The sequence below is a fragment of the Polyodon spathula genome, chromosome 26 (assembly GCF_017654505.1).
Source record: "Polyodon spathula isolate WHYD16114869_AA chromosome 26, ASM1765450v1, whole genome shotgun sequence".
Classification (NCBI taxonomy): domain Eukaryota; kingdom Metazoa; phylum Chordata; class Actinopteri; order Acipenseriformes; family Polyodontidae; genus Polyodon; species Polyodon spathula.
Window position 1 is genome coordinate 3,755,892 of NC_054559.1, and position 72,089 is coordinate 3,827,980.

The window sequence follows — 72,089 nt, forward strand, 5'->3', positions numbered from 1 at the left end:
CAATCATTCAATTGGAGTCACGGTACAACTGCAAGTGAATTAATAAAGTGCAACTCCCCGCGCCTAAATACAAATATACATTTTAAACACTCGTGTTACACAGATTGTTCATATCCCATTTATACACCAACATTAACACACAACATACAACACAAAATACACACGGGGGGGGGGGGGGGGGGCACTTTCCCACAAAACCTATATATAATGGAACTCGAACTATCAAAAGTAACCCATTAGACGGCGATTCCTTTAGGAAAATAGTCCCTAACATAATTAGAATAGAAAAACGACATAACGTAGAGAAAACAGATTGTATTATTATTATTATTATTATTATTATGACATTGCCCTAACTGTAGGATTGTTGAATAGTCTGTGTAGTATAGAGTCGGACTCGAAACTTGTTGTTCGAGGCGGGGTGTCATTCAAGCTGGAAGGGAGTGGATTGGCTGGTGCGGAAAGAACTGAAACAGGGTTGGCAATTTGACTGGCTGGTTTTGAGGCAGGGCGTGGTTTGGATTTAGCTTATGACAGAATTGTTGACCAATCATGTCTTTTGTGTTGGTTTGCCGTCCAGTAGCTGCAAATTGAGCCTTCATTACAGTGTTCTGACTTTCCTTGTCTCTAGACCAGCATCAGAAAGTATCAATGTTTATGTAGCTTTTTATGTTATAAGATTAGTTGTAGATTAAAATGTTAAGGGAAAAGGCCGGTATTTATGTGCAGATTGATTTAAAATTTAATTCACAGTTAAGCACTTCAACATTCCAGGGGTCATCTATGCAAAATAGAAGCTTGCTAGATCTGGAAGCTGATTGGCTGTTTGCACTCAATCGTTTTCTATATATAGAGAAGGATTTAATATGAAAAGAGTGGGTTTCTATTATTTTTCTTTTGAAACAAAATAACACAAAATAAAAGAATAAATGAGTTGGTTTTTAAATAACCTACAAAATGGCATTTTCAGAAGGGGCCTGCAACACCCAGAAGGAAAGGGGTTTGGGAGTTCCAGAGACAGCAGGAATGCTGGGAGAGAGAACGCTAGATAAGGAGCGTGGATGTGATGTGTAGAGTATGGTGTGTTACGGTAATGGCGGTGTGTGTGACTGGTAAAAGATTAACACAGTAACAGTGATAGTTCAGAAGCAATAAAGAAAACTTGGGATTTACAAATATGAGTTTTAATAAAGCAAGGATCGTATGCAGAGTGTGGGATCATGTGAGGAGGAAAAGCCAGGTGAAGGACGACTAGACAAGAATCTCTGACTACTCTGCGAAAGGACAATTTATATATATATATATATATATATATATATATATATATATATATATATATGCTGAATGAGTGTATTCGGAATATTGTGAAAAATTTCTTGTTGATTTGAACCCAAGGCGCGATGAGTGAAGACAGCAATCACAGACTGTCGTGATAATTAAAATAAGTTTTAGAGCACAACTCCAACGTAGTAAAGTCAATAGGAGTTTAAAACATTTACCAGCAGACAAAAACTGGTTGAATAAATAAGTATGTGATTCAACAGAACAAACCCTGTTTTAAAATACCGTTGGTCACGAGAGTTTTCATTGTTGACAAAAAGTGAGCATTAGCAGTAAAGAGATATGGCAGCATTGTGTAAACAATCCACAGGAGTTAAGGTGATCAGTAATCCTAAACAAACCCGTAACCGTGTTTTATAAAGCCACTAATAATGGACTGTGTTATAAAACCATGATAAATTGACTGAGTGGATGTAATCATGGTTTATGGACTGTGCTAAAAATACAGAGACAACGTATTTAGTTTGAGACTTTTTATTTTATTTTCTATGGTTGTCAATTAGCACCCATGGCTAAACGGATTTGGCTTGAATGGAGAACACAGGTTTGGGTCTCCTCATTGTGATTCTTATACACAGGGATTACGTTACCCTGGGGGTCCAGGACTTACCTGAAAGGGGCATCATTCCTCACCTGTGGAATTAAGAAGCAGAATGAACATAGTTACACAGTGGAAATTGACACTATCAGTGGAGCCGCTAAACAGAATGAGTGACTTACCTGAACACCTCCTGGTGGCAGTGGAGGGGATTGCAGGAGAAGAACCCTTGGAAAGACCAGAGCTAGATACAGCTCTAAAAAGGGCTGCGTGTGTTAATTTCAGTGGGGTTGGGGCTAGCCGAAATCCACTTCTAAGAGTAGGGATCGAAACAGTGAGACTAGGGCCCGAGCAGTGGGATAGGATTTTATTTTCTTTCTATCTCTATATACTGAATTTGTGTTTTCAATGTAAATAAAACTGCACCTGTTGAACTTCAACCTCTGTCTTCTGCCTAATACGTCCAGTTGCAATCCCAAAAAAAAGCAACTTGCTCACATATATATAATTATATATATATATATATATATATATATATATATATATATATATATATACATCACACACACACACACACACACACACAGTTCCTTTCAAAAGTATTCAGACCCTTCCTATGATGTCCCATTGTGTGAAATTACAAAATAATGCATACACATTTTTTTTAACTTAATGTTTTATTCAAAACGTGAATGCTCAAACTGAAGACTTCTTTAAGGGTAAGATAAGTTACAGTAAATGTCAGCAAAAACTAAAGAAAAAAACTGAAATATGTTGATTGCATAAATATTCAGACCCGTCAACTCAACATTTGGTGTAAGCACCTTTGGCAACAATTACAGCTACAAGTCTTTTTCGGTAACTTTGCACACTGGCTTGGTGCAATTTGTGTCCATTCTTCTTGGCAGATTTGCTCAAGCTCTCTCAAGTTGCTTGGGGATCACTTATGGACAGCAGTTTTCAAGTCTTTCCACAGATTCTCAATAGGATTGAAGTCAGGACTTTGACTGGGCCACTCAGGAAATTCACTTTTTTATTCTTAAGCCACTCCAGTGTAGCTTTGGATCATTGTCCTGCTGAAAGGTGAATTTTCACTCCAATTTTAAGTCTTTAGCAAACTGAAAGAGGTTTTCCTTTAGTATTTGCCTATACTTTGCTCCATCCATTTTTCTTCAATCCTAACAAGCAATCACCAACATGCTTGATTAGGGATGGTGTAGGGATGGTGTTGACTGGGAGATGTGCTGACAAACACGGTGAGTTTTGAATACACAAGTATCGTGCTGGTCCCACCAGCACGCAATAGCAATTGTTGTAAACGAATTCTCCTCTCTCTTACGTTCTCCACTCACCAAACACCCAACCCCGAATGGGTGAAAACATGTTGCTTTTATGCAGCTATACCAAAACTCGATTGCTAATCAATCATTCAATTGGAGTCTTGGTACAACTGCAAGTGAATTAATAAAGTTAAATTCCCCGTGCTCACATATTATTACTTTTTACTTGCACGTGAAATGCTGTGCAATCCTCGTGCCTAAATACAAATATACACTTTTAAACACACGTGAAACACAGACCCGTTTATATCCCGTGTACCAATGCCTATACACCAACATTTAACACACCACACACAACACATAATAGATAAAATACACACAGGGGCACGCTGGCAACAGTAACAGTGTCTCTTTCAAAGTTGTCGTTGGCCTCACAGTGGCATCTCTCACCAGTTTCCTCTTTGCCCAGCTGCTCAGTTTGGAGGGACAGCCTGATCTAGGCAGTGTCTGGGTGGTACAATGCACCTTCCACTTCTTGCCGGCAAGGTACTGTGTGAGGGAGACAGAGAGAGAGAGAGAGAGAGAGAGAGAGAGAGAGAGAGAGAGAGAGAGAGAGAGAGAGAGAGAGAGAGCAAAAACGAAAACGAAACCAAAACAAACAACGAACAAAGAAACAAAGCAAGGGAGTTGAACGACGGGTTGTCTGTGTTCTGGGCTGACCTGTTAATCCCTTCTCCCTTCTTGTATTTTATAGAGCACTAACAGGACGCTCCGGGAGTACGACGGAGGAGCGACAACCTGCAAGTGCTGGATTTATTATTCCCCGTGTTTTTCCCGTTTCCAGACTCACGGAAGGAAGACGAATTGCCTTTTCTGTTTATTATTTGGGACTGCAAACCCCCGTTTCTCTTTGCTTTGTCGGGTTACACATTGTTGTGTATCCTGGCAGCTCTATTGTTTTATTATTATTATTATTATTATTATTATTATTATTATTATTATTATTATTTGTTTAAATGAGTATTTAGTGAGCTGGGTTTTTGGGAAATAAAACCAAGCGCATTAATTGGCAAACTGGACTGGAGTCTGTTGTCTTACACCACACGTTCAGCCTGTCACAGTTTGTCACAGCAAAGGGTTTGAATACTTATGCAATCATGACTTTTCCATTTTTAGTTCATATTAATTATCTATTTACTTCTTTCTTTTTGTTTTTGCTTTGAATGTGTGAAGTAGGTTGTGTATATAACACTGTAACAGGCTGGCTAAGTGGTGATGTCAGGCCAGAAGCAGGAACAAAATCACACAGGCAATACTGCAGTTGCAAAACAACACAAAAATAAACAAAATATTTGAACAAAAACGCTGCTCACAGGCAAAAAAAATGAAACAAAAATAAGTCATGAGCACAAAACACAGGTCAGGCTGAGCAGATTGCACACTGATCCTATGGCTAATTTAATCACTGTTTCTTTCTCCTCTCATTCGCTCTGTTCCTTCTTTCAAACCCACCCGGAGTGCAGAGAGCTGCAAGTATTTATACAGGTGACCATCTCCCAATTAGCAACAAATTAATCAATTAATTAATTCGGGAGATGGCCACCTTCTGCACAAGGTTTTTCTAATGTGGATGGGGCTAAGATCACCTATACGAGAGTAGGTGCGATGTTGTGTTTATGGTTTTTGTTTATATGCCGGGATGCAACCGTTTGTTATTATGTAGACATTGCTTTATGTTTGTGTATTGTGCAAAGTGACACGGCTTAATGGGCGCGTATTTACCCTAATAATATTTATAATATATATAATATATCATATATATATATATATATATATATATATATATATATATATATATATACACACAAGCAGGGCTTTGTCCTGCCCCTTTTAATAATGTGCAGGGCTCTCTCCTGCTGCCCTGATACAAACACATATTAATTCCAACTTCAAAGTGTCATGACTGCAAGCTTTAAAGCAACAAAATGTGAAAACTGTGCGAGGGTCTGAATACTTATGCAAAGCACTGTATATACAATGAAACTCTGATACAGCGTACTGCCTTGGGACCGTAAAAACAGTATGTTATAACCAAGGTATGTAATAACCAGGTACATGCACATACCTGCCAAATCAGCACAAAAATCAAAACCTAGTACAGTACTAATTGATTAGTGTACATATACAATGTATGTAGTATAAAGGTTTACTACAGAAGAAACAATATAAACAATGTAACTTGCACTGTACATTACTATACAGTATGTAACATTCTGTATTTTAATTATTTAATACAGTAATTCTTTGTTTCCTTGGATAAAGATGCTCAGCTAAATGAATTATAAAAAATAACAAAAAATACCTAATTAATGTTATGAATAATACTGTACTGTAATTAGTAAAATAAACAAATTAATAAATACTGTACAGTACAGCCGCGTGTGTTTTTCTGATAACAAACAAGCTGAAACTCGGAGCAGCTGATTCAAATTCAGCGCCGTTTTTGAGACACGGGCGAGGGGAGGAGCCAACAGCACAGCAGAACAACGCAGTTAAACGAGGCAGTCTTCCCAGCGACAGCGAGTGGAAGCGACAGCGAGTGGGAGAAGTACAGCGTGGAAAAGTACAGAGCAGTTTAGAAGCAGTTTAAAAGCAGTTTGACGGCTGCAGAAGAAACTAAACTTCAAAAAAAAAAAAAAAAAACCCTCAACATGGTCTTCAAGCCAGTAATCTGTGACACCTGCTTGATGTGGGAAATCCGAGAAAACCCAGCGGAGCTAAACCAAGTGTGCGTAAAGTGCCGCACGATCCAGGATTTGCATAAACTAGTAGGTATGCTAGAAATGGAGCTGGAAGAAGTGAGACAGCAACAGGATCTTGAGGAACTGGCACACCCACAATTCATGGAAGTCTGCATCACCCCTAACAGACTGAAAGCCACCAGGGAGATAGAAGGTCAGAACAGCTGGGTTCAGGTAGGCAGAAGCAGGGAAAAAAAGAAACTTCGTCAAACACAACCACCAGAAATCAAAACAACCAACAGATTTGAGTCACTTCAAAATTTTGACGAGCAGAACCAACAACAAGAGAATGAAAGGAACAACATCCAGGACCCTATTGACAGTGGTGACCAGACAGCAAAAAGAAGGGAGGTCATGATTGTTGGGGACTCCATATTGAGAAACACAGCAAGTTCAATTTGCAGTTTGGACCCCCTTACTACAACAGTGTGCTGCCTTCCGGGAGCCTCGGTCAAGCACATCACTGAAAACGTGGACAGGCTCCTAGAAGAGAACAGGAGATGACCCGGTAGTAGTCGTCCACATCGGTACAAACAACATTGGAAGAGACAGACCAAAATCCCTGCAAAACAAATACAGAGAGCTAGGAAGGAAATTAAAAGAGAAAACCAAAACTGTGGTATTTTCGGGTATACTACCGGCACCTTGCAAAGGACCATATGGACAGCTGGAAATAATTAATCAAAACGCATGGCTGAAGATGTGTTGCACACGGGAAGGCTTCACCTATCTTGATCATTGGACCACATTCTACAACGGGGACTATCTGTATAGACGGGACGGACTGCACTTAAATAACAAGGGAACCAGTCTACTTGGAGAAAAGATCCTCGAGCAGGTTCGGAAGCATTTAAACTAGAAAGGAAGGGGGGAGAAATCAACAAAAAAAACAGAAGGGAGACTGCATCAAAACAAGAACAACAACTCAGGTAAGACAACCATTAAATGTATTTATCTAAATGCTAGAAGTATCAGAAACAAAATTCTAGAACTTGAAGCTACTGCACTAACAGGTAACTATGATGTGATAGGTGTTACAGAAACATGGTTGTCTGAGAGTGATGGGGACGAATATAATATTTGTGGGTATACACTGTATAGGAAAGACAGGCAGGACAGAAGAGAAGGAGGGGTAGCGCTATACATAAGAAACAGTCTTGAAGCCCAGGTGTTAAACCTGGACAAAGAAAATAAAACCGAATCAATATGGGTCAGAATAACAGACAAAAATTCAAAAGGCATAATAATAGGAGCATGCTATAGACCGCCAGATTCAGACGGTGAGCACAATAATCTGTTATACAATGACATTAGAAATGCATGTAGCAAAGGAGAAGCCATACTAATGGGGGATTTCAACTTCCCCCAAATAAAATGGGAAAACCCGGTGGGTAGCACGAAGGATGAAATTGAAATGGTGGAAATGACAAATGACTGCTTCCTAACACAATTTGTCAAGGCACACACTAGAGGGGAGGCATGCCTTGATTTAGTCTTTTCAAATAACGAAGATAGAATAACTAAAACAGAGGTCAGAGAACCACTGGCAAGCTCAGACCACAACAGGGTCTCATTTGAAGTGTTTTTTAAATCCCCAAAAGTAAAGACTAAAGCTAAGGTTTACAATTTTAGAAAAGCAAACTATGAAGGTATGAAACAGAGACTAACAGAAGTAGATTGGAGTAAAATAGAGAAAAACACCACAGAAGAAGGATGGTTGTTCTTCAAAAACGTAGTACTAGAGGCGCAAAACAATTACATCCCTAAAGTAGACAAATCTAAATGTAAAACTAAATTGCCAAAATGGTTTAATAGATCAATTAAAAAAAAAGATCATAATTCAGCGAAAAAAGGCACTTTACAGAGCATTAAAAAAGGACCAAAAAGAAAGTACGCAGAAAGAGTACACAGAACTGCAAACGCAAGTCAAAAAGGAAGTTAGAAAGGCCAAGAGAGAAATAGAAATGAACATTGCTAAGGGAGCTAAAACCAATTCCAAAATGTTTTTTTCCAATATTATAACAGCAAGAGAACATTCAAAGAGGAGGTTAAATGTTTAAGAGATACAAAATGGCAAAATCGTAGATGAAGAAAAAAAAAATAGCAAATATGTTAAATGATTACTTTTCACAAGTTTTTACAAAGGAAGATACTGACAACATGCCCCACATGTCATCCAGTTCCTGTCCAGTTTTAAATAACTTTAGCATAACTGAGGCAGAAGTGTTAAAGGGACTAGGAGCTCTTAAAATAAACAAATCCCCTGGGCCGGATGAGATCCTCCCAGTAGTACTCAAAGAAATGAAAGAAGTAATTTTACAAACCGCTAACCAAGATCATGCAACAGTCTCTTGACACAGGGGTTGTACCGACAGACTGGAAAATTGCAAACGTAATACCGATCCACAAAAAGGGAAACAAAACTGAACCAGGTAACTACAGACCAGTAAGCCTGACTTCTATTATATGCAAACTTATGGAAACTATAATAAGATCCAAAATGGAAAATTACCTATATGGAGTACAGGGTACTGGGAGACAGTCAACATGGTTTTAGGAAAGGGAGATCGTGCCTAACTAACTTGCTTGATTTTTTTGAGGATGCAACATCGATAATGGATAATTGCAAAGCATATGACATGGTTTATTTAGATTTCCAGAAAGCTTTTGACAAAGTCCCGCACAAAAGATTAATTCTCAAACTGAACGCAGTTGGGATTCAAGGAAACACGTGTACATGGATTAGGGAGTGGTTAACATGTAGAAAACAGAAAGTACTGATTAGAGGAAAAACCTCAGAATGGAGTGTGGTAACCAGCGGTGTACCACAGGGATCAGTATTAGGTCCTCTGCTATTCCTAATCTACATTAATGATTTAGATTCTGGTATAGTAAGCAAACTTGTTAAATTTGCAGACGACACAAAAGTAGGAGGAGTGGCAAACACTGTTGCAGCAGCAAAGGTCATTCAAAATGATCTAGACAAGATTCAGAACTGGGCAGACACATGGCAAATGACATTTAATAGAGAAAAGTGTAAGGTACTGCACGCAGGAAATAAAAATGTACATTATAAATATCATATGGGAGATATTGAAATTGGAGAAGGAATCTATGAAAAAGACCTAGGAGTTTTTGTTGACTCAGAAATGTCTTCATCTAGACAATGTGGGGAAGCTATAAAAAAGGCTAACAAGATGCTCGGATACATTGTGAAAAGTGTTGAATTTAAATCAAGGGAAGTAATGTTAAAACTGTACAATGCACTTGTAAGACCTCATCTTGAATATTGTGTTCAGTTCTGGTCACCTCGCTATAAAAAAGATATTGCTGCTCTAGAAAGAGTGCAAAGAAGAGCGACCAGAATTATTCCGGGCTTAAAAGGCATGTCATATGCAGACAGGCTAAAAGAATTGAATCTGTTCAGTCTTGAACAAAGAAGACTACGTGGCGACCTAATTCAAGCATTCAAAATTCTAAAAGGTATTGACAGTGTGGACCCAAGGGACTTTTTCAGCCTGAAAAAAGAAACAAGGACCAGGGGTCACAAATGGAGTTTAGAAAAAGGGGCATTCAGAACAGAAAATAGGAGACACTTTTTTACACAGAGAATTGTGAGGGTCTGGAATCAACTCCCCAGTAATGTTGTTGAAGCTGACACCCTGGGATCCTTCAAGAAGCTGCTTGATGAGATTTTGGGATCAATAAGCTACTAACAACCAAACGAGCAAGATGGGCCGAATGGCCTCCTCTCGTTTGTAAACTTTCTTATGTTCTTATGTTCTTATGTATTAATACGTTATAGAAATAATAAAACTAATAATAATAAAAATTTTAAATAATATACAAGTAAATAAACATTACTATACAAACTGTCAGTTCAGGTACTGTACAGTAATCATTGCCTGTACGCTATTTTAAGGCTCTTTTTGTCTCTGGCCACATTAACGTTTTAGAACTGAGCTAAGGGTTCAAAACCTGTTTAAAAGTGCTTAAAGCGATTTGCATCCACACTAAACACAGTTCATTATTGAGTTTAACAACCGAGTTTGAAACCTACTCAGAGGAAGTCTTGGACTTAGTTGTCGACATAACTGGGTTAAATAAACTGGTTTAACTGTAATCTGGATGTGAACCGTGTTCCAGTCTGTTTACACAGTATCCTCTGATATCCCCTAGTGCTCCCATGTTCAATGAAAATAAACAACAACATTTACGAGGAGGAAAAAAAGAAAGAAGAACGTGTATACATTACAGTGGTTTCTGGGATACAGTCATCCAGCGAACTGATTTTTCAACAACAGCTGTGTTAAACTAGCCCAGTTTCATTACGGCAATTTGGACGCTCTAACACTGTTGGGCTAGGGTTCAGGTAAAGGTTTTGAACTCGGATGTCGATTATTTTGCTCTAATGTGGACAGGGCCTTAGATGACTGCCTCAGCAGCTGCTACTTTTTAAACCTGAGAACATAATTCTGACTGCTTTCGTCCTTTTAAGATTTCTCCAATAATGTACAGTTTGTCCTTAAGTGAATTTGACGATCGTTTGGCACTGGCCATGATAATAATGCATAAATTACAGTAATAGAGAGCAAGGTCAAGTTCGATCATCAAGAAGTAGGCCTTTCAGTATGCAATATGCACAACATAGGCCACTGCGTGCCATCGCAGGGCGTGTATAATAACAGGAAGTATGCACTATCAAAGTACATACTAAAAGGAGAATTTAAACAGGATTTAAAACAATTTTATTTGGTTCCATGATACTGGTTCTTTATATCAGTGTGTACGTTATATCCCAGGTACGTTGTAAATGGGTTTGACTGTATATATATATATATATATATATATATATATATATATATATATATATATATATATATATATATATATATATTCAAAAGAATAACTAAAAAGATACCTAAAAAATACCTACTGTCAAGTATGGAGGTGGTAACATCCTTCAATGGGGTTGTTTATTCTCTAATGGCACAGGAAATTTAGTTTCAGGGTAAAATGGATTCCATGGCATACCAAAAGATATTGACCAATAATCTGAAATCCTCAGCTACAAAACTTGGTTTAAAGCACAACTGGATGTTCCAACATGACAATGATCCAAAGCACACATCAAAATCTACTTCAGAATGGTTAAAGAAGAATAAAATCAAGGTTCTGGAATGCCCTAGTCAAAGTCTTGATTTAAATTCGATTGAGAGTCTTTGGTATGAGTTGAAGAAGGCTGTGCACAACAAAAGTCCTCAGAATTTGAATGCAACAATTTTGTGTAGACAAATGGTCAAAAATCACAAAAGAATCATGCCAAAAGCTCATTGACAAATATCATATTTGTTTAAAAGAGATTATTATTGATAAAGGTGCCTCAACTAACTATTAATTTCATTTTCCTTGTCAGGGTATGAATACTTTTGAATTAACATTTTTGGAGTTCTGAAGAAACATTTGCTGAAATAAATAATTGTAGACATCTATTTCTTGTAACTTTTTTCCTCATTGACAAAAGCTACAAAAGATTTTTCCTAAAATTCTTTGTTTTCGAGATATTTTCTAGAAATTATAAATTTCCATTGGGGTATGTAAACATATATATATATATATATATATATATATATATATATATATATATATATATATATATATATATATATATATATATATATATATATATAATGACAGAAAATACAAAATCTTATTTCTGCAGTGACATATACATTTTTGTATGAATATGGAATATATTGTTTATACTTTAACATTAAGTCCATTCATATTTTTGTATTTTACTATAATATATTTTACACATTGTGATTCCAGACCTAGAGAGCAGCCTTGGAATGGTAAGAGGGTAGATATCTATGGGGTTTCCATGCGGGTCAATTTACACGTGAAATGGCGATGCATGTGCATGTTTGGGAGAATTACTTGGATAAATCAGGTTTGTGGCCAAAAAAACGGCCAAAGAGAGGGATAGGGTAAATCTCAACTACTCGTGTAAATGACGAAACACACGAGAAAATCCACACCCAGTTTCACATGGAAACCTGCATTTCACATCAAAATGTTAATAAGTGTGTTTATTCTTAACTATAAATATTGTTATAACTATAAAGATGGCAGAAAGTACTGGCGATTTTATGATTACCCTCTCCCTCCCTCTCCTCCAACACCACCATCACCCTTGTTCCCGGGATCAAGACCTCCCAGACCGCCGACCCCGTTGGGCCCCCTTGCCTCCCCCTCATGGAGACCAAGGTTTGTTCCCCAGCTGGGGTAGTGGTGTTGCCCCTGCCCCGTTGCCCTACCAGCAGCGGGACAGATCTTTAACCTATGTGCCCTCTGTCCCCCCTCTCTGTTTTAGATGCAACCAGCCGGGACACCGGGCCAGGTCCTGCCCCGCTGCCATGTAGTGTGACGTGGTGACGTGCAATTGGGCATCTGAATCTGGTAAGACCGGGAAAAATGGTTGGGAGGGACCCTGTCTGAATGACGTTGTTTTGGGAAAGGTGAAAACCCATGTGTTAGTGGACACAGGATGTGAGTAAACCTTGATTAGGACTGTAGGGTCGCAAAATAAAGTACAGAGATGTTCAGAGACAATCAATCACACCGATCATTGCATCAAAGGTTTATTACAGTGGTCATCAAACAATAGATCGCTCTGGAGAATAACAGTCACTTCATCAGTAACTAATGTATTCTGCCGGGGTAAAGCACGTACATGGGTTATATATGTTTCACACAAAATTCCTTACTCCTATCAGGATTTGGCATGCAGCACACAATTCCTTTGTCCTTACCCCCTAAATCTGTCTCCTCTCTCAGTTTAACCAATGGATAGCAACTGTAGGGCTTGATTGCCCCCTCCGTTGCGTTTGTTATGTTCATCTCAGAAACATTCCAGAAACAGTTAATACTAGATTTTATGATCTAGCAAGCATTTCATGGTTGAACACACATTCCACTTCTCCTTCTACCCTCCTTCTGGCCCCAGACATCTAACCCAACCTAATGGTGTACTGGAACATTCTGCCCTTCCCCCCTCCTTTCACAAATTCCTCACTAAACATTGTAAAACTGCACCCAATGATTGTTGGTTGATCCTGTTATCCTGTTTGGTTCCTTCAGGACAGCTCTCTTGGGCGGTGTGTCTTGGCGGCCACAAGGTCAGGTGGCCATCTCCGGTGTCCATGGAGACATGACGGCATACCCCACACTAAAAGTATATTTATCGGTAGGACCGATAAAACGGCACCTCGTAGTCGGGGTGGCAGAAAAAAGGTTGCCGCACCCAATTATTCTGGACTGAGACTGGCCAAACTTTAAATAATTAATGCAAATAATGGCAGTCATAGCCACACACGTAAACGTGGCAGAAAAATAAAAGAGAAATGAATTGTTGATGTGTTCCCTTTTCATACTGAAATGTTTTCCCCTCTTTTCCGTCCTAGAAAAACAAATAAGGAGAGATGGACCGCGAAATGGGAGGGACCATCTTTGAGACAAGGCTGGGGTCTGGTAGGAGAGTGCTGTAATGGTAACAAACGCCAGTCAAAGGGATTGGGAACGCAGTGTGACCGAGAGAGCGAGGTTACTGGGCTGACTAGGGCAGAGGCTATTTCAGCCCCTCTCAATGTACCGGACCTGTGGTACTCAAGCGCGGACATAGTGTGGGGCCAACATAACGACCCGTCACTAGTGCATGCTTGGGGGCAGGTCCAGTCCATTGAAGGTAAGGATGTTGATGGCGCTGGGGCGCTAGTAATATCCACATTTCAGTATTAAGGGGCAATTACTGTATAGGGTTAACCTATCCACGGGCACAGGACAGCCAGTAACACGTGATGGTTCCCCCATCTTGTAGGACCGAGGTCATGAGGCTGGCACATGATATCCCGTTTGCGGGGCACCTCAGAGCTGAGAAGACGAGAGAACAGATATTGGCTCGATTCTATTTGCTCGGTCTTCATACTGATGTGTCGAGATAAGTAGCCACATGCCCAGACTGCCAGCGAGTAGCGCCAGGTCGAGTGCGCCCGCCCCTTTGGTCCCGCTGCAGATTATTTCCACTCCTTTTGAACGCATTGCAATGGACATAATGGGCCCTTTGCTACCTCCTGACTCTGGGTATATGCATATATTAGCAGTGGTGGATTATGCAACGCGATACCCGGAGGCAGTTCCATTGAGGTCCACTAGTGCCGCTGCAATAGCCACGAGTTAGCGCAGATTATGACGAGAGTAGGGATCCCCAAGGAGATTTTGACTGATCATGGAACCAATTTTTTGTCCAATACGTTACAGCAGGTGTACAAAATATTGAAAATACGTCCCATCAGGACGTCCGTTTATCATCCACAATCGGACGGTTTGGGTGAACGTTTTAATCAGACCTTAAAGTCAATGCTGAGGCGATTCGTAACACAGGAGCAGAAACATTGGGCAATGTTTCTTCCCTACCTCCTTTTTGCGGTGAGAGAAGTGCCGCAGAGTTCAACGGGGTTCTCCCCCTTTGAGCTCTGGTACGGCTGGCAGCCTCGCGGCTTTCTCGACCTTCTGAGGGAGGGGTGGGAGGAGCACAAAAGCTTGTCTAAAAATGTAGTGAAGTATGTGCTCCTACTCAGAGATCGCCTGGATTTGGTCGGTCGTTTGGCCCAAGACAATCTCATATCAGCTCAGCACCGACAACAGCAACATTACAACAAAAATGCACAGATTCAAACCTTTCGACCAGGGGACAAGGTAATGCTGCTACTTCCCTCATCATAGTCAAAACTGTGTGCTAAATGGCAGGGGCCATATGAGGTGATTCGGGCTATAGGGAAAGTAAATTATGAAATTAGACAGCCCGATCGCCGGAAAGAACGTGAAATTTACCATGTTAATTTGTTAAAGCCCTGGCAGGCAAGGGAGGTCTTATTTATAGACCCAGGCAATACGGAGGATGATTTAGGCCCCTGTCCAGAGACCCCGAGCATGAGAACGATTTCTATGGGGGAACAATTGCTTCTGGATCAGCAAAGAGAGCTGCGTAGCATATTGAGGAGTTCAGCAATGTTAGTTGAATATGACATTATCTCTCCACCAGGTGTCACAGTGCGAGAGAGACCGTACCGGATCCCGGAAAGTCAACGAAGTGGTGTTCGCAAAGAGGTATGGGATATGCTCGAGGTGATTGAACCTTCCAGGAACGAGTGGTGCAGTCCGATTGTCATAGTGGCTAAGAAAGGTGAACACTATTGCTAAGTTCGATGCATATCCCATGCCTCGGGTCAACACACTTTTAGACAGACTGGAAAAAGAGAGGTTTATTTCCACTCTGGACCTGACGAAGCAATACTGGCAAATACCTTTAACCCACAGCTCCAGAGAGAAAACTACATTTTCAACACCAGAAGAGCTGTTCCACTTTAAAACCATACCATTTGGGCTACATGGTGCGCCCGCTGCCTTTCAGAGACTGATGGACCAGGTTGTACGCCCACATCATGAATATGCAACAGCGTATATTGATGACTTGGTGACTTACAGATCCACCTGGCAAAAGCGTTTGGCTAGGGTTGCAGCCGTTCTTCAGTCTCTAAGGGTAGCCTGGCTGACAGCTAACTTGAGGAAATGTGCGTTTGCCAGAACGAGACTCAATATTTGGGATTTTTAATGGGGATTGGAAGGGTGAGACCTGTGGTCACCAAAATCCAGGCTTTGGTTGATGTAGCGATCCACAAAATTAAGACTCAGGTGAGGTCACTACTGGGCTTAGCCTGTTATTACCGCCGCTTCATCCCCAAATACGCGACAGTGGTTAACCCGTTAGTCGACCTCACCAAAAAGAGTGCTCCAAATTTAATTAAATTTAAGTGTCAGGGGCCATTTGACACGATTAAGCATCGACTTTGCCAGGCCCCCACTGGCCATCCCACATGAGTGTTTACAACAGTAGTCGTGGTTAACCCATGCTAGAAGTATCAGAAACTCACCAGAAAAGCTAGTGCTCCAAATTTAATTAAATGGTTATCTGAGAGTGATGGGGACGAATATAATATTTGTGGGTGTCAGGGGGCAGGACAGAAGAGGAGGAGGGGTTTGATAATAATAGGAGCATGCTATAGACCGCCAGATTCAGACGGTGAGCAAAATAATCTGTTATACAATGACATTAGAAATGTGTGTAGCAAAGGAGAAGCCATACTAAGCATCGACAATTTGCCAGGCCATTTTGAAGTGTTTTTTAAACCCCCAAAAAGTAAAGACCCACTCTTTTTACTCCAGATTTCACCAAGAGATTCATCCTCCACAACGACGCATCGGATGTAGGTTTGGGTGCAGTCTTGTCCCAAAAAGTAGCTGGAGTAGAACACCCGATATTGTACCTGAGCAAAAAAAATGTTACCTCGGGAACGTAACTACTCCGTAGAGTGGAGAATTGGCCATTAAATGGGCCAGGTAAAGATGGGCTACTCACTCTTTACGATACTACCTGCTGGGACACTCATTTGATCTGGTCACAGACCACGCCCCACTCAAGTGGTTAAGCACAATGAAGGACAGCAATGCCCGAATAACTCGATGGTATCTGGCATTGCACCCTTCATGTACCATATGTTACACTTTGCGGGGAAAGACCACCAAAATGCGGATTAATTTTCCCAGGAGGGGGGAGTAATGGGAAAGGTAGATTTAGGAATCTGAAGTGTTCCTTCATCTAGGCAATGTGGGGAAGCTCCACTCTGAGCGGTGGGATATGTGACAGAAATACAATGAGTTCTGGTGTTAAATCTTCCTCCCGACCTGTGAGGGCACTAAAGAACGGGAGTAGAAGTATCTGGAAGGCCTAACTAACTTGTCCCAGAAAGTTTTTGAAGATGAACACCCGATATGGGATAATTGCAAAGAATATGTTACCTGATGAGTTTATTCCGTAGATTTTGGCCAAAAAGTGGGTCAGCCTGGAAAGAAGCGAGACTCTGTTGTAAGACTGTATTGACCTGAAAGGTAAATGAGGGGCAGCTGCAAGTAATAAGGCAGCTGTAACCATTTACTTAGATGTCATGCGGGATTACACATAGGGGCGAGGGTAACGCTGATCTTTTCCTTCGTTTGGGTTAACGCTTGGAGAGAGAAGGACTGAGAGAGGAGCTCTCAGAGTGAATTGTGTTCGTGTTTTGTGTTGCTGTGTCTGTCCGTGTAACTGTCCGTTTTTGTGTTCACTATTAGACAGTTAAGCACACCTCCGGAGCTGTCGGCAGGGTCAGCACGATCCGGAGCACCATTACACTCCACACAAACCTGTGTCTGCACCGAGCACCTGCACGTCTGCACGCACCCAGGACTGGTGACCGCGTCGTGTGTTTTTGTTCGGGACTGTGCCCAGTTTTTGTTGTCCCCGCGCTTTACACATTGTTGTGTATAGCCGGGGATTTAACGGTCCCCAGACCTGGATTACCAATTAAAGCACCTTGTTCACTGAAATATCGTTGTCTGTTCATCACTCCTGCATTGCATCACCGCTACACCTGTTCCCCTTACCAACCACTTTGCCACAGGGCCACACAGGAGGGATACCGCAGAAAGTTTCAGGAAGAGGTCTTTTTAGAGGAAAAGCATCCCAGAACCATCATGCATCGGCTGAAGGATTACGCCATGGGCTGGCTGAACCAGGTTGCGATCACCAAAGCCAGGCTGGTGAAAGTGATCATGGTTGAGTGGTTTCTGGAGTGCTTGGCACTGGGGGGAGGCTGCGGAGCTAGCGCAGGGGTCTAGCTCGACTGACTCCGATCCTGAGCTAAAAGCCATGGGTGCTGATTTTTTAGCTTTTTCCTGTGACTTCCGGCTTGAGCAAGGGAGTAAGGACATGCTGGGTAAGCTCTTTGACTAAACAGCTGATTAATGGTCAGGTGTCCAAGCCCAGATGCATTGCCTCACTTTGAAATTGCTCAAGATCTGTTGTATCGAGTTAAGAAATTACCCCAGATGAGGTAAGTGCATCACCAGTTGTTCATTCCTCGATCCTTTAAGGAGGATTTACTGCAGTTGGCTCATGCTATTCCTCTGTCTGGTCATTTGGGAAGGGACAAGACCAAAGCTAGGCTTGTGACACGGTTCTACTGGAGACTCCCCAAACATATGGAAGAAGGTACTCTGGTCAGATGAGACTAAAATTGAGCTTTTTGGCCATCAAGGAAAACGTTATGTCTGGCGCAAACCCAACACCTCTCATCACCCCGAGAACACCATGTGGGGATGTTTTTCATCGTCAGGGACTGGGAAACTGGTCAGAATTGAAGGAATGATGGATGATGCTAAATAGAGGGAAATTCTTCAGGGAAACCTGTTTCAGTCTTCCAGAGATTTGAGACTGGGACGGAGGTTCACCTTCCAGCAGGACTATGACCTTAAGCATACTGCTAAAGCAACACTCGAGTGGTTTAAGGGGAAACATTTAAATGTCTTGGAATGGCCTAGTCAAAGCTCAGACCTCAATCCAATTAAGACTCTGTGGTATGACTTAAAGATTGCTGCACACCAGCGGAACCCATCCAACTTGAAGGAGCTGGAGCAGTTTTGCCTTGAAGAATGGACAAAAATCCCAGTGGCTAGATGTGCCAAGCTTATAGATACATACCCCAAGAGACTTGCAGCTGTAATTGCTGCAAAAGGTGGCTCTACAAAGTATTGACTTTGGGGGGGGGGGGGGGGTGAATACTTATGCATGCTCAAGTTTTCTGTTTTTTTGTCTTATTTCTTGTTTGTTACACAATAAAAAATATTTTGCATCTTCAAAGTGGTAGGCATGTTGTGTAAATCAAATGATACAAACCCCCCAAAAATTAATTTTAATTCTAGGTTGTAAGGCAACAAAATAGGAAAAATGCCAAGGGGGGATCAATACTTTCGCAAGCCACTGTATGTGCTAGTTTTGTGCTGGTTTTTGTTTTGATACTTGTTTAGTTACTGTTATTGTTTATTTATTTGGCCAACGTGCCTTTTTGCTTGGTGTCTTAGTTTTATTATTTAATAAAACGCTAAGCACCATAGCGTTTCAATTTTCCCCGCCATTCATTGTGTTGGTTTCTGTTCTGGTCTGACGTCACCCCTGCAAGCCTACCCTTTCACACTTACCTTGATGTAACGGGTCGATTTATTTAACCTGAAAAAGGCTTGCGGCAGTATAAAATAAGTGACTTTTATAAACTACAGTAAAAGAAAAAAGAAAAAAGTACGGTATGAGGTTTGTTTGTTTACATGCAAGTTTTGCACAAATTAAGGCTGACTTAAATTAAAGCGTCAGTTTTGTAAATAGCAGAATTTTTTTGTATTTTTACTTTTCGCTTAAAAGGTGTATATATTTTATTTATTTATTTATTTTTAAGTATAAACTGTTCCTCAAAACTAACCATGTGTGTTTCATATAGATGGGAAAAGATGATAAAACATCACTAGCAGACCTACTGTTGTGTTAACTAGTACTGTAAAAATTCATGCTTTATTAAAATGGTGGAGATAGTGTAATTGTATAACTAAAAAAATTAAACACTTGAATTTATTGCAAACATTGAAGGTTGTGTGAGTGTATGCATGTGTTTTTTTTTTTTTTTTTGGACCCTGTGATGACTCAAAGGGGTTTGGGTCTGTGATTCAGCCTCCCGACAGTAGAAGGCATCAAACCAACTCGGGACTTCCCTTACCAAGATCTCGTGACCATGACGAAAGTCATCTTTATGAAGGACGGTACCTTGGTGAGGGGCGGAAGTATGAATATGTAAATTCCAGCCATTGGAGTCAAGTGAATGATAAGGACACTTGTCTGTTGGGGATTGGTGTTCCACTGACTACAGAGGCGGGACATTACATACTAAAGGGAACGTACTACTGTGTTCGGTGGTTGATCCGAAGGAAAAATAGGCAGAGTAACGAGCGGAGGGAGAGACGAAATTTGAGCAGCGGAGGTTTTGAATTTGGGAGTGAAAATTTTACTAATATTTCTTTTGTCTTTTTTTGGTTTATGTCCGGGGGCGCCGAGAAGACGATTAAGGAAGTTTTTCACTACCTGTCTTTGGGATTATTACTCCAGCACCCCCTGCCTCATGCCATTTTGTTTTCTTTGTTATTTGTTTTATTTTGTGTAGAGAAAATAATAATAAATCAATGTATTTCTTTACACACAAATTACTGTCTGGACATTCCATTAATACACTCTCGCCTCACATGTGGTGTGAGAAGTGGGATGGATCCAGCTACAGTTTTGGCGATGTTTAGGGAGCAGGAGGAGAAGCAAGAGGAAAGAGAGACACAACACCAGGAACAGCTTGCCCAGTTCTTTGGACAGCTGGTGGAGAAACTATCACCGTCTACATCAACATCAGAGATAGTGGTTGCCCGGATGTTTACAGCACAGCCAAAGCTGCAGAAGATGACTCCGGAAGATGATCCCGAGGCTTTCTTGATTACCTCTGAGAGATTGGCGGAGGCCGCAGAGTGGCCTAAGGAACATTGGGCCATGAAATTGGCACCCTGCCTGACAGAGGAAGCTCAGGCAGCTTATCGAGCCCTGACGGCCACGGATGCAGGGAATTATGATAAAGTAAAAGAAGCCATTCTCTCAAGCCTCGGGATCATGGAGGAAACATACCAGCGCTGTTTTCGGGAATACTAGCTGTCCAAGAGGATACGACCCTGGGTTGCGGGACAATATCTTATGGATCAGTGCACCCGGTGACTGCGCCCAGAAGAACATATACCCCAAGAGTGGTGCAGAAGATAGTCATAGAACAGTTTATGTCTATACTACCGCTAAGAAATCGAGAGTGGATTAAGAGGAACCAACCTACCACTCTTGAGGATGCCATCTTCCTGGCGGAGGCATATGAAGACGCGAACGAAGGTGCCGGCTCAGACCCCACTCCTGCCCCTAAACTAACTCGGACCAACCAGCCAATGAAGCCCAGAGGGGGTAACCAGACCTTCAGACCATGGAGGCCGAGGTTAGCCCCATCCTGGGAGAGAGAAAAATCCCCTAACCTGCCACTCATTGACTCGCAGGACAGATCAACTCCTTTGATGCCGCCTATTCTAGCATGTTACCGTTGTAATGAGCCCGGACATATTGCCAGGAATTGTCCAGTAATGGAGGTGGACCTGGCGAAAAGATCTTGGTCAGCAGTAACAGGTAAGAACACTGGAGAATGTCGGGAGGGCCCTTATCAGTTAAGAGTACAGGTTGGTGTGAAGAGTACTTACACATTTGCGGACTATGGGTGTGCACAGACATTGATTCGGCAAGCTCTTTTGGATGGGGTAGCTTGGGAGTCACAGGGTATTCATGGAGAAACTCTGGTTTATCCCACCACTAAAGTTAGACTTACTGTAGGTGATTATTCAGCTTACGTTAAAGTGGCTGTAGCGCAATGTTTACCATACCCTGTTCTCCTGTTTTTTATTGTATTTTAGGTCGAGAAATGGTCTTAGTTTCTACCAGGGGACAATTAAAGCAAAAGGAGAAAACAAGTGGCAAGATTTTTCCATTGCAATCCGACCTGTTCAACCCTAAAATCCGCCCAAGAAAAACAACAAGAGAGCGTAGGTGAAAAAATATGAGGAAACTCTAAGACGACAAGGGGAGGGGGTCTGACGCAAAAGTAAACCAATCGCTTAAACGGCAGGGAAAGGGAGTAGGTATTCAGTGTAACCGGGGCTGCGAGGTTACTGAGGTGGAAGGTCATGTAATAAAAGACACTCCTCTCGGTGTACCTAACCATTGGGACCGATATATTGATTTGAGATATGAACAACAAAATGATCCCACGTTACAATATGCTTGTATCGGAGTGTCCTGAATGTCAATTAGCTGCCCCTAAATCAGTTCGCCCCGCACCTCTGGTTCCACTGCCAATTATTGGGGTACTGTTTAAAAGGATTGGTGTAGATTTAGTAGGCCCTCTGGAGGGAGCAGTGTCAGGATATAAGTATATTTTGGTAGTAGTGGACTACGCAACACGATATCAAGAAGCTGTTCCCTTACGCTCTATCAATGCAGAAGCTGTAGCAAACGAATTGATAAAAATATTCTCTAGGGTGGGAATCCCGAAGGAAATTCTCACTGATCAGGGCACTCATTTTATGTCGGGCTGTATTCAGCAACTATACAAATTATTGAAAATCCATTCAATTAGAACCTCAGTTTTTCATCCTCAATGGATGGGCTTGTTGAAAAAATATGTTGCGCTGCTTTGTAGATCAAGAAAAATGCAATTGGGCCAAACTGCTTCCCTACTTGCTCTTTGCAGTTCGTGAGGTACCACAATTCTCAACAGGGTTTTCCCCGTTTGAGCTCTTGTACGGTCGGCAGCCGCGGGGTATCTTGGATCTCATAAGAGAAGGCTGGGAAGAATAATCAAAACAGTCTAAAAATGTAGTAAAATATGTGTTGCAGTTACGCAATGGCTTAGAATTAGTCGCGGCATTAAAGCGGCACATCAGAAGCAGCAACAAAACTACAATAAAATTGCAAGAATTAGGAATTTTCGACCTGGAGACAAAGTGTGTTATTGCTGCCCTCATTGGAATCTAAGTTGTTTGCTAAATGGCAGGGTCCCTTTCAGGTTATTCAAGCAATTGGTAAAGTCAATTATGAGATCTGACAGCCCGGGCGTTGGAAAGAAAGTCAAATTTATTATGTTAATCTCCTCAAACCGTGGAAAGAACGGGAAGTCCATTTTATATCTCCTGCACAGGAGGGAGAGGACTTTGGACTCTCAATTGAGCCAGAGTGAACAATTGAGGTCCCGATGGGGGAACAATTAACTCCTGATCAGCGTGAAGAGGTAAGCAACCTAATTAATATGTTCAGTGATGTGTTTTCTAACGTGCCTGGAAGAACGCATTTGATTGAACATGCTATTATCACTCCACCGGGTCTAAGAGTTAGACAGAGACCGTCTCGCATTCCAGAGAGTCTGAGAGATTCTGTTCGGAGGGAGGTGGAGTGTATGTTGAAACTTGGGGTAATTGAACCTTCCCGATGCGAGTGGTGTAGCCCAATTATACCAATAGACAAGCCAGATGGGTCACTATGATTATGTATTGATTTTAGGAGGTTGAATGCTATCTCCAAGTTTGATGCATATCCCATGCCTCAAGTAGATGACCTCTTAGACAAGCTGGGGTGAGCTCTGTTTATTTCAGCTCTGGATCTGACGAAAGGATATTGGCAGATTCCATTAACGAAAGCCTCTCATGAGAAAACAACATTTTCAACCCTAGAGGGTCTTTTTCAATTTTGTACTATGCTGTTCAGACTTCATGGAGCTCCTGCTACTTTTCAGAGACTAATGGACAGGGTATTACAACCTCATCGAGAGTATGCAGCTGCATATATTGATGATGTAGTCATTTATGGTTCTTCCTGGAGAGAACATTTGAATAGATTAGAAGCCGCCTTACAGTCTCTGAGGAAGGCGGGGCTCACAGCGAACAGGGCAAAGTGCGCTATTGGAAAAGAAGAAACTATATATTTAGGTTTCATAATGGGTAAGGGTAGAGTGAAACCATTGGTTTCAAAAGTCCAGGCTTTGTTGGATTCATCGGAAGCTACCACGAAAACCCAGGTGAGATCATTGTTAGGGTTGGCTGGTTATTATCACCACTTTATTCCACACTTTTCCACTATAGCGACCCCTCTCACTGATCTCACTAAAAAGAACGCTCCAAATAAAATTAAGTGGAGTGCAGAGTGTCAGACGGCCTTTAAATCTATTAAAACTAATTTGAGTCAGGCCCCAGCATTAGTAAGCCCGGATTTCAACCGAGAGTTCATCCTGCAAACAGATGCATCGCAGACTGGTCTGGGGGCAGTTCTGTCCCAGGAGAGAGATGGTATAGAACACCCAATATTATGCATCAGTCGGAAGTTACTGCCCAGAGAACAGAGGTATTTGGTAGTGGAGAAAGAATGCCTGGCAGTAAAATGGATGGTGGAATCTTTAAAATACTATCTTCTGGGACGACCCTTTGTACTCATCACAGATCACGCTTCTTTAAAGTGGTTAGACAGGATGAAGGATTCAAAAGCTAGGATTACGTGGTGGTACCTGGCGCTCCAACCCTTCGCCTTTCAAATAAGGCATCGTACGGGTAAGTTACATCAAAATGCTGATAAAGGAAGGGTTCGAGGTTTCCAAGTGTTCCTTCAGCTCCACTCTGAGGGGTGGGATATGTGATGAGTCAAAGGGGTTTCGGACTGTGATTCAGCCTCCTGACAGCAGAAGGCATCAAACCAACTCAAGGCTTCCCTTACCAAGATCTCATGACCATGACAAAAGTCATCTTTATGAGGGGCGGCACCTTGGTGAGGGTTGGAAGTACGAGTATGTAAATTCCAGCCACTGGAGTCAAGTGAATTATAAGGACACTTGTCAGATGGGGATTGGTGTTCCACTGACTACAGAGGCGGGACGTTGCATACTAAAGGGAACGTACTACTGTGTTCCGGGTTGGTCCGAAGGAAAAATAGGCGGAGTAACGGGTGGAGGGAGAGACGAAATTTGAGCAGCGGGGGTTTTGAATTTGGGAGTGAAAATTTTACTAATATTTCTTTTGTCTTTTTTTGGTTTATGTTCGGGGGCGCCGAGAAGACGATTAAGGAAGTTTTTCACTACCTGTCTTTAGGATTATTACTCCAGCACCCCCTGCCTCACACCAATTTGTTTTCTTTGTTATTTGTTTGATTTTGTGTAGAGAAAATAATAATAAATCAATTTATTTCTTTACACACAAATTACTGTCTGGACATTCCATTAATTCACTCTCGCCTCACAGACACTCACTATAACACCACCCTTGCTTATTGTCCGTTTTTGCCCATGGCCCTCTGCATGTATTTAACAATATATTACAACATATTATTAGTATATTTTTCCGTATATAAAGTACATATATAATTATATGTAAAAATGATATTGTCTCATATATTACCTTATATTTCACAATATATTTTTCCAAATTAATATATTAAACATATTCATTATGAAATATATGATCATTATAAAATATATTTCTTTTTCATAAGGGGCCATCAATGCAAGTGTTTTGCAATGTTAGTGCTCTGCTATATAAGACAGGTGCACAAACTACACAAATTTTTTACAAAGCTCTATCTGTGTTGAACAAGATGAGTTTCAGACTATTATAGAAGCCTAGTGTGTGTACATTAATTTCAAACAACCTTTACAGTTAAAGAGTTATAGCCACAAATCTAACAACAGCAAAAAATAGTTGAAAATAGCTTGGACCCTAAAGGGTTAAATACCCAGTTTGATGTTGTTTTATATTACAATATATATAAACAGGGGTGGTACCGACAATGGAAAATTGCAAACAATACCGATCCACAAAAAGGGAAACAAAACTGAACCAGGTAACTACAGACCAGTAAGCCTGACTTCTATTATATGCAAACTTATGGAAACTATAATAAGAGCCAAAATTGAAGATTACCTAATGGTAAGGGTGAATTACCTTAAACAGGGTCCTGGGAGACAGTCAGTTTTCAAAATAAAGCCCGTGAAAATTGGCCAAAATCTCCAGGACAAGCTGCAAAGGGAGATCGTGTTTAACAAGGACTTTTTTTGAGGATGCAACATTGCTGGATAATTGCAAAGCATACAATGGTTTATGAGATTTCAGACTATTGATAGCAAGCCAAGTGGATTAGGGAGTGGTTAACATGTAGAAAACACATTAGAGGATCAGAATTCACGTATTTATTAGGTCGTGCTATTCCTAATCTACATTAATGATTTAGATTCTGGTATAGTAAGCAAACTTGTTAGTTATGCAGACGACACAAAAATAGGAGGAGTGGCAAACACTGTTGCAGCAGCAAAGGTCATTCAAAATGATCTAGACAAGATTCAGAACTGGGCAGATACATGGCAAATGACATTTAATAGAGAAAAGTGTAAGGTACTGCACGCAGGAAATAAAAATGTACATTATAAATATCATATGGGAGATATTGAAATTGGAGAAGGAATCTATGAAAAAGACCTAGGAGTTTTTGTTGACTCAGAAATGTCTTCATCTAGGCAATGTGGGGAAGCTATAAAAAAGGCTAACAAGATGCTCGGATACATTGTGAAAAGTGTTGAATTTAAATCAAGGGAAGTAATGTTAAAACTGTACAATGCACTAGTAAGACCTCATCTTGAATATTGTGTGCAGTTCTGGTCACCTCGCTATAAAAAAGATATTGCTGCTCTAGAAAGAGTGCAAAGAAGAGCGACCAGAATTATTCCAGGCTTAAAAGGCATGTCATATGCAGACAGGCTAAAATAATTGAATCTGTTCAGTCTTGAACAAAGAAGACTACGTGGCGACCTATTCAAGCATTCAAAATTCTAAAAGGTATTGACAGTGTCGACGCAAGGGACTTTTTCAGCCTGAAAAAAGAAACAAGGACCAGGGGTCACAAATAGTATTCAGAACAGAAAATAGGAGACACTTTTTTACACAGAGAATTGTGAGGGTCTGGAATCAACTCCCCAGTAATGTTGTTGAAGCTGACACCCTTCCTTCAAGAAGCTGCTTGATGAGATTTTGGGATCAATAAGCTACTAACAACCAAACGAGCAAGATGGGCCGAATGGCCTCCTCTCGTTTGTAAACTTTCTTATGTTCTTATGTTCTTATATATATATATATATATATATATATAAGGCAACTGAATTTTTGACGCTATTAGCAATAGCGGGAAAGCAGGCACTAGCGTTGAACTTCCCTTATCGCAATTGGGGTCGCCACGATAAAAAATGGGGTGCTATTTTTTACGCACAGCGTGTCGACAGCAGTCGTCACGAATTTTAGTTAGTTTTTTTTTTTTTTTTTCACTTGGCAGGGTGATTGATGTACTACCAGCATAACTGCAAATGCGTCATCAGTCTATTCAACAAAGTTTTTAATTAATCGGTTTATTTTTATTAGGGTACAGTACCACATATAGACTGCCCATGATTAATACGCATGTTTCAACTCTCTCGTATTGCAGTCCTTTCACGCAGGAGAGTTGCAACTGCGACACGCTTCAACGTTCCAGGAAGCTGATGTTAAACAAACTTGATGATGTGTATAAAGGCTGGCTGAAATACGTTACATGACATAGATTAACCTAACATGGATGATTTTCTACGAAAAGTTTCTGCTTTGACCTCTAGCAGTGAAGCAAATGACCAGAATAAGAATGAGAAATGAAAGGCGTGCAAGACATGAAAGCGGAAATGTGATGAATCCTTCCTTCAGTTTGGATTTACAAGTACTGAAATGAACGGGGAAGAAAGGCCGCAGTGTGTTTTGTGCCAGGCTGTGTTGTCTGCGGAGAGCATGAAACCTAATAAACTTAAACATCACCTGAGTTCACAACACAAGGAACATGAAGGAAATCCAAGGTTGTTTTTCGAGCGTTATAAAAAAGAATTGACTTGCCAGAAGTTAAAATTTTAGAAAGCTATGTCTGTATTGGTGCAGTCACAGAGGGCCTCGTTTGAGATGAGTTATGGAATTGCTCAGTGCAGGAAACCTCACACTGTTGGAGAAATATTGGTCTTGCCTGCTGCAATTGACATGGCAATACAATACCGTCAAGCGTAGGGGAGAAGCGATTGCAGCAAATCAGAGGCATTTGCTCTTCAGGTCAACGTGAGCAGAGAGATGTGATGCACATTTCTTAGCTTATGTGCACTTGTGGCAAAGTGCCTGCCCCTGTGTGTATTTTGTGTTGTATGTTGTGTGTTAATCTTGGTGTGTAGTCATTGGTACACAGGATATAAACGGGTCTGTGTAACACGAGTGTTTAAAATATATATTTGTATTTAGGCACAAGGATTGCACAGCACTTCACATGCAAGTAAAATGTAATCATATGTGAGCATGGGGAATTGCACTTTATTAATTCATGTGCAGTTGTACCGCGACTCCAGTTGAATGATTGATTAGCAATCAAGTCTCGGTACAGCTGCATAAAAGCAGCATGTTTTCACTTACTCGAGGTTGTGTGTTCGGTGAGTGGAGAACGGGATTGGAGACGGAGGTAATAATAATAATAATAATAATAATAATAATATAATAAATAATAATAATAATAATAGTAGTAGTAGTTAAAAATATCATCTCACCGTGTTTGTTTAGTGTTAGTCCATTTTGCTTCTCTCTTTAATTTGGCGAATGTGCCATGTCCTGTGTTTTTGTTTGTCTTGCAACCTTTTATTTTCAGTCCGTCTGTTCATTATTAAATGCTGAGCGAGACCATTCGCTCAGCTTCACCAAACTCCACCTCTCTTTGTTTATTTCCTGGTTTGTGTTTCTGGTCTGACTTCCCCCACTCCAGCTGTTTTTGTGACAGCGCTACATCTGGGAAGGAGACATTTTTGAGGATATACTTTTTTGTCTGCCTCTTCCTAAAAATGAAACGGCATAAGAAATGTTTGATGTGCTGCAGGGCTACATACAGGAGAAAAAAATCCTTTGGGATAAATTGGTAGGATTCTTCACTGATGGAGCACCTTGTTTGGCTGGGTGCAGAGCATGCCATGCCATGGTAAAGAAAGTTCCACCTGCTGCAGTGTGGACACACTGCCTTATTCACAGAGAACAGCTGGCATCAAAGGAACTGAGTAAAGAATTGAACAATGTTTTGCAAAATGTCATTTCGATTGTGAATTTCATCAAGGCTCAGCCACTTCGTGCTCTCTTTTTGCCTAGATGTGTGACGAAATGGGGTCCCAGCATGAGGCTGTGCTGTTCCACACCGAGGTTAGGTGACTCTCAAGGTGAAAAGTGCTTAAACAGTTTGTTGAACTCAAAGACAAGATACGTGCATATGCAATGGATTACAACAAAGAGGAATTTGTGAACTTTCTGTGTGATCAGATGTGATCAATCTAAATCTCAGTCTGCAGGGTAAACATACACACATTCTCATGCTCACTGACCACACAAATGGATTTGTGAATAAACTTTCTGGGGACAAAATCTTACGAATAGTAACTACGAGTCGTTCCCTCAGCTCTCTGCCTTCCTGACTGAGAACACTGGAATTGAGCCTTCTGCACAGATGATGACTGCCCATATCCAACGACTGAGGAGCAATTTCGGACGTTTTTTACTTACCTCCAGGACATATCCGAACTGGTCTGGGTGCGTAGTCCATTTCTGTGTCAGCCTGATGTGATTAATCTGCCATCAAATGAATTTGAGCAGCTCAGTGAACTGTCCTGCGATCTGAGTATCCAATCTTTATTTTCTCAACTTGGTATAGTTGACTTCTCGTTAGTGTGAAAACAGACTATCCTGCTCTGTCAACACATGCACTCAAGGTGCTTGTGCCTTTTGCCACAACTTATTTATGTGAAGCAGGATTTAGTGCCCTAGTTTCCATCAAGACGCGCTTTCGCTCAACATTGGACTTTACTTCAGAGCTGCGGTGTGCCATCTCTACCACAAATCCAAACTTCGACAAGTTGCGTCGGGATGCTCAGGCTCGGGTGTCACAATAGTTCAGTTAGTAAAGCTTTTAAATGTGACTGAGCATGAGAATTTGTTATGTTTATCTGCTAAAATAAATCCTACACTAGGTACTGTAATGTCAGTTTAACATCCAGGGCTTTTTCTATATGTGGTTTAAAACTATAGTTAGAATGTGTAATAATTTACATTGATAAACTATATACTTCTATTTTTCTCTGGCATATCATTGTCAAATCTATGATGGCACTTACTGTTTTACTTGCTAAAAGATATTATGATGCATTTTGTGTGGGTGGTTTGTTTTGCTGTATTTTTAGTGGGAGTTTAGAGAGACAGTTGTATTGAGCAAACATAGCAAAATTAACAGTGAACAGTAATGGCAGTCTAGTCTCATGTATAATTCCTTTATTATACTATTCTAAATTTAGTAACCATGACATCAAGGGGCGCTTAGTGGTATGGCTGCACAATAAATGTAATCCACAATTGAATGGCGTTTTTTTTTTGTTAGAGTTTGTGTTTTTAATGTTTTATTATTACAATATTAGTTTAAACATAATATGTATTTTAATGCCATATTTATGACAGGCAAATGCTTCTCTTGCCTGCATCATTTTAGGTCACAAAAATTTCTCCAATGTGTAAATGGGGTCATGCTGAGGAAAAGGTTGGGAAGCCCTGGTTTAAGGTCAAGTCACAGGCTGGAGAACAAAATATTCTCATGATAACAGGACACTCTAATTTTATCTTAGTGGTATTTCCTACAGAATATACCATGAGAACAGGAAGTTCTTATCCATATTCCTACAATTGTTCACGGCTGCGTGGTGTACAGGGTGAGTCATACAGTCAGGGAAGAGCAGGTTCGCTGATCTTCACTGGGGATTCCAGAGGGAGCGTCGCATTAGCTGATGCTCCCGTGGGTTAGGGAGGCAAAACCATCAGGGAGCATCGCCCTACAGCAGAACCTGCTGGCCTGGTGCCTGGTGAACTCAGGCCGACAACTACAGTACTGGCCTTTGACCTCCAGGCGCAGGTAGCGCACTGACATCCACTCTTGTATTCCTGCTGTAGTGAGCGAACTGGACACTCTAAATTTGGGAGTAAATCGGTGTGGCACTCTAAAATTCAAATAAAAAAAGTAGCAGGCCTTGGGCAGGTTTTGAAAACTCTTTCCAGCTCTACCAGTACTGCCTGCCCAGTGCTAGCTACCGCTTTGCTGCTCTTTGTCAGTTGGTGTGGAAAACTGTTTTTTGTCAATGGGGTAATAGTTTGTCAGTGAAATAAAACTCGTTATATTAACATGACCCAGAGACTCATTATGTCCTGCAAATGCAATTTGCAGCACAGCAAACAAAGGAGGATATAAGTTCTATGTTACCATGGCAACAGATCCCTAAACTGGAAAAAATAAATCCTGGTATCAGTTTCATTCATACATGGCTAATCCCATTCTTATCATTGCTTGTGCCGCTTAATGTCAACAGCTCCCATATTTATAACCATCAAGCCTGTAAACCTCACAATGTTGTATTTGGCGTTCAGCAGGAGAAACAAGATCAATTCACCAGCTACCTGAAAAAGACCTGGACATATACTTTTCAAAATGTAATCTTGCCAGTCAAAAAAAAAGGGGGCATGACTGAACAAATTTCTTTCCGAAGCATAGCAGTATAATCTGAGCAGTGTATTGCTATCATAATATTCAGTTACAAAGTAAGAAATAATCCAACTCCCTTAAACTATACTGAAGTGGTTAATAATGTGGGGAACCGTGGTTCACTCAGGGTGGGGTTTCTCACAGGCAGAGTTGGGACATGAACCTGGGACCTCCTGCTCTAAAGCATAGCGCTGATACCACTGTACAAAAGAGCTGGCTCCCTTGCAGGAGATTGTATTGGGTTACCTACCAGCCTTAACCCCTACTCCCATGCAGCTACAATACTAACAACTTACCTTCATACATCATCATCCATTCCTTACATAGATCTCACATATGCAGTTTTGAAAGAAACATACACTATATTATTATAAACATGATAATGTTATTTTAAAATATGAGATCTGGTTACACTGGTTAAAGAAACCCTGCATTCAATTAGTGTTGCACTTCCTTAGTCACTTGGAGGGTGAAATTCTCTGCACACCTTAACTGGCTTCTTTCCTGTCAATAACCAATCAGCAGCTTCCCGTATTGACTGACATGCTTTTAGCCAGTAACATGACTCAGAAGACACTGCTGAGGGGAAATTAGCCAGGAAGTGCAAGTATAACATATTTCCTGTTAAAAAAGGAAGAGAAAACAGAAAACCTGTATTATTATTATTATTATTATTATTATTATTATTATTATTATTATTATTATTTATTTCTCAGTAGACACCCTTACCTAGGGTGACTCACAATTGTTACAAAATATCACAGTACAAAGTATCACATTACAGATAAGAGCAGTTATAAAGTACAGTAAAATCAGTAGCAAATAAGATCAAAATCAAATGAGCAAAAATTACAAAAAATTTGAATACGGATACCTATAAAGTAAAATACAAGATACAGGAAGTGGTTATAATTAAGAGCAGTAGTAGAATACGGCAAGATATGGAGTAGTTCAGTGTAAGTACAAGCTGATGCAAGTACTGGTACAACTGGGTGACATATAGTCGAGTATGGTCAAAAGTTGAAGTGTTTACAGATGCTGTCTGAACAGATGTGTCTTGAGGAGGCGCTAGAAGGTGGTCAGGGACTGAGCAGTCCTGATATCTGTGTGTAGGTCATTCCACAACTGAGGGAAAAGGATGGAGAAGGACCGGGCTGGAAGTGGGGGAGCAGAGGGGGGTACAGCTAATCTGCCGCTGGTGGAGGAGCAGATGGGGTGAGACCGGGTGTCGGGAGAAATTATAGTCTGGAGATAGGAGGCAGCAGAAAGGTCAAGACAGTGATAGGCGAGTAAAAAAGTTTTGAATTGTATGCGAGCAGCAATAGTGAATCATTGCAGAGAGTGGAGCATCGGTGTAGCTTGGGAGAAATGAGGAAGGGAAAAGATAAACTGAGCAGAACAGTTTTGGATGAGCTGGAGCAGACAGATAACAGAAGCAGGGAGGCTGTCCATGTGGGAGTTGCAGTAGTCGGTGTGGAAGGGACAAATTCTATATATGTTGTTGAGTAAGAAGCGTCAGGAGCATGACAGAGACGTGCTGAGAGAAGAAGAGGAAGGGGTCGAGGGTGACATCGAGGTTCGTGGTGGATGAGGAGGGAGAGAGTGTGGTGGATTAAGAGTAATAGAGAGAGATCAGCAGTGGGGGAGGATCAGGGGAGAAGAAAAGGATGCCTATTTGGAGAGGTTGAGTTTGAGATGATGTGATTGTATCCAGGAGGTGAAAGTAGTAACAGATACTTATATCATGTTAAAACGTCAGAATTGCACAATTGAGACCTACAGTATGTAGCTAAGTTTCAAATAGTTTAGAATTATGAGAGTGAATGTAGTGCATTTTGAAAATTGGTGTGTAGATTTTGGTTTGAATAAAGATTCTCTGAAATTGTTGTGTTCTAGTACCATGGTGCTTTTGAATTAATTATGTATCTCAATATAAAAACATTATTTATAAAAGGCCTAATAAAAAGGTAATGGAGTAAAGTGTTCTCCAGGCTAGGTCACTGTGGTCTTTATACATTTAGATAGGCTTGAAAATAAACATCTGGTTTATGTAAACAATGCCTGTGAATGAGGTTGACAATAGCACAAAACTCCAATTAAACCACTTCTGTGCTTCTGAAGCTCTAGCAGGGAATATCTGGAATCTCATTAATGTCTGTGTGACAGGCTGACGAGTGGATAGAGGCCCAGAGACAGACTGTAGTTCAAAAAAATAATGCTTTTATTATAAACACAAAATAAAAGGGCACAAGGGCCAAAATAAAGATATTTAAACACAAATAATAAAACAAAAAGCAAAACTTACAAAAATAAAGGTTTCCAAGCTTGGTGATGCCTTCACTGGATCAAAAAAATTCAAACCAAAAACAGCACAACACAACCACCAACTTGCTTCCTCAGTTCCCTCCTCCCTACTGGGAAGTTGAGGCCTCCTTTTATGTCAGGTGGCTGGGTGCTGATCGATTGTTAATTATGCTAATCAACCCCAGCCACTTGAACACAATAAACCCAGGCAGGTAGGAGAATTTAACCCCATCCCTGCCAATTTATAAGGGCAGAGCTTTGCTCTGCCACACACCTCCCCCCATGTACAAAGTAGTCCAATTATGTCCCTTGGGTGGGCGGTTGACATTGGAGCCCCCAAGCCTTCTTTGGTTGAGGGGGCCCCGGATCTTCAAGGTAGTACGGCGATGCTGTCATGGAACCTGGACCCTCCAGCAGATGCAGTGCTGGCGGGCAGGCAGCACCTCCGGACAGCGTGGGCGAGGCCTCCTCGGACAGCGTTGGACCTTTTAGTGGCACTGGACCCTCTGAGGATGGCAGCCCGGCTCCCTCTGGTGACGAAAGCGGGAACGGCGGCAGCGGACCCTCGGGAATCCTAGGAAACAAAAAGGAGACACCGGCAGCCCCAGGCGACATTAACATTACTTGTATAACATTTCTAAATTCAATAAAAAAAAATTTAAAAAGACTATCAGATAAGTTTTACTTACCTAATGTGACGGGTGGGCCTGCCTGCTATTTATGATCTCACTCCAATCTGGATCACAGGATGAAAGCGCCACTCGCATGTCAGGTCAGCTGTTGAGTCAGTTTCTTTCTTTTGTTTTTAACCTTGTCAAAATCGAAAATCCCAGTTCACACATGCAGGTTGTTGTGAATGGCAGCAGCAATTGAACACTAATCTTACTTAACAGTGGATGTTCTTTTAAAACACTGATCCAAAACGATGACAAATGTAATGGCTTGTGGCGTGTTTTCAGTCTGCTATCACAGGTGAGTGGCAGCAACTCGTTTTTTTGCTCAGGCATCAAGTTTAGCTCCATTATTGATTCAGGATTTTCGAAAGCAAAAGGATCTTTCACCCAAAGCTTTTCCTTCAGGTTTTCAAACCTCTCTGCAGGAAAGTAGCGACTAAAACTGTCAGACGGAGCAGCGAGATGTAACTCAATGACACTGTAATAAAAAAAAGTGTGTTTTAGAAAGTTCTAGAAATGCGTTCGAGTTCATCTTTGCCCTTGCCCTATAATAACCCCATATCTTATATAACTTGTTTTTGTCACGTTTCTATAACTTGTTTTGGTTAGAATGTTCTAGGGAAAGGAATAGTTTATTCAGAGGGCCGAGCCTCGAGGGAGTGATCTGGCCAATTACTCTCTCGCATGCAAAAGCCTAACTTGGTAAGTTATAAAGGACGGGGTTCTCCTCTGCTCTGATGAAAGTCAGCCGTGAGGATTAGCGCACAGTCCTGCTCGGTAATTTCTTGGAGACAGCTGCTTTCTCTTACCAGGGTCGAAGGGCTCTCCCGATCCGCTTGGAAGGGTAAGAATTAGTTCAGTTGCGTCTCATGGATTGTATTGATCTGTGATTAATATAATCTTTGTATGTAACCTTGTTGGGTTATGTCCCGTTAGGGATATTGTTATTCGCAGCATAGCATCTGTGTATGTAACTGCGTGTGTGTGTGTGTGTGTGTGTGAAATAATAAAGGACCTTTTAAAATTACTCTGTGAAGTAATTGCCTTATTTACTTCCACATCAACTTCCTTTTAAATTTAAAGTAATTAAATTTCACACAACAGACACTTTTAATGTCATTCACTTTTTCTTCACTGATGTTGTTCTCCTCAGTGTGTTGTATCAGTGTTGAGAACATGTAGTAGCTGGGACGATTACTTTTTAGTCGTGCTTGCCACAGTACTAATGACTTTTGGAATGCTTGTGCATGCTCGCAGTGTTGAAATAAATCATTACCTCTTCCTTGTAACTTCAAATTGAGTTAGTTTAAAATTGAGAAAATGTCAGCGAGATATGACAACTTTATTAACCAATTGGCATCGTTAAACAAATTTGCCAAGTTAGACTGTTTCTCTACCAGAAAAATGTGAATCTCATTCCTGAGTTTGTACACTCTTGTTAGTACTCTGCCCCTCGACAGCCACCGTACTTCAATGTGAAACAATAAATTAGTGTGTTCCGCTCCCATTTCTGAGCATAACGCTTCAAAAAGCCTGCTGTTCACCGAGCTTCCTTTAATGAAATTAACAATTTTCACTACTTCCTTCACTACTGCCATAAGATCAGGGGAAACACCCTTGGATGCCAAAGCTTCACGGTGAATGAAACAGTAATTCCAGACAACATCACTGCCAGCTGCCTCAGATATTCTTTTCACAACTCCGCTATTTCTACCTGTCCTATTTGCTGCACCATCACTTGTTATTCCTTTGCAATTAGCCCAATTCAATTTGTATTTTCCAACAATGCAGTCATCCAGCGCTCCAATTATATGTGCTCCTGTTGTATTTGTTGGTAAAGTCAGACAACACAGCAAATCTTCCATAAAGTCATCTTGCCACACATACCTCGCATAAACTAACAGTGTTGCACAATTTGAAACATCAGTACTCTCGTCAAGTTGGATAGCAAAATCCCCGGCTAACTGTAACCGAGTAATAAGCTGGGCTTCCAAATGCTCTGCAATGTCACATATTCACCGAGACATTGTGTTGTCACTGAGAGGAATGCTTCTGCAGACTTAGTCATAGGAAATTGTACGTACCATATCCAGAGACGCTGGAAGAATACGTTTTTCGGCCACTGTATGAGACATTTTCTCTTTTGCCACACAGTATGCAACCAAATATGAAGCCAGTTGTGCCTTGTCATTCAAGGTAGTTGAGCGATTAAGAACTTGAGCCGATAACTTTAACTCACGTTGCTTCCGTTGAAAATACTCGATAGGCTTATCCATGAGTTCCCCGTGTTTCATTTCTAAATGTCTTTTCAGTTGTGATGGTTTCAAACTTTCGTTAGCAAGCACCTCGCTGCACACAACACACTGGGACTCAGGATCCTGATTTGCGTTAGCGCAATTTATAAAACCAAATTTCAAAAAGGAATCATTATACTGTCGCGTCCATGATTTATTTTTCTTTTTACTTGGTGGTTCAGACGTCGATTTGGCAGTAATACTAGTACTACTAGTAGAATTAGCAAGCGACCCCGTGCCTTCTCTTCCGCGACCCAGTATTGGGTCTCCACTCGTACTTTGAAAACCACTGACTTACAACAACATCTCACCCGAAAGACGGAGCACAAAGAGGTTAAGTGACTTGCTCAAAGTCATACAGTGAGTCAGTGAGTGACTGGGGATTTGAACTGGGGACCACCTGGTTACAAGGCCTTTCTTTAACCAGTAGACCACACAGTCTTCTGTAAGTTCCTCTTTATAAGGCTGTAAAACAGTTAGGTTCCCTTCCAGGGATACATCCTCCCGTTCCAGTTAGTACTATGTAAATACATCACAATCATGGCCCTTCTGCTTTTCCCTAAATATTAAACACACAGCTTAATGCATCTCAATAACAGAAATACAATTTCAGTGCTATTTTTAAAACCTTTACCTTTTACCATTTTCATCCTTAATGTATTGTTTTGACAAAGGAGCATTAGGTAGATATTCTATTGGGCTATTGTGAGAGGGCGAGGTCACATCAGGGATGGAAATAACACTCCCATTGCATAGCAAGTTGTTCCATGCCTGGTTTTACAGGATTCAAACCAGGATTGGGTGAAACTATGCAATAGACATCTTGTTTCTATCCCTGCACATTATTATTGTATTTTGTTGTAGAAAATGTTTTACCAAGTTTCATGACAGTTCAGACACTGTCTATATCCCCAGAAAATCTATTAAAAAGACCTAGGAGTTTTTGTTGACTCAGAAATGTCTTCATCTAGACAATGTGGGGAAGCTATAAAAAAGGCTAACAAGATGCTCGGATACATTGTGTAAAGTGTTGAATTTAAATCAAGGTGAAGTAATGTTAAAACTGTACAATGCACTAGTAAGACCTCATCTTGAATATTGTGTGCAGTTCTGGTCACCTCGCTATAAAAAAGATATTGCTGCTCTAGAAAGAGTGCAAAGAAGAGCGACCAGAATTATTCCGGGCTTAAAAGGCATGTCATATGCAGACAGGATAAAAGAATTTAATCTGTTCAGTCTTGAACAAAGAAGACTACGTGTCGACCTAATTCAAGCATTCAAAATTCTAAACGGTATTGACAGTGTTGACCCAAGGGACTTTTTCAGCCTGAAAAAAGAAACAAGGACCAGGGGTCGCAAATGGAGATTAGACAAAGGGGCATTCAGAACAGAAAATAGGAGGCACTTTTTTACACAGAGAATTGTGAGGGTCTGGAATCAACTCCCCAGTAATGTTGTTGAAGCTGACACCCTGGGATCCTTCAAGAAGCTGCTTGATGAGATTTTGGGATCAATAAGCTACTAACAACCAAACGAGCAAGATAGGCCGAATGGCCTCCTCTCGTTTGTAAACTTTCTTATGTTCTTATGTTCTAAAATGATATTATCAATATCTTAAGCTAAATAGCATTAATACCAAGTTTCATGACAACTGCGTAATCATTTCTCCAGATATACTGAATGGAAAAATGTAAAGTGTGAGATACATACAGTACACTGATCTACACCCCCGCAGTGTGACATACGTACAGTACAGTCCTCTGCACCCCACTGCAGTGTGAAATATGTACAGTACACTCCTCTGCACCCCACTGCAGTGTGAGATACATACAGTACACTCCACTACACACCCCTGCAGTGTGAGATACATACAGTACACTCCTCTACACAACAGTGCAGTGTGAGTTAGGTACAGTACACTCCTCTACACCCTGCGTACAGTACACTTTTCTACACTCCTCTACACCCCCCCAGTGTGAGATACGTACAGTACACTCCCCTACAGACTGCTGCAGTGTGAGATACGTACAGTACACTCCTCTGCACCCCTGCAGTGTGAGATACATACAGTACAATCCTCTACACCCCTGCAGTATGAGATACATACAGTACACTCCTCTACACCCCCACAGTGTGATTTGTGCAGTACACTCCTCTACACCCCCCTGCGGTGTGAGATACATACAGTACACTCCTCTACACCCCTGCAGTGTGAGATACATACAGTACACTCCTCTACACCCCTGCAGTGTGAGATACAGACAGTACACTCCTCTACACCCCCACAGTGTGATTTGTGCAGTACACTCCTCTACACCCCCCTGCGGTGTGAGATACATACAGTACACTCCTCTACGCCCCCCTCCAGTGTGAGAGGTATACAGTACACTCCTCTACACCCCCTGAGTTTTCTGCATGAAACTTTGTATACCTTTACCATCATGCAAGAATATCATTTTAATGAACACTTTCTGTAAAATGTTCTGTTTTTTTTATTATTTGCACAATCTTCTAACGGCTTATGGTGCTTTTGGGTGAATTATGACATAAGAACAAACATTTACGAATGAGAGGAGACCATTTGGCCCATCTATGGTCATTTAGTTCCTAGTAGCTGTCAAACTTTGTCAAGTTTGGTCTAAAGCATCCAAGTGATTCAGCATCAACAGCATGCTAGCTAACCCATTCCAGACTCTCGCCACTCTATGTGAACAAGTGTTTCCTTCAGCAACATGATAGGTAACCCAATCCAGACCCTCGTCACTCTGTGTGATCAAGTGTCTCCTTCAGCAACATGATAGGTAACCTAATCCAGACCCTCGCCACTCTGTGTGATCAAGTGTCTCCTTCAGCAACATGACTAGGTAACCCATTCCCTCCCCTCACCACTCTTAGTGTGAAGAAGTGACTCTGTGACCAGGATGACTTTAGTGGTGACGTCAGACCAGGAAGAATTCAAAACACGTAATGGTGGATGAAAACTGAGACGCTATGGCAGTCAGTATATTTATTAAATAATCAAACAAAAGATCTGAACAAACAAAAGACACACAAAACAAAGGGTGCGTTGGCCAAACAAACAAATAATTCCAAATAACAAGTATCGTGCTGGTTTTAGAATCAGCACCTCTAGCAATTGTTACCTCCTGTCTCCACTCTCGTTCATCACTGAACTCTTCGCCACCCCTCAGCGCAGACAGCTGCAGCCTTTTATAATTTGTGACCAGGGATTATACTAGCTATTATACTAGATTATACAACGGGCCAAAGGTGGCGGCCATGGTGGGAGGTCCTCCTCCCACCCCAACAGCTGTAGCGGCCAGGCTGACTGTACACAGGCCGGCTCCTCCAGCCAAGGCAATCTTGGCCACCGCCCGGCTGTCTGTGGGGGTGGTCTCCTTCTCTGTAGCTGGCAGCACTCCCTTGTGGGGCTGCGGTCACCAAATTCCCTGCAGCAAAAGTGCTGCGGGGGGAGGTGGTCTCCTGACCTCTCCTCTCTACTTCATAACCAGCAGCTCCCCCTTGTTGGGCTCCGGCCACAGTATTTCCTGCGGAAAAGCAGGGCTGACAGCAACCCCAGGTGAAGCAGTTCTGGGAACCCTAGGTGAAGCAGAGCCGGCAACCCCAGGCGAAGGTAACAATAGGTGACCCTCGGAAGGCAACGGCAGCAGCAACAGCGGACCCTTGGCAGGAGATGGCAGCAGCAGCAGCGGACCCTCGGGAGGCGACGGCAGCAGCAGAAGCTGACCTTCGGGAGCCGAACTCGGGAGGGGAGCCCCTGGCCATAGAGGCAGCAGCGGGAGCTCCACTTCTCCCTCATACCCTGTAACCGGTAGCTCCCCAAGTGAAAAAGATTTAGAAGTGAGTAGTTTTTCGAGATTTACGATTATTCTGTAAATTTACAGTATAATTGTAAATCTCGAAAAACTACTCACTTCTAAATCTTTTGTAGTCATTGTTGTATTACTTTAGTATAAATACATGTTAATTTGGATTCATATGTTGTTTTTTTCTGACTTTATGTGAACGAAAAGACACATATTTGCCCATTTTCCCATTGGAAATAGTGATATTTTGAAATATCACTGTCCTGGTCACAAAAACAAAGTTTGTGGGGAATAATAGCCATTTTCTATACTTTTGAGGCATAAGCAATTAGGAAATAACACTTACTACCCAGGAACAAAAAAAAAAAAAAAAAAAAATTGTTACACGGTGTAATCAGTAGTAGATCAGTCACACATCCCCAGGAGGTTTCCAAAAAATAAAAACAATAACCTGGCAGACGCTGTCTCGCTCATCCGGCCAAACAATACTTAACAATAATAACACAACAAATAATAATAATATCGGACGGCTTTCACCGTCACATTAACACAAATCATAACAATAATAAACAAAGTGGCGGGACACTCCGCTACAGGCTCCTTCAGCAACACGACGAGGTAACCCATTCTGTACCCTTGCCACTCTGTGTGAACAAGTGTCTCACGTTGGCCATCTGTCCCACGCAATACGAAGAGGAGGAACCAGTGCCCAGACAGGGGGACCGCAAGAGTCCAACGTCCAGACCGGGGGACCGCAAGAGTCCAGCACCTAAACGGGAACCGTGGGAATCCAAAGCCCGGGAAGCAGCTGTTCCCATATCCACCAGTAGAGGAAGAATGCCTGCTGGTTTCACTTCCACAGCCTGAGTGTGAGGTGCCCAAACTTCCTGCGCCTGAGTGGGAGGAGCCCGAATGTCCACAGCCCAAGAGAGGAGTTGGTGAGTCCACAGTCCGCAAAGGGGGAATCAGAGTGTTCACCACCCAAGTCTCCACCAGTGCCACATGCCTGCTGTCCCCATCTCCACCAGCAGAAGAAGAATGCCTGCTGTCCCCTTCTACACCAGCAGAGGAAGAAAGTCTGCTGATTTTGCCTCTAGAGCCAGTGGGAGAGCTGCAGCTGTCCCCTGCAAGTAAGGGAGAGATGCACCTATCCCCTGCAAGTGAGGGAGAGCAGCACCAGATCCCTGCATGTGAGGGAGAGCAGCACCAGTCCCCTGCAAGTGAGGGAGAGCAGCACCAGTCCCCTGCAAGTGAGGGAGAGCAGCACCAGTCCCCTGCAAGTGAGGGAGAGCCACACCTATCCCCTGCAAGTGAGGGAGAGCAGCACCAGTCCCCTGCAAGTGAGGGAGAGCAGCACCAGTCCCCTGCAAGTGAGGGAGAGCAGCACCAGTCCCCTACAAGTGAGGGAGAGCAGCACCATTCCCCTGCAAGCGAGGGAGAGCCACACCAGTCCCATGCAACAGAGGGAGATTACACGCTGCTCCTGCCTTCGTTGCCAGGGGACTACACATTGCTCCCACCTCCGTCACCAGGAGACTACACTCTGCTCCAACCTCCACCGCTTCAACCAACGGGAGGAGAGCAGCAGGATGCCTGCTGGGTCCCCGTCCACCAGCAGAGGGTGAATGTCTGCTGGTATCACTTTCCCCACCATCTCGAGGAGAAGAGCTGGAGCTGTCTCTGCCTCCATCACCATCAGGGGGAGAGGAGCAGGAGCTGTCTCTCCCTTCACCAGAAGAAGCACCAGGATGTGATGCTGGCATTCCTCAGCAGCCACTGCATAGTCTTCTGAGGGGAGCATGGCGGAAAATAGCCTGGCCGCAGCGGCCATGAAGAGGGCTAACATCAATCACAGAACCACGACTGGTCCTAACTCCATCATTGATCAGGGATGCCTGCACAACATTGCCCAAGGATGCCTTCACATCATCGCTCGGGGATGCCTGCACAACATTGCCCAAGGATGCCTTTACGTCATTGATCAGGGATGCCTGCCTGGCATTGCCTGGGTTTGCCTGCCTGGCATCGCCTGGGTTGGCCTGCTGCTCCGCATCACCTGGGATGGCCTGCTGCTCCGCATTGCCTGGGGCTGCCTGCTGCTCCACATTGCCTGGGTTTTCCTGCTGCTTCTCATCGCCTGGATCTGCCTGTGTCTCCGCATTGCCTGTGGAGCCACCGATTGTGGGGTATGAGGGAGAAGTGGAGCTCCCGCCTCTATGACCAGGGGCTCCTCTCCTGAGTTTGCCTCCCGAGGATCCGTTGCTGCCATCGCCTGGGGTTGCCGGCTCTGCTTCACCTGGGGTCGCCGGAACTGCTTCGCCAGGGGTTGCCATCAGCTCTGCTCGGCCGCAGGGGTCAGTGTGGCCGGAGCCCGACCAGAGGGAGCTACCGGCTATGAAGAAGGGGGGGGAGAGGTCAGAAGACCACCTTCCCCTGCAACAATTTCGCTGCAGGGGTTCTGGTGGCTGGAGCCTCACCAGAGGGAGCTGACGGCTATGAAGAAGGGAGGCGAGGTCAGGAGACCACCTTGTAACGGTCACCCTACACAGTTGATAGGCAACTGTACTGTCCTCCCTTAGGAGATACTACTGGCCAAACAATTAAAACTAAATAAGCCAGTAAGGGTGACTGACAGGAAAACAGGGTCGTCACAATGCATCAATTTCACTACACAAACACTGGTTTATTCCGAGGAACACAAAGCTTGACCAAAAGAATAAGACTAAACAATTACACTAGAAAACAACTCAATTAGGGAAGAGTGACAAGGAAGAGAATATAGTGTAAACCAACCCAGGAAAACAGATTATAAATGAAGATACACAGCAGAGCTTGAGAATATAACCACAGCCATTTAACAGTTACTGACACGGAGGATGATTAATATACAGAATGAATAACAACACAAAATATAAATCAACAAAATAGTAATGAAGTCCCAACAATTAACAAAAGAAAAAAACAACAACGATGAAAAAGTCCACGGGAAAAGCTCACCAAACTGGTATGAAAGTTCAGATAATTACTTGGGATGAATGCAAAACTCCAGCAAAAAACACAAAAGAAACTACCCACCTAATTAAGCAAAAACCGTTAACTAGACAATAAACTAAAGCAGCAGACAAAAAGAAAACAAAGGCTAAAGAATAATATCTAGCTAACAGTATAAAGATTAGGTTTCAAAAGGTAGACAGACTCTCTCACAAAGGTGCTAGCTACAGGAAAAAAATACACACTCCCAATCCCCCACCATCAGAGAAATAAGAGACAGGTGAAGATTGACTGTGTGAGAGGATTGGTAGATGAAATTTTGAATGGACCAATGGGGAGTAAGAAAGAAAGAAATGGATACTGGGAAATGTAGTTTTTATAGGTTGGCCTGGTCAGGCTACTGCTTTTACTTAAAGAATATATGTCGCAAAGTGCCCTGCCCCTGTGCTATTTATGTGTGTCCTATGATGTATGTAGTGTGTTAATGCTGGTGTATAGTCATTGGTACACGGGCTATAAATGGGTCTGTGTAACACGAGTGATTTAAAATGTATATTTGTATTTAGTCACAAGGATTGCACAGCACTTCACGTGCTGGTAAAATGTAATAATATGTGAGCACGGGAAATTGCACGAATATAATTCACGTGCAGTTGTACCAAGACTCCAATTGAATGACTGATTAGCAGTCGAGTCTCGGTACAGCTGCATAAAAGCAGCATGTTTTCACTCACTCGGGGTTGTGTGTTCAGGGTGAAGTAACGGGTGCGTTCACTTCTTTGTTTTATTATTTATTAAAGATTTGGCTATGGCTGTTTCAAACAAAAAATATCTTGTTTGGTTTCGTTTCTTCCTGGTCTGTGACATCACTACACCTGTGCACTGCGACCACTCGCCATAGTAACCCATTCTCTACCCTGGCCACTCTGTGTGAACAAGTGTCTCTTTCCCTAAGTCTATCTCCTATTAATTTCCAGCTGTGTATCCTCTGCTCCGGGTTAAAGTATTGTCAAGGGTTAACTTCGTCAACTAAAAATAATTTAATCATGTCCCTCCAATTCCTTCCTCTGTTAAAATGATACAGATTCCTTTCTGATTACTTTAATAGCAAAGCGATTGTTTTCCTAGGACTAAATTTAAAATAGCTGACGCACTTCTGACAAATATTGTGTTCCCAATATAAGAATGCCAAAAGCACTTAATGAAAATACCCACACATATGTGCAGATCTGAATGTGTGTTCCCTTTAAGAGTCCAGTGTGACCTCAACTTCAGTATGACATATTTCATGCACAGTATGTTCCTCTCATTACCAGCTCTTCCTGACATTGCTTGCCTAGTTATGTCATTTACACAAAAAGACATTTGTGTAAAATAGATAATAAAAGATAGTGTTTTTCTAAATAGATACACCCCCCCCCACACACACACACACACACACACACACACACACACACACACACACACACACACACACAAGTTTAGTCTATGAGGCCAGACAAGGGATAATTTCACTGAGACTTTAGATCCTGCGTTGAAAATGTCAAGGATGGCATTATAAACATAATGTTTCTAAATGTTTGGTGGCATGTACTTTCTCTTGCACTCTTTGTATAATAGATCCGACAAAGCGTGCACAAGAAATACACTCTCGACTTGTTAGAGCCAGCCATCAAACACTTATAAAAATACACTCGACTTGCTTGTCAGCCACCAAACACTTATAAAACTGTACATTTAAGACCTATGTAGCTCATAGAAGATGTTTGGAATTATTCTGTTAACTACAATCACTTTAAGTTCAATGTGAGAGCTCAAAGAATGATCATGCCGGGTATGGAAATATAATAACTAGAATAGGGCATATTAGATAAGCCTTCAGTTATAAGGTTGTAATATGTTGAATTCTTGTTAGTATGTTTACAAAATAAAATACGTCTCCATATATATATATATATATATATATATATATATATATATATATATATATATATATATATATATATAGATATCTGAAATAAATCACCTTATACTGTACAGTGAGTGTTTCTCTCCTTCAATAGGCAATTTGATCCGTGTGGCAAAGTGATTGTAGTGTTAGTGGTGATCCGGTGTTCAGGAATGATAGACACTAATAAATTTCAAGGTCAAAACACAGCTCTTTAATCAGTGGGGTTGCTTGTTTGGCAATACAAAACAACACAAAACATGCATGGTTCTATTCTCACTGTACTCCTTTACAGGGCCTTTTGTAACCATAACAAAGGAACAGATCGCTCTGCCACACCCCCTGATATACCTTCAGTCACATCACACTTCAGTCACATCACGTCTCCTCCAATCCATGACTGGTACCGACAGACTGGAAAATTGCAAACGTAATACCGATCCACAAAAAGGGAAACAAAACTGAACCAGGTAACTACAGACCAGTAAGCCTGACTTCTATTATATGCAAACTTATGGAAACTATAATAAGATCCAAAATGGAAAATTACCTATATGGTAACAGGGTCCTGGGAGACAGTCAACATGGTTTTAGGAAAGGGAGATCGTGCCTAACTAACTTGCTTGATTTTTTTGAGGATGCAACATCCATAATGGATAATTGCAAAGCATATGACATGGTTTATTTAGATTTCCAGAAAGCTTTTGACAAAGTCCCGCACAAAAGATTAATTCTCAAACTGAACGCAGTTGGGATTCAAGGAAACACATGTACATGGATTAGGGAGTGGTTAACATGTAGAAAACAAAAAGTACTGATTAGAGGAAAAACCTCAGAATGGAGTGTGGTAACCAGCGGTGTACCACAGGGATCAGTATTAGGTCCTCTGCTATTCCTAATCTACATTAATGATTTAGATTCTGGTATAGTAAGCAAACTTGTTAAATTTGCAGACGACACAAAAGTAGGAGGAGTGGCAAACACTGTTGCATCAGCAAAGGTCATTTAAAATGATCTAGACAAGATTCAGAACTGGGCAGACACATGGCAAATTACATTTAATAGAGAAAAGTGTAAGGTACTGCACGCAGGAAATAAAAATGTACATTATAAATATCATATGGGAGATACTGAAATTGGAGAAGGAATCCATGAAAAAGACCTAGGAGTTTTTGTTGACTCAGAAATGTCTTCATCTAGACAATGTGGGAAAGCTATAAAAAAGGCTAACAAGATGCTCGGATACATTGTGAAAAGTGTTGAATTTAAATCAAGGGAAGTAATGCTAAAACTGTACAATGCACTAGTAAGACCTCATCTTGAATATTGTGTGCAGTTTTGGTCACCTCGCTATAAAAAAGATATTGCTGCTCTAGAAAGAGTGCAAAGAAGAGCGACCAGAATTATTCCGGGCTTAAAAGGCATGTCATATGCAGACAGGCTAAAAGAATTGAATCTGTTCAGTCTTGAACAAAGAAGACTACGTGGCGACCTAATTCAAGCATTCAAAATTCTAAAAGGTATTGACAGTGTCGACCCAAGGGACTTTTTCAGCCTGAAAAAAGAAACAAGGACCAGGGGTCACAAATGGAGATTAGACAAAGGGGCATTCAGAACAGAAAATAGGAGGCACTTTTTTACACAGAGAATTGTGAGGGTCTGGAATCAACTCCCCAGTAATGTTATTGAAGCTGACACCCTGGGATCCTTCAAGAAGCTGCTTGATGAGATTCTGGGATCAATAAGCTACTAACAACCAAACGAGCAAGATAGGCCGAATGGCCTCCTCTCGTTTGTAAACTTTCTTATGTTCTTATGTTCTTATGACACATCGCCTACCACAGTAAGGCTCTGACTTCTAGTATTGTGGTTTTGCCCCTTTTGAGAATGGCTGATTTTTTAAGAAAATCTTAAAAGGAGTTGGCAAAGTGAACCCGAACCAATACTTTAAGCACAGAAACCAAGACCAAGACTGGAATATAAAACCGCTGACACAGAGAGGACACAAACCTGAGGCCGTGCCTTTACCAGGTGAACCACTCAGTTTACAGGATTTGTTTTATTTTATGTAAGGGCAGTTGATCTTAAACATTATGATACATTCAAATACAGTTGACAAATAAAATTAAAATATGGGTTATATTCCAGTACTGTAAGCTTTAATGTTTCTGATCTGTCTTTCAGTGATTCAGTATCATTGTGAGTTGCAGTACCACAAATTCCAGCAGAGGGCAGGCTTGCACTCTAATCTTGTGTGCTGTGAGCTCATTGGCTGGAAAATGAAGCAGATGCATTGATGAAGTTTTTAATTGACTAAGTTATTTCTGTGAAGTAGTGTACATTACTGATGTCCTGGTTTAAGGGAATCAACAAAAAGAAAAAAAAATTGTAATTGTGGAAAAGAAAATTCTAATTAAAAACATTAATAAAATCCCACCCTTGCAATAGATTTTTTTACAAGGTACATTACATGCATAAATACGCTTTTTTGTAATTTCTTTATGCTTCCAATTATTAAACAGCTTAGTTAAACAGTCTGGTCATTCAACATTTTTAAACACCCTGAAAACAAAATAACGAAGATACGACATTATTTCGAAATTGGAAACCAGTCATTAAAATGCACTGACCTTAACATGTGCTACAAACCCCTTGTAAACCTTTTGTCATTTAATTTATCTTAGTTTTATGAAGTATTTGTCAAAGACTTTCAAGATTATAAAAATAGACATTGTTAACTCATATGCTAAATTATGCAGCATATAACAAATATGAATGATAGACCCCAATTCACCTCTTTCAGGACCTCTTACTTGCATGGATTATCTTGTTCATTACCATTGACCCTGGTTTTAAAATACCCTGCCATTAATGTACGGTACATCTGCTACATATACATTTGACATTTCAAAATAGGGTATGTTTCATGTGTCATTACACAAATTAGCACAAATTGGGCCAATATTTGCTTTAAAGCTTTAAGTTGTTGGTGAAAACCTGCTGTTACAGGTTGTCAAGTAACAATACAAGTCTTGCCTTTAATTTTGTTTCTGATGAATTTTTTTTTAAATGTTCCATCTGTTTAGTGAGCAGATAAATGATCCGGACAGCCTATGTTTGTGTTTTAACATCAAGCAAGTTCACCAGTCTTACCTTCTTCATTGCAGACAAAGACTCTACACAAGTAGCAACACAATGGTTCTGTACTGAGGGGAATGGAGCGCAAGGGCAGCTACAATGGGATAGGCTTTTGATAGAATTGCAATGCAGTTGGTAACATTTCTGTAGAGTAGAAAGTAAATGGCTTGCCGGTATCAAACAACGAATTCCACTCAGGGTTTTGCATTTCCTTTTTTTACTATATTTGCTGTTTTGAAACTTTTAAAATTGTTTTATTTAAAATGTCCAGTTATTTTACTCACGATGTTCTCCTCAATTTAAAATGTCCAACTCAATGACCCCATTGTTTTGAAGCAGTCACATTTTCAAGCAGGTGTTGGCTAGGTATCCACAGCGCGTCAATGTTGCTCAGCAGAATCAACATGTAATTATTACTGTGACAGATAGTGACAGCCTTATGCAACAAAAGCTCACCAGTGGAATGGAAGACCAGTGTATTTAATGTGAGTGCAGTTGATAAAATAGTTCCATACGTGTTTTTGTTATGCAGCAATGCACATCCACTCATTATATAGGCCTGTCTCACCCCAGGGAGACTGTGGATTGAGGAATACAAGAAAAGAAGGTCTGAGGCAGTTTAGTTTGGTCAATGGAAAAGTAAAGCTTTTCCTCCTCAGATAGAACTTGACAATGGATTATTTTATTCCTTTAAAAGGGAACAAACCTACGCAACAGCCAAAGTGTAAGTATAGAATTATTTATTATTGCTATAGGGCAGTGGTTCCCAAACTGGGCCCGTGTCTACTGGTTTTCATTCCAACTGAGCTCTCAATTATTTAATCATGACTGATCACGTGCTTAATTAGACCTTTTTAATTGTTTTCAGCTCTTCACGGTTGCATATTTCAAGTTAGCGATAACATTTTCTAAGTAACTTGAACTGCAACTGTTTAAGACCTGAAAACAATTAAAAACATATAAGTAAGCACATAATCAGTTCAATTAAGGGTCTAGTAAGGTAAATGAGAGTTCAGCTGGAATGAAAACCAGCAGACACAGGGGGTCCCTAGGATCGGGGTTGGGAATCACTGCAACAGGGTATTTAAAGTGTTTCGACAAACGTAAAGTTTAGTATTTCCAAAACAAAATGTGGTATTGTAATACAATAGAAAATGAAATGAATTTAGTGCCCCTCACTGGATATACTATCTGTTTCCCATTGTAAAAGCATAGCAAAATGAAATAAGGTATGGTATGGTAAAGCATCTAAGAAAACAAACTATGGTTTAAAAAAAAACAAAAAAAAACCTTTTAACAGTGTCCCACAGTAAAAGCACAGCAAAGTGTAAAACAGCACAGAAAAAAACATGGTAAAGCATAGGAAAGCATTGTAAAGCCTAAAGAGTTCCGTAAAGCAGACTTAAAAAGCATGGGAAACTATTGTAAATGCATCTATAACCATGGGAAAAGCATGGGAAAAGTGCAGCAAAATGACTGTTGAAACTATACTTCAATAGTTAAAATTTTTTTACACTTGGTAGATATAATTTTGCAAGCCATGCTTTCAGATAGTGTTGCACTTCATTGGTCACTTCGCCTGAAGAGTAAAATTGGAAGTGCAACCAGGCATAAAAATGAATGTTTCTTTTGCCATGTGTTTCTGTGCACTGGGGGAGTAGCTTATAAAAGTTGCATGTGAGACACATGCATTACCTATTAAATATTACCTCAAACTCAATGAACAAATAAAACTTCATAGAGTAGAGTTTGTATCATTTTTGTTTCAGAAAATCTATATTTTATTGGCAGTCTGGTACTTTCAGATTTAGGACAGATTTAGGACTACACCACTGACGGTATATGACAGCTTGTTAACCCTGCTGGAAAAACCATTAGAAACAATTAGAACATTTTTAATGGTCTGTAGTGGTCTCTTACGGTCTGTAGTGGTCTCTTATGATATGTATTGGTCTCTTATGATCTGTAGCAGTCTCTTATGATCTATACTGGTCTCTTATGGTCTGTAGCGGTTTCTTATGATCTGTAGCTGTCTCTTACGGTCAGTAGTCGTCTCTTATTATCTTTAGAGGTCTATTATGGTATGTAGTGGTCTCCTATCATCTGTAGCTGTCTCCTATGATCTGTAGTGGTCTCTATGGTCTGTAGTGGTCTCTTATGATCTGTAGTGGTCTCTTATGGTCTGTAACTGTCTGCTATGATCTGTAGTGGTCTACTATGATCTATAGCTGTCTCCTATATGATCTGTAGTGGTCTCTCATGGTCGGAACTAGTCTACTCGGAGAAAAGATCCTCGAGCAGGTTCGGAAGCATTTAAACTAGAAAGGAAGGGGGGAGAAATCAACAAAAAAACAGAAGGGAGACCGCATCAAAACAAGAACAACAACTCAGGTAAGACAACCATTAAATGTATTTATCTAAATGCTAGAAGTATCAGAAACAAAATTCTAGAACTTGAAGCTACTGCACTAACAGGTAACTATGATGTGATAGGTGTTACAGAAACGTGGTTATCTGAGAGTGATGGGGACGAATATAATATTTGTGGGTATACACTGTATAGGAAAGACAGGCAGGACAGAAGAGGAGGAGGGGTAGCGCTATACATAAGAAACAGTCTTGAAGCCCAGGTGTTAAACCTGGACAAAGAAAATAAAACCGAATCAATATGGGTCAGAATAACAGACAAAAATTCAAAAGGCATAATAATAGGAGCATGCTATAGACCGCCAGATTCAGACGGTGAGCACAATAATCTGTTATACAATGACATTAGAAATGTGTGTAGCAAAGGAGAAGCCATACTAATGGGGGATTTCAACTTCCCCCAAATAAAATGGGAAAACCCGGTGGGTAGCGCGAAGGATGAAATAGAAATGGTGGAAATGACAAATGACTGCTTCCTAACACAATTTGTGAAGGCACCCACTAGAGGGGAGGCATGCCTTGATTTAGTCTTTTCAAATAACGAAGATAGAATAACTAAAACAGAGGTCAGAGAACCACTGGCAAACTCAGACCATAACATGGTCTCATTTGAAGTGTTTTTTAAATCCCCAAAAGTAAAGACTAAAGCTAAGGTTTACAATTTTAGAAAAGCAAACTATGAAGGTATGAAACAGAGACTAACAGAAGTAGATTGGAGTAAAATAGAGAAAACACCCACAGAAGAAGGATGGTTGTTCTTCAAAAATGTAGTACTAGAGGCGCAAAACAATTACATCCCTAAAGTAGACAAATCTAAATGTAAAACTAAATTGCCAAAATGGTTTAATAGATCAATTAAAAAAAATATTCAGCGAAAAAAGGCACTTTACAGAGCATTAAAAAAGGACCAAAAAGAAAGTACGCAGAAAGAGTACACGGAACTGCAAACGCAAGTCAAAAAGGAAGTTAGAAAGGCCAAGAGAGAAATAGAAATGAACATTGCTAAGGGAGCTAAAACCAATTCCAAAATGTTTTTCCAATATTACAACAGCAAGAGAACATTCAAAGAGGAGATTAAATGTTTAAGAGATACAAATGGCAAAATCGTAGAGGAAGAAAAAAAAATAGCAAATATGTTAAATGATTACTTTTCACAAGTTTTTACAAAGGAAGATACTGACAACATGCCCCACATGTCATCCAGTTCCTATCCAGTTTTAAATAACTTTAGCATAACTGAGGCAGAAGTGTTAAAGGGACTAGGAGCTCTTAAAATAAACAAATCCCCTGGGCCGGATGAGATCCTCCCAGTAGTACTCAAAGAAATGAAAGAAGTAATTTACAAACCGCTAACCAAGATCATGCAGCAGTCTCTTGACACAGGGGTGGTACCGACAGACTGGAAAATTGCAAACGTAATACCGATCCACAAAAAGGGAAACAAAACTGAACCAGGTAACTACAGACCAGTAAGCCTGACTTCTATTATATGCAAACTTATGGAAACTATAATAAGATCCAAAATGGAAAATTACCTATATGGTAACAGGGTCCTGGGAGACAGTCAACATGGTTTTAGGAAAGGGAGATCGTGCCTAACTAACTTGCTTGATTTTTTTGAGGATGCAACATCGATAATGGATAATTGCAAAGCATATGACATGGTTTATTTAGATTTCCAGAAAGCTTTTGACAAAGTCCCGCACAAAAGATTAATTCTCAAACTGAACGCAGTTGGGATTCAAGGAAACACATGTACATGGATTAGGGAGTGGTTAACATGTAGAAAACAGAAAGTACTGATTAGAGGAAAAACCTCAGAATGGAGTGTGGTAACCAGCGGTGTACCACAGGGATCAGTATTAGGTCCTCTGCTATTCCTAATCTACATTAATGATTTAGATTCTGGTATAGTAAGCAAACTTGTTAAATTTGCAGACGACACAAAAGTAGGAGGAGTGGCAAACACTGTTGCAGCAGCAAAGGTCATTCAAAATGATCTAGACAAGATTCAGAACTGGGCAGACACATGGCAAATGACATTTAATAGAGAAAAGTGTAAGGTACTGCACGCAGGAAATAAAAATGTACATTATAAATATCATATGGGAGATATTGAAATTGGAGAAGGAATCTATGAAAAAGACCTAGGAGTTTTTGTTGACTCAGAAATGTCTTCATCTAGGCAATGTGGGGAAGCTATAAAAAAGGCTAACAAGATGCTCGGATACATTGTGAAAAGTGTTGAATTTAAATCAAGGGAAGTAATGTTAAAACTGTACAATGCACTTGTAAGACCTCATCTTGAATATTGTGTGCAGTTCTGGTCACCTCGCTATAAAAAAGATATTGCTGCTCTAGAAAGAGTGCAAAGAAGAGCGACCAGAATTATTCCGGGCTTAAAAGGCATGTCATATGCAGACAGGCTAAAAGAATTGAATCTGTTCAGTCTTGAACAAAGAAGACTACGTGGCGACCTAATTCAAGCATTCAAAATTCTAAAAGGTATTGACAGTGTGGACCCAAGGGACTTTTTCAGCCTGAAAAAAGAAACAAGTACCAGGGGTCACAAATGGAGTTTAGAAAAAGGGGCATTCAGAACAGAAAATAGGAGACACTTTTTTACACAGAGAATTGTGAGGGTCTGGAATCAACTCCCCAGTAATGTTGTTGAAGCTGACACCCTGGGATCCTTCAAGAAGCTGCTTGATGAGATTTTGGGATCAATAAGCTACTAACAACCAAACGAGCAAGATGGGCCGAATGGCCTCCTCTCGTTTGTAAACTTTCTTATATTCTTATGTTTTTAATGATCTGTAGCGGTCTTTTATGGTGTGAATTGGTCTCTTATGATCTGTAGTGGTCTCTTATGATCTGTACCGGTCTCTTATGGTCTGTAGCCGTCTCTTATGATCTGTAGCAGTCTCTTATGATCTGTAGGGGTCTCTATAGTCAGCAGTGGTCTCTATGGTCTGTAGTGGTCTTTTATGATCTGTAGTGGGCTGTTATGGTCTGTAGCGGTGTCTTATGATCTGTAGTGGTCTCTTGTGATCTGTAGTTGTCTCCTTTGTTCTGTATTGGTCTCCTATGATCTGTAGCTGTCTCTTGTGGTCCGTAGTTGTCTGTTATGATCTGTAGTGGTCTTTTATGGTCTGTAGTGGTCTCTTATGATATGTAGTGGTCTCTTATGGTCTGTAGTATTCTCTTATGGTCGGTAACAGTCTCTTAATATCTGTAGTGGTCTCTTATGATCTGCATCGGTCTTGTATGATCTGTAGGTCTCTTATGATCTGTACTGGTCTCTTATGGTCTGAAGCAGTCTCTTATGATCTGTAGTGGTCTCTTATGATCTGAAGTGGTCTCTATAGTCTGTAGTGGTCTCTATAGTCTGTAGTCATCTCTTATGATCTGTAGTGGGCTCTTATGGTTTGTAGCAGTATCTTATGGTCTTTAGCAGTCTCTTATGGTCTGTGGCAGTCTCCTATGGTCTGTAACATTCTCTTATGGTCTGTAGCAGTGTCTTATGATCTGTAGTGGTCTCTTATGATCTGTAGTGGTCTCTTATGATCTGTAGCAAACTTTTTGGTCTATAGTGGTCTCCTATTATCTGTAGTGGTCTCTTATGATCTGCAGCGGTCTCTTATGGTCTATAGCAGTATCTTATGATCTGTAGTGTTCTCTTATGATCTGTAGTGGTCTCTTACGATTTGTAGTGTTCTATTATGGTATTACTGTCTGTAGCCATTTCCTATGATCTGTAGCGATATCTTACGGTCTTTAGTTGTCTCTTAACATCTGTAACAGTCTTTTATGGTATGTAGTCTTCTCCTATCATTTATATTGTCTCTTATGATCTGTAGTGATCTCTATGGTCTGTAGTGGTCTTTTATGATCTGTAGTGGGCTCTTATGGTCTGTAGTGGTCTCTTATGATCTGTAATAGTCTCTAATGATCTGTAGTTTTCTCTTATGATCTGTAGTGGTCTCCTATGATCTGTAGTGGTCTCTTATGGTCTGTAGTGGTCTCTTATGATATGTAGTGGTCTCTTATGGTCTGTAGTATTCTCTTACAGTCTGTAGCCATTTCCTATGATCTGTAGAGATATCTTACAGTCTTTAGTTGTCTCTTATCATCTGTAACAGTCTTTTATGGTATGTAGTCTTCTCCTATCATGTATATTGTCTCTTATGATCTGTATTGGTCTCTTATGGTCTGTAGCGGTCTCTTACAATCTGTAATAGTCTCTAATGATCTGTAGTTTTCTCATATGTTCTGTAGCGGTCTTTTATGATCTGTAGTGGTCTCCTATGATCTGTAGTGGTCTCTTATAATCTGTAGTGGTCTCTTATGGTCTGTAGTGGTCTCTTATGATCTGTAGTGGTCTCTTATGATCTGTAGTTGTCTCCTATGATATGTAGTGGTCTCTTATGAGATGTAGTGGTCTCCTATGATCTGTAGTGGTCTCCTATGGTTGGTACTGGTCTTTCATGATCTGTAGCTGTCTCATATGTTCTGTAGTGGTCTCTTATGATCTGTACCGCTCTCTTATGGTCTGTACTGGTCTCCTATTATCTGTAACGGTCTTCTATGATCTGTAGTGGTCTCCTATCATCTGTATTGGTCTCTTATGATCTGTAGTGGTCGCTATGGTCTTTAGTGGTCTTTTATGATCTGTAGAGGTCTCTTATCGTCTGCAGAGGTCTCTGAAGATCTGTAGTGGTCTCTATGGTCTGTAGTGTTCTCTTCTGACCTGCAGTGGTATCTTATGATCTGTAGCCATCTCTTATGGTCTGTAGTGGTCTCCTCTGATCTGTAGTGGTATTTTATTATCTCTAGTGGTCTCTATGTTGTGTAGTGGTCTATTATGATCTGTAACAGTCTACTATGTTCTGTAGCGGTCTCTTATGATCTGTAGGGATCTCTTATGATCTGTAGCAGTCTCTTATCATCTGTAGTAGTCTCTTATGGTCTTATAGTGGTCCTTATATTCTGTAGAGGTCTCTATGGTCTGTAGTGGTCTCTTATAATCTGTAGTGGGCTCTTATGGTGTGTAGCTGTCTCTTATGATCTGTATTTTTCTCTTGTGATCTGTAGTTGTCTCCTATGATCTGTAGTAGTATCTTATAATCTGTATTGGTCTCTTCTGATCTGTAACGGTCTCTTATGATCTGTAGTGGTATCTATGGTCTGTACTGTTCTCTTCTGACCTGTAGTGGTCATTTATGATCTGTAGCCGTCTCTTATGGTCTGTAGTGGTCTCCTCTGATCTGTAATGGTCTTTCATGATCTCTAGTGGTCTCTATGTTGTGTAGTGGTCTATTATGATTTCTAACAATCTACTATGGTCTGTAGCAGTCTCTTATAATCTGTAGCAGTCTCGTATCATCTGTTTTAGTCTCTTGTGGTCTGTAGTGGTCTCTATATTCTGTAATGGTCTCTTATGATCTGCATTGGTCTCTTGTGATCTGTAGTTGTCTCTTATAATCTGTATTGGTCTCCTCTGATCTGTAGCAGTCTCTTCTGGTCTGTAGTGGTCTCTGTTATCTGTAGTGGTCTCTATGGTCTGTAGTTTTCTCTACTGATTTGTAGCGGTCTCTTATGATCTGTAGCGGTCTATTACGATCTGTAGCGGTCTCCTATGATCTGTAGCAGTCTCTTCTCATCTGTAGTAGTCTGTTATGGTCTATAGTGGTCTCTATAGTCTGTAGTGGTCTTTATGGTCTGTAGTGGTCTATTATGATCTATAGCGGTCTCTTATGATCTGTAGTGGTATCTTCCGGTCTGTAGTAGTCTCCTATGATAGGTAATGGTATTTTATGATTTGTAGTGGTGTCTATTGTCTGTGGTGGTCTCTGATGATCTGTTGTGGTCTGTTATATTCTGTAGTGGTCTCTATACTCTGTAGTTGTCTCTTAAGATCTGTAGCAGTCTCTTATGGTCTGTATTGGTCTACTATGATCTTTAGTGTTCTCGTATGGTCTGTTGTGGTCTCTATAGTCTGTAGTGGTCTCCTAAGATCTGTAGCAGTCTCGTATGATCTGTAATGGTCTCTTAAGATCTGTAGCAGTCTCTTATGATATGTAATGTTCTCTTATGATCTGTAGTGGTCTCTTATGATCTGTAGTGTTTTCTTACGGTATATAGTGGTCTCTTACGGTCTGTAGAGGTCTCTTATGATCTGCAGCGTTCTCCTATGATTTGTAGCAGTCTCTTACAGTCTGTAGTGGTCATTTGTGATCTGTAGCAATCTCTTATGGTATGTAGTGGTCTCCTATTATCTGTAGTGGACTCTTCATCTGTAGTGGTCTCTATGGTCTATAGTTGTCTCTTATGATCCGTAGTGGTGTCTTATGATATGTAGCAGTCTCTTATGATCTGTAACGGTCTCTTACGGTCTGTAGTAGTCTCTTATCATATGTAGTGGTCTTTTGTCATCTGTAGTGGTCTCTTATGATCTGTAGTTGTCTCATGTGATCTGTAGTGGTCTTTTATGATCTGTAGTGGTCTCTTATGTTCTGTAGCAGTCTCTTATGGTTTGTAGTGGTCTCTATTATCTGTAGTGTTTTCTATGGCCTGTAGTGTTCTCTTATGATATGTAGCAGTCTCTTATGATCTGTAGCGGTCTCTTTTGGTCTGTAGTGGTCTCCTCTGATCTGTAGTGGTCTATATGGTCTGTAGTGGTCTATTATGATCTGTAACAGTCTCTTATGGTCTGTAGCGGTCTCTTACAATCTGTCACGGTCTCCTATGGTCTGTAGCAGTCTCTTATCATCTGTAGTGGTCTTTATGGTCTGTAGTGGTCTATTATGATCTATACCGGTCTCTTATGATCTGTAGTAGTCTGTAGTATCTGTAGTGTTCTCTATGGTCTGTAGTGGTCTCCTATGGTCTGTAGTGGTCTCTTATGATCTGTAGCAGTCTCTTACGGACTGTAGTGGTGTCTTATGACCTGTAGTGGTCTCTTATAATCTGTAGCGGTGTCTTATGGTCTGTAGTTGTCTCTTATGATCTGTACCAGTCTCTTAAGATCTGTAGTGGTCTCTTCCGGTCTGTAGTGGTCTCCTATGATATGTAGTGGTCTTGTGTGATTTATAGCGGTGTCTATTGGCTATGGTGGTCTCTTATAATCTGTTGTGTTCTGTTATATTCTATAGTGGTCTCTATACTCTGTAGTTGTCTCTTATGGTCTGTTGTGGTCTCTATAGTTTGTAGTGGTCTCTTAAGATCTGTAACAGTCTCTAATGATCTGTAATGTTCTCTTATGATCTGTAGTGGTCTCAAGATCTGTAGCGGTCTCTTATGGGCTGTAGTGGTCTCCTATCATCTGTAGTTGTCTCTTATGGTCTATTGTGGTCTCTCTAGTCTGTATTGGTCTCTTAAGATCTGTAGCAGTCTCTTATGATCTGTAATGTTCTCTTATGATCTTTAGTGGTCTCTTATGATCTGTAGCTGACTCTTATGGTCTGTAGCAGTGTCTTATAATCTGTAGTGGTCTCGTATGATCTGTTGTGTTCTCTTATGGTGTGTAGTGGTCTATTACGGTCTGTAGTGGTCTTTTGTGATCTTTAGCCATCTCTTATGGTCTGTATTGGTCTATTATCTGTAGTGGACTCTTATCATCTCTAGTGGTCTCTATGCTCTATAGTTGTCTCTTATGATCCGTAGTGGTCTCTTATAATATGTGTCAGTCTCTTATGATCTGTAGCGGTCTCTTACGGTCTGTAGTTGTCTCATCATCAGTAGCGGTCTATTATGGTATGTATTGGTCTCCTATCATCTGTAGTGGACATTTCTTCCGGTCTGTAGCGGTCTCTTACAATCTGTAGTGGTCTCTTGTAATCTGTAGTGGTCTCGTATCATCTGTATTGGTCTCTTATGCTCTGTAGTGGTCTCTATGGTCTGTATTGGTCTCTTATGTTCGTTATTGGTGTCTTATGGTCTGTAGTGGTCTCCTCTGATCTGTATTTGACTTTTATGATCTGTAGTGGTCTCTTATGATCTGTAGTGTTCTTTTGTGCTCTGTAGTGGTCTCTTATGTTCTGTAGTGGTCTTTTATTATATGTAGTGGTCTCATATGATCTGTAGTTGTCTACTGTGATCTGTAGTGGTCTCTTCTGAACTGTAGTGGTATCTTATGATCTGTAGCGGTCTCTTATGGTTTGTAGTGGTCTCTATTATCTGTAGTGTTTTCTATGGTCTGTAGTGTTCTCTTATGATCTGTAGCGGTCTCCTCTGATCTGTTTTGGTCTCTTATGATCTGTAGTGGTCTCTTATGATCTGTAGTGGTCTCTTATGGTCTGTAGCGGTCTGTTTTGTACTGTAGCTTTCTCTTATGATCTGTAGTGGTCTCCTATGATCTGCATTGGTCTCTTACAGTATGTAGTTGTCTCTTGTGATCTATAGTGTTCTTTTATGATCTGTATTGGTCTCTTATGATCTGTAGCAGTCTCTATGGTCAGTACTGGTCTCTTATGATCTGTAACAGTCTCTTATGGTCTGTAGCGGTCTCTTATGATCTGCAGCCATCTCTTATGGTCTGTAGTGGTCTCTTATGATCTGAAGTTGTCTGCTATGATCTTTAATGGTCTCTTGTGATCTGTAGTTGCGTCCTATGATCTGTAGTGGTCTCCTATGATCTATAGCAGTCTCTTATGATCTGTTGTGGTCTCTTGTGGTTGCTAGTGGTCTTTTATGATCTATAGCAGTCTCTTATGGTCTGTAGCAGTCTCTTATGATCTGCAGCATTCTCTTATGGTCTGTCGTGATCTCCTATCTGTGGTGCTCTCTTATGATCTGTGGTGGTCTCTTCCGGTCTGTATCAGTCTCTTACGATCTGTAGTAGTCTCTTTTGATCTGTAGTTGTCTTCTATGATCTGTAACAGACTCTTATGATCTGTAGTGGTCTCCTATGATCTGTAGCTGTCTCTTTTGGCTGGTATTGGTCTTTTATTATCTGTAGCAGTCTCTTATGATCAGTAGCGGTCTCTTACGGTCTGTAGTCGTGTCTTATCATCTGTAGCGGTCTATTATGGTATGTAGTGGTCTCCTATCATCTGTAGCAGTCACTTATGATCTGTAGTGGTCTCCTATCATCTGTATTGGTCTTTTATGATCTGTAGTGGTCTGTATTGTCTGTAGTGGTCTCTTATGGTCGTTACTGGTCTCTTAGGGTCTGTAGTTGTCTCCTCTGATCTGTATTGGTCTTTTATGTTCTGTAGTGGTCTCCGTGGTCTGTTGTGGTCTCTTATGTTCTGTAGCGGTCTTTTATCATCTGTAGTGGTCTCTGCTGATCTGTAGTGGTCTCTTATGATCTGTAGTGGTCTCCCTTAATCTGCATTGGTCTCTTATGGTCTTTAGTTGTCTCTATAGTCTGTAGTGGTCACTTATGATCTGTAGCGTCTCTTATGGTCTGTCGTGGTCTCCTATCTGTAGTGCTCTCTTATGATCTGTGGTGGTCTCTTCCGGTCTGTAGCAGTCTCTTATGATCTGTAGTGGTCTCTTATGATCTGTAGAAGTCTCTCATGATCTGTAGTAGTCTCTTGTCATCTGTATTTGTCTGCTATGATTTGTGGTGGTCTCTTGTAATCTCTATTTTTCTCATATGATCTGTAGTGGTCTCCTACGATCTGTAGCAGTCTCTCATGATCTGTAGTGGTCTCCTATGATCTGCAGCTGTCTTCTGGTCGGTAGTGGTCTTTTATGATCTGTAGCGGTCTCTTATGGTCTGTAGTGGTCACTTATGATCTCTAGCGGTCTCTTATGATCTGTAGTGGTCTCTTATGATCTGTACCGGTCTCTTATGGTCTGTAGCCGTCTCTTATGATCTGTAGCAGTCTCTTATGATCTGTAGGGGTCTCTATAGTCAGCAGTGGTCTCTATGGTCTGTAGTGGTCTTTTATGATCTGTAGTGGGCTGTTATGGTCTGTAGCGGTGTCTTATGATCTGTAGTGGTCTCTTGTGATCTGTAGTTGTCTCCTTTGTTCTGTAGTGGTCTCCTATGATCTGTAGCTGTCTCTTGTGGTCCGTAGTTGTCTGTTATGATCTGTAGTGGTCTTTTATGGTCTGTAGTGGTCTCTTATGATATGTAGTGGTCTCTTATGGTCTTTAGGAGTCTCTTATGGTCGGTAACAGTCTCTTAATATCTGTAGTGGTCTCTTATGATCTGCATCGGTCTTGTATGATCTGTAGGTCTCTTATGATCTGTACTGGTCTCTTATGGTCTGAAGCAGTCTCTTATGATCTGTAGTGGTCTCTTATGATCTGAAGTGGTCTCTATAGTCTGTAGTGGTCTCTATAGTCTGTAGTCATCTCTTATGATCTGTAGTGGGCTCTTATGGTTTGTAGCAGTATCTTATGGTCTTTAGCAGTCTCTTATGGTCTGTGGCAGTCTCCTATGGTCTGTAACATTCTCTTATGGTCTGTAGCAGTGTCTTATGATCTGTAGTGGTCTCTTATGATCTGTAGTGGTCTCTTATGATCTGTAGCAAACTTTTTGGTCTATAGTGGTCTCCTATTATCTGTAGTGGTCTCTTATGATCTGCAGCGGTCTCTTATGGTCTATAGCAGTATCTTATGATCTGTAGTGTTCTCTTATGATCTGTAGTGGTCTCTTACGATTTGTAGTGTTCTATTATGGTATTACTGTCTGTAGCCATTTCCTATGATCTGTAGCGATATCTTACGGTCTTTAGTTGTCTCTTAACATCTGTAACAGTCTTTTATGGTATGTAGTCTTCTCCTATCATTTATATTGTCTCTTATGATCTGTAGTGATCTCTATGGTTTGTAGTGGTCTCTTATGATCTGTATTGGTCTCTTATGGTCTGTAGTGGTCTCTATTATCTGTAGTGGTCTCTATGATCTGTAGTGGTCTCTTATGATCTGTAGCGGACTCTTATGATCTGTAGTTCTCTCTATTATCTGTAATGGACTCTATGGTCTGTAGTGGTCTCTTATGGTCTGTAGCGGCCTCTTCTGTACTGTAGCATTCTCTTACAGATTGTAATGGTCTCTTATGAGCTGTACTGGTCTGCTATAATCTTTAGTGGTCTCTTATGGTCTGTTGTGGTCTCTTATGATCTGTAATGGTCTCCTAGGATCTGCATTGGTCTCTTATAGTCTGTAATGGTCACTTATGATCTGTAGCAGTCTCTTATGGTCTGACGTGGTCTCCTTTCATCTGTAGGGTCTCTTATGATCTGTAGTTGTCTCCTATGATCTGTAACGGTCTCTTAGCATCTGTAGTGGTCTCCTATGATCTGTAGCCCTTTCTTTTGGTTGGCTTTGGTCTTTTACAATCTGTAGCAGTCTCTTATAGTCTGTAGTGGTCTCTTATCATCTGTACTGGTCTCTTATGGTCTGTTGTGGTCTCTCTAGTCTGTAGCTGTCTTTTATGGTCTGTAACAGTGGCTTATGATCTGTAGTTGTCTCTTATGATCTGTAGTGTTCTTTTATGGTCTGTAGTGGTCTCTTACAGTCTGTACCGGTCTCTTATGATCTGCAGCGTTCTCCTATGATTTATAGCAGTCTCTTACGGTCTGTAGTGGTCTTTTATGATCTGTAGCAATCTCTTATGGTCTGCAGTGGTCTCCTATTATCTGTAGTGGGCTCTTATCATCTGTAGTGGTCTCTTTGGTCTGTAGTTGTCTCTTATGAGCTGTAGCGGTCCCTTACAGTCTGTAGTGGTCTCTTATGATCCATAGTGGTCTCTTATGATCTGTAGCAGTCTCTTTTTATCTTTAGCAGTCTCTTACGGTCTGTAGTGGTCTCTTATCATCTGTAGCGGTCTATTATGGGATGTAGTGGTCTCCTATCATCTGTAGCGGTCACTTATGATCTGTAGTCATCTCCTATCATCTGTATTGGTCTCTTACGATCTGTAATGGTCTCTATAGTCTGTAGTGGTCTTTTATGGTCGTTATTGGTCTCTTATGGTCTTTAGTGGTCTCCTCTGATCTGTATTGGTCTTTTATGATCTGTAGTGGTCTCTATGGTCTGTAGTGGTCTCTTATGCTCTGCAGTGGTCTCTTATGGTCTGTAGCGGTCTTTTATCATCTGTAGTGGTCTCTTATGATCTGTAGATGTCTCTTATGGTTTGTAGTGATCTCTATTATCTGTCGTGTTTTTTATGGTCTGTGGTGTTCTATTATGATTTGTAGCGGTCTCTTATGATCTTTAGCGGTCTCTTATGGTCTGTAGTGGTCTCCTCTGATCTGTTTTGGTCTCTTATGATCTGTAGTGGTCTCTATTGTCTGTAGTGGTTTCTTTTGATCTGTAACAGTCTCTTATGGTCTGTAGCGAGTTGATGCTGCTGGTGCTTGACCCCTGCAGTGCTGATAAATCGATGGTGAGATGCTTTTTTCCTGATTTTTTCTGAGTGGCGATGTCGATAGGATTAATTCTAACAGGGGAGCTAAAATGTGTGAAATGTGTACTTTACATTGTGCACTGTGAAATGTTTACTATTCACTCTGCTGTGTGCTGTGCACTGTGTACTGTTCACTGCGTAATGTATACTGTGTAATGTGCACTGTGTACTCTGTACTATGTAATGTGCACTGTGCACTGTGAAATGTGTAAGTTACACTGCGCAATGTGTAATATTTAATATTCACTGTACTCTGCACTAGGTAATGTGCACTGTGTAATGTTTACTGTGTAATGTGCATTGTGCGATGTGAACTGTGCACTGTGTAGTGTGAACTGTGTAATGTGTACTGTGTAATGTGCACTGTGTAATGTGCAGTGTGTACTCTGCATTGTGTACTGTGTAACGTGCACTGTGTAATGTGCACTGTGTAATGTGCACTGTGCACTGTTGAATGTACTTTGTGCACTTTGTAATGTGCTCTGTATACTGTGTAATATGTAATATGCACTGTGTACTGTATAATGTATACTGTGCAGTGTATACTTTGTAATACACAGTGCATACTGTGTAATGTGCACTGTGCTATGTGTAATGTGCTATGTGCACTGTGTACTGTGTAATGTGCACTGTGCACTGTTCAGTGTATAATGTGCACTGTGCAATGTGCTCTGTGTACTCTGCACTGTGCACTGTGCAATGTGCACTGTGTACTCTGCACTGTGTACTGTATAATGTGCACTGTGTACTGTGCACTTTGTACTGTGAAATGTGTACTTTACACTGTGCACTGTGTAATGTTTAATATTCACTGTACTGTGTAACGTGCATTGTGCACTGTGAACTGTGCACTGTGTAGTGTGAACTATGTAATGTGTACTGTGTAATGTGCACAGTGCACAAATGACCCTGCAAGAGCAAGTGTAACAGATTTCTTAAGAAAGTGTGTACTGTGCACTGTGTAATGTGTACTGTGCTATGTGTAATGTGCATAGTGTACTCTGCACTGTGCACTGTTCAATGTACTCTGTGCACTGTGTACTGTGCATTGTGCACTGTGTACTGTGCAATGTATACTATGCACTGTGCACTGTGTATTGTGTAATGTGCACTGTGTACTGTGCACTGTTCAATGTACTCTGTGCACTGTGTACTGTGAAATGTGTATTTTACACTGGGCACTGTGTAATGTTTACTATTCACTATACTGTGCACTGTGCACTGTGTACTGTTCATTGTGTAATGTATACTGTCTAATGTGCACTGTGTAATGTGCACTATGTACTCTGCACTGCGTATTGTGTACTGTTCAATGTACTCTGTGCACTGTGTACAGTCAAATGTGTATGTTACACTGTGCACTGTGTAATGTTTAATATTCACTGTACTGTGCACTGTCCACTAGGTAATGTGTACTGGGTAATGTTTACTGTGTAATGTGCATTGTGCACTGTGTAGTGTGAACTGTGTAATGTGTACTGTGTAATGTGTACTGTGCACAGTGCACAAATGACCCAGCAAGAGCAAGTGTAACAGATTTCTTAAGAGTGGCGCAGAAATGGAGAGCTTCTTTTAACTGAAAGTAATACCAGATATACAGTGCCTATAGTAAGATGAAGAGCGTCCCCATAGCATGATGCTGCCACCACCATGCCTCACAGTAGGCACCTGGGTGATGTGCTGTGTTGGGTTTGCGCCAGACAATGCTTTGCATTTAGGCCAGATAGTTGAATGTTTGTTTCATCGGACCACAGGATCTTTTACCACATGTTTTCAGTTGACTTTGTTGACTCATGGACGGTTTCTCCCATCTCAGCCATTGAATACTGTAGGTCTTTCAGAGTTCTCTGACCAATGTCATTTTTTCCCGGCTGCTCAGTTTGGGAGGACGGCCTGCTCTAAGCAGATTCTGGGTGGTGCCATATACCTTCCATTTCTTAATGATGGACTTGACTGTGCTCCAAGGGATATTCAATGCCTTTGAAATCTTTTTATACCCCACCCCTGATCTGTGCCTTTCCACAACTTTATCCCAGAGTTGTTTTGAAAGCTCCTTGGTCTTTATGGTAGTATCTTATCTTTGAACGCACTACCCAACTGTAGGAAATTACAGAGACAGGTGTATTTAATCTGAAATCATGTGAACCACTTTTATTGCACACAGATGGACTCCATTTAACTTACTGTGTGAATTCTGAAGGCAATTGGTTGCACCTGAGCTTATTTAGGAATGTCATAGCAAAGGGGTGAATACTTATCTAATGAAGATTTTTATTTTTAATTGAGTTGTCGTGTCTCATGTCGTCCCCCCCCTCCCACACACACACACAAACACTCATTTTTGCACACATTGAAAGTGTTGAGAAGGTTGTGTAAATCAATAGAAAAAAAATCTCATTTAAATGCATCAAGATCTCAGGTTGTAACACAACAAACTGTGAAAATGTTCAAGGTGGGTGAATGCTTCCTATAGGCACTGTACGTGTGTACTATAACATGTGTTTGTTTCAAAAATGAACATTTGAGACCTGTGTACCTAATGGAGGAGCAAAATGCATTTATGACATTATTTTGTTAACATTAATCATAGACTACCTTACCTACAATTAGATAGTCCAAGACTAGTGCTAGTTAGGATCTGTGAATTAGCTACACAAGAAACTGGACATATTAATTTATTGATTTCTGTAGCACTGGTTTTTGTAGTATACCATGGTCTATTAAATGGCGCTATGTTAATTGTCAGACCATGGAGTTGGTCAGTTGTCTGAGTAAGACAGCCCCTTTCTCTTTCTTTGATCACCACGGCATGCTGATTTATAATCCTAATCACATTAACTTTACTCCATCAGTTAGGTGATCAAACGATTCTGGAAGCCTTCTTCTTCTTCATTAATTTTTTTTTTTTTTTGATGGAAAGGGCACTCAAAGATGAGCTGTGCAGTTTAAAGGTTATACAGTAAGCACACAATACCAGCAAGTGATTACCTCCCACAGGCAGGCTTTTTAAAAAGAAGCATTTCATATACACCATTTCTCATTAAGGATGTATTAAAAGATTCTTCTGTTTTTTTAAAGCATCTAAAACCATCTTCCCTTTTAGCAGTGGTTTCCGTGCCAATGAAGTAATCATATACTGTAGACCCAGACTGTTTTGTTTTATGCAATAGTTTTGTTGTTGTTATATTAACACTTAAATAATTACGATAAGATTGCACTGTGATATTCCAGTTCATGTCTATGATTCAGCTGAGAATGAGCTAATTAAAAACTACAACAGTCTACCAAATTGGCAGGTGTGTTGAGTCAATTAAAAACATGTTTTCAGTAAAAAGATGAACTATAAAATAATAATAAATGATTTACCAACCAACCAATTGAACGTGATGACTCAAGAAGAATTAGGGAGAACTTGATTAAAGTTTTTTTTTTTAAATCATGGGACATAGTTGGAATTGGAGATACTAGTCATGTTGCTGAAGGAGACACTTCACACAGAGAGTAGCGAAGGGATGGAATGGGTTACCTTGTCATGTTGCTGAAGGAGACACTTCTTCACAAAGAGTGGTGAGGGGATGAAATGGGTTACCTAGTCATGTTGCTAAAGGAGACACTTCTTCACATAGAGTGGCAAGGGGATGGAACGGGTTACCTAGTCATGTTGCTGAAGGAGACACTTCTTCACCCATAGAGTGGTGAGGGGATGTAATGGGTTACTGGGGCAGAGTGTCCTGCCCATTTGTTTAATATTGTTTTGTATTATGATTTACTGTATATGTGTAAATGTGATGGTGAGAAGCCATGTTTTGTATATTGTTTCTATTTTTAAAAACCTTGTGAGGATGCCTGACTGATCAGCTACTGATTTATTAAACTAGCTGACAGACACGCATCCTTATTAATCTCGTGCAGATATGGCCAAGGGGTAATAAGGTAATTAATTAATAGCTAGTTAACCCCTCGGCCAGAATATAAAAGCCTGCAGCTGTCTGCGCTCGGGGTTGTGTGTGTCAGAGGATAGATATAAGTCTGTGGAGTAACAGAATAATTGCTAACCTTGCTTGTTTAAGCGTGATACTTGTTCATTATTTGTGTGTATATTTGTTTGGCCAATGTGCCCTTTGTTTTGTTTTGTGTGTATTTGGTTAAACTGTTTATTTTTGTTAAATAAATATACGAGCACCACTGCTCTGTTTTCACTCGCCAGCAAAAGCATGTTTTGGTTTCTGTTCTTGGTTCTGACATCACCCCTGCAAATCTACCCTTTCAGTTACCTAGTTATGTTGCTAAAGGAGACACTTCTTCACACAGAGAATGGTGAGATGATGGAATGGGTTACCTTGTCATGTTGCTGAAGGAGTTACTTCTTTACACAGAGTGGCAAGGGGTTGGAACGGGTTACTTAGTCATGTTGCTAAAGGAGACACTTCTTCACACACAGAGTGGTGAGGTGATGGAATGGGTTACCTAGTCATGTTGATGCAAAAATACTTGGATCTGTTAAGACCCGATTTGACGTAGTTTTGAGATCAATCAGCTTCTAGGAACTCGACGAGCATAGCTGGACCGAATGGTCAACTCTTGTTCGTAGATGTTCTTATGTTCTTAATATTTAGATTGAAAGAAAGTACAAAAAGTTAGTACCAGGGATTTATATTAAGGGTAGTCACTGTTGCAGTTGAGACTGAAGATAATGTTTCAAGTCCTATAAAAAAAAAAAAAACAACAACATTGTAACTGGTATTATTAAGTACACTGCAGGCTAATTGGCTTCATACAACTGCAGAGATGTAGCCGTTGAAAAGCAACTGGAGCTCAGTTAAAACTGCCTGACTAATTGGAGACAGCTCTGCATCATAAGCACTCTGAAGTATACATTTGGAATCAATTGAATTTCCAACCCTTCGGGTAGCCAAATTGACAGACCCATGACTCTTATGGTTCAAAGTCTCTTTTTTGCGTGTATAGATTACCTTGGCATGCTATAAGTGTATGTGGCAGGATATGAGATCAACAGGTAGTTGTTCACACAAGGAAAAGTGTGATTTAATATAATATACTCACAACACAGATAGTACCGAAAGCTGTTATATAAAAATGAGCTGTTAGTTCGGTTGGGGTGCATTTGTTGTAGCTATTTTTATTTAGGGACAGTGCTGGTCAAACAGGAAGGCAAATACTGCAGCATATAGAAAGCACACTGCAGCACATAGAAAGCACACTGCATTCTACTCTTTTAATGTTAGCGAACAGAAAATAATCAGTTCACGGTTTGAGGCTGGAAGACGCAGTTCTCTTGAGATAGGTGCATTCTGTGCAGGATATCTATTATCTATTTAAGATACCTGTAAATCAATTACAAATATCTAAAAATGAAATAAAGATATCTCAAAATGATTTACAGATATCTTTAAATACTGTGGGAACCATATGGATTTTGCTAGAATGGTACACCAAACTGTCATTTAGAGATAGATTATCTTAAAATTAAAACATTTAAAAGATATATTTAAATCATTTGAAGATATCTTGAAATAACTTCCTGTTCATTTGGAGAAATCTCTAAATGGACATGAAGTCAATTCAAATCATAGAGCATTTTCACAGGAAGTCATTTTGAGATCTCTTGAAATGGCTTCCTGTTCATTTGAAGATATCTTTAAATGATTTAGAGATATCTCTAAATGAACAGGAAGTTAATGTTAACTTGCGAAAATCAGAGGGGCGTGAAGCAGGGCTTTGCTATTTCTTAATTTCACCTGCCTATCATCATTGAATAATTTCACCTGTCTGTCATTACTGACTCCCTATTTAATCACAGTCACAGCTCAGCTCTTTCTCTTGCGTTTTGTGGTGTGTTAAATGTTGGTGTATAGTCATTGGTACACAGGATATAAATGGGTCTGTGTAACACAAGTGTTTAAAATGTATATTTGTATTTAGGCAGGAGGATTGCACAGCAATTCACGTGCAAGTAAAAAGTAATAATATGTGAGCACAGGGAATTGCACTTTATTAATTCATGTGCAGTTGTACCGAGACTCCAATTGAATGATTGATTAGCAGTCGAGTCTTGGTACAGCTGCATAAAAGCAACATGTTTTGACCCACTCGCGGTTGGATGTTCGGTGAGTAGGGAATGGGAGAGAGAGAAGGAGAAAGTCATATATATCAATTGCTATTACGTGCTGGTGGGACCTTTTTGTTACGTTTTAGTCCGTTTTTGTTTGTATATTTATTTTGGTGTAAAGTGCCGTGTCCTGCCTTTTTGTCTGTTTAAACTGTTTATTTTCAATAAACCGGAGCAAGCAAGCGTCCTCATCATTTCAATTAATCTGTTCTGTCTTTGTGTTCCTTCCTTTCCTCGTTCTGACATCACCCATTCAGCCGTCTTTGTGACGCTGCTACACCCACAATGCTTCGGCAAACTCACTCACCAGAGTCCCTCCTCTCGAGTCAGGTCGTCCCCTCCTCTCCAGAACTGTGAAGCCAAACAGATCCCATCCTTCAGCTTCATAACAACATTTTCGAGGACAACAGAATGTGATAAACCTTGCTGCAAAACTGGAACAAACATCAAATGAAGTTCCAGCAGCTCATCTTTAACTGTTTGGATATCAGTTTCCCACAATTTCCTTATCCAAGCTCACATCTTCCAAGCATCTACAATAATGCAGTTATCCCAGCATAAACCTAACCCTCTCCAACCATCTACTATTAGCAAAAACCAATATGTTAGCAGCCCTCTCTCCATCCACCTGCTCTTCTTATGCAACAGGCTGGGCAAACTTCTTCGCTCAGAACAGGATATCCCCCAAACCTTTAATGAAAACTGGATCGCAGCTTTCATCGTTCACAGTTCACACTCGGGACATACTACATTTTGTAAAAACCTACATTTCAGGAATTCAATTCCATTTATGTAGCATGTTCATCCCCTCGCCGATCCTTCTCTATCCCAGCACTATGCCTGACACTCCTACGAGTCACAGAGAGCCTCCCTCCTGCATCTCCGTCCAGACTTCCTATAACCACCAATATCCTCAATACCCTGATATCAATTCTCAGGTCAGGATGTTTCATTCCATTCGACAACATTGTCATGGAAGCAATGTGCCTAACCAGCACCTTTGGATTTTTGAGAAGTTCAGAATTCATAGTCCCCTCATCATCTAGTTTCCCAGCCATAGGCATCCTCTCCTGCAACCTCTCTCTAGTTCCAGATCAACATTACATCCTGTTTGCAGTCCATTTATTCAGCGCCTGTCAGGCACGTTAGGTCCAATTTATTTTCACATGCGCTGTTTATTTTACATGCACTGTTTAAATATTTTTTTTTGGAGTAAAACTGGTTTAAAGGGCATTGCAATGCTAAGCAACATCAGTACTGCATCTCCAGCCAAGCCCCACCCCATGTTCTCTGTATTTTTCACATACCTCTTTATAGACATGAATACTGATAAATCTCCTCCTGATCACTCGTTTTATCACCAAACTCCTCAATAATGTGATCCAAGTCATTATTTTATTACTATAACATCTCAAAAAGCTCTGCAAAACTCTGCGATATTCTTTCAGAGCTGGATGTGGAAGCAGCTACCTCCTTTGTTTATGTCTGCTTATCTCTGTGTAGTGCAGCTGCAAGGGTTATTGCTCGCATGCCTCTTTTCTTTCTGTTTCATTCTGCTTCCATTGGTCTCACTTGGCCATTGAATGGTTTTCTTGGCTTTTTCTGGAGAAAAAACGACTAGAGACCTCTGCTTTACATCTTTTTAATGATATCAGACAGGGTCCGACATTGGACTGGAAAGGGAAAATCGTAATGTCGGGCCTGGTCCGACATTGGACCGCAAAGGGTTAAGACAGACCAATTCCGCCAAAGTCAATTCATCCAAATATAAAAGATAAATTCCCCTCTCTGCCCTTTTTCCTCTATTACTAAGTTCATATCTATTAAAAGACATTTCAGTTCATTAGACCCCCTCTTCATTAATTGCTCCAAAAGTATCATTGCCAGACACTGGTTCTCTTCCCACCTCTCTGTCCTCATCACCAGAGCAGGTCTTTCTCCCCTATTCTATACCACACAGCCTCTTCAGCAGCCAGAGCCCACATCAGCCATCACCTGACCAAGACAATGGGGCATTGGTCCTTTCAGCAGTCAATTCCTACATAAGATCACTGCCATCCGATATTCCTACAGCACACCAGCCTATAGTTAGTATGCCCGGAGTAGGTGTGCCCTCTCCGCCAGGACTACCAGAGGTTTTCCCCTAACAGAAGGGTTTTTTCCTCTCCTCTCCGCCGACACATAGCTTGTTCCACTAACCATCTATTTGTTATTTTGTTTCATTGTTTGACTATTCTTGCTTTTTATCTTATGCATTGGCATGTGGTCTTTGTCTTCACAAGTGCGGGTTCAGCAGGGAGCCGATGGTCCATCTTTTGGGGGGGGGTAGTGAGTCTCACTTCCCCGACCTGGAGTTCTAGTAACTCTGCTGGTTCTTCGTGTGTACTTTCAAATTCTTTCTTCTATGTCAAGGCTTCGTATGAGCCGTTCTGTCCTCTGAGGGTCAACCCCAGTCGTTAACTGGGACCTAGTCGCGAGGCTGAGCCTATAACGACTCTCCAAGAAGTCAGAGGACTTTTCAGAGGCTCTCTCGGTTGGAGTCTGGCTCATTCTCTCTCTCTCTCTCTCTCTCTCTCTCCTCTCTCTCTCTCTCTCTCTCCTGCTCTCTCTCTCTCTCTCTCTCCTCTCTCTCTCTCTCCCTTCCTTTCGCAGCCCTGGTTCCCGCCCCATGAATTTGAATGATTTTAAGATATCTCAAAATAACTTCCTGTTCATTTAGATACATCTTTAAATCATTTAGCGATATCTCAAAATAACTTCCTGTTCATTTAGAGATATTTGTAAATCATTTGAAGATGTTCATTTAGAGATATTTTTAAATCATTTGAAGATATCTTCAA